The sequence below is a fragment of the Triticum dicoccoides genome, chromosome 5B (genome assembly GCF_002162155.2).
Source record: "Triticum dicoccoides isolate Atlit2015 ecotype Zavitan chromosome 5B, WEW_v2.0, whole genome shotgun sequence".
NCBI classification, from domain to species: Eukaryota; Viridiplantae; Streptophyta; class Magnoliopsida; order Poales; family Poaceae; genus Triticum; species Triticum dicoccoides.
Window position 1 is genome coordinate 669852108 of NC_041389.1, and position 72089 is coordinate 669924196.

Below are 72089 nucleotides of genomic sequence, written 5' to 3' on the forward strand. Positions count from 1 at the left end.
GATCTGGGCCGTGCCGCACCGGTTCCCGCGCTTGCGCTGCCGGCCGCCCGCCACCGCGGCCCCGCGCCGCCCCGCTCCGCCCCGCTCCGCCCCGCTCCGCCCGAGCGCTGCTCCGGCGACCGGAGCCGCCGCGTCCCCCGCCGGCGACGCGCCCGCGCCTTCGCCGCCGACCTCAAAACGCCGCCGCCCGCCTCCACCCGCATCAGGCCGCCGCCAACCGCGCCTCGCCTCGCCGAGCTCCGCCGGAGCCCGCGCGCCTCAGCCTCCCACCTCGCCGGCGCCCCCCCGGTCTCCCCGCGCCGTCGCCTCGCCGGATTCGGCCGGACCCACCTCCGGTGACCTTCCCTGCCCCGGCAACCGCATCCACTCCGGCCAACCTCGAGCTCCGTGCCCGGATCTGGATCTGAGATCCGACAAGGCTGACCCCGAAAATCCACTAAGTCCCGAAGTTATTTTGCATAATCATGCCATGTTCATCGCATCGTATCTCTGCATCCATAGCTCCGTTTTGTGCGTGTAATATGTCAAATTGTTTGCTTCAACGAGTACATCATTTCATTCCATTGCATCATGTTCATTTGAGGTCATCTTGATGACTGAATCGTCATTGCAAGAGTGCTTCATAATGTTTTCTTCTGTCTGTTAACAAAACATGCATTTTTGTCATTTTTGCCATGATTGATGTGTGCATCCTATGAGGTTGATGTCTACATGTGTTTTGATCTATGTCATGTCTTCTTTACAGAGGTGCTTACCATGTATTTTTGTGATCAATGTGGTGACTAGCACAAGCATGCAAACTAGGCATCGTGATGTTGCTGATTTTAGACCCTGTTCTGCTGTTATTTTGATGCCATGTAAACTTGATGCTACAGAGAGATCCATGCATATTTTGAGATACTTCAGTAAGGATGTTTTGAACATATGGTTATGCTCTATCCATCCATGCCACTGGTTGCAATTATGGAGTAGTCTAGCATGTCATTTTCGTGCTCTACGTTTGCTTCAAAAAGTTTCCTGGCAGATTGTTTACATGTTATTCAATTTTGCCAAGGTTGTCGCAGTTCATCCTTGCATGCTATGAACTTGTTCTTGCCTTGGTTTGTTTCATAAACATGTCTTCTTGATGATGATATGCTTATCTTGTCATGCAATGACTTGTGGTGAGTGAATCGAGCTTGTTAAGTAGTGTACTTCATGTTGCTGTTTTGCTAGGCTGAATCTGTTATGTCATGATGCTATATAAACCTGCTGCTACAAGTCATTCTATGCATAATCTGGAGATGTTCACTAAGGGTGTTTTGTTATACATGTTATGCTTTATCCATCCGTGCCCCTGTTTGCATTTATGGCTTGCTGTAGATTGTTGTTTCCTTGCTCCAAAGTTGCTAAATGATGTTGCTGTCAGCCTATTAACATGAAGTTCAGTTTTGCCATGTGATTTCCTAGTGATCCATGCACCCTATAAACTTGCTCTTGACATGCTTTGCTTCATAAACATGTATTCTTACTGTTGGTCACCTTGCCATGCCATGTGTTGTTCTGTGGTGAGTGGTACAAGCTCATCAACATGCCTACTTATTGTTGTTCCTGCCATGTATGAATCTGTAATATAACTTGCTATGTTTACATGGGTGCCATCATATTTTCTGATCCTTTTTGGCTCATGGTCAGTAAGGGACTTTTGATCTATGGGTTTAGCAGATTCATGCCGTGCCTTTGTTTTTCATGATAAGTTCCTGTAACATGTTGTTTGATAGCTCTAAACATTGCAACCTGATGTTATTTTCTGCAAGTCTGAACTGTTATTATTTGCAATCTTGCCATGTGTTTGAGCATGTTCTAGTAGTTTCTGGAGATAGCTCAGTGTTCATGTTTTGTTATGCTTTACCTGTACATCATGTCCATGCCTTTTGTTTTCTTGCTGAGGTCCTGTAGCATGTTGTTTTGATGCTTGCAAGATGCCTAGTTGCTGTTTTGGGCAGATTGTTGTTATGACTTGTATGGTGTGTGTGTGTTGCACCGTTGCTCCGTTTTGAGTGTGCTCTATATGAAACTTGCTTGATTTTGCATGTAGTTTCATATTATCATGTTGCATCCTTGTTTTGAGGTGTTTGCTTGATGTTTGAATGCCTTTTGCATCAATGCCATCTTTAACTTGTTTTGCTCATATCTTCTAGGCCGTAGCTCCGAACTAAATGAACTTTATATGTAACTTGACTAGAATCTCGTGTAGATCATCTTTGTGCATCTTAACTTGCTGTTTAAGAACTTGAACATAAGGTTTATTCAGATCTGGACCAATTTCGAAATATGCATACGAGGACTTACCGGAATTGTTATATGTTGTTTTTCCTGCCTCATTTAAACTTGTCTTGATGTGTTGCTCTTGTTTGTATCATCTCTTGCCATGAGTAGCTTCATGTAGCTTTGTCATACATCATGCTTGTTTGTGCATCATGCCTTGTTCATGTGTGGTGTGTTTACCTTGTTGTGTGCTTCTTCTCGATCCCGTTTCGTTGCGATCGTGAGGACTCGTTCGTCTACGCTTGGTTCGGCTTCATCCGTTCATCTCCTTCATGGACTCGTTCTTCTTCCTAGCGGGATTTCAGGCAAGATGACCGCTACCCTGGATCTCACTACTATCATTGCTATGCTAGTTGCTTCGTTCTATCGCTATGCTGCACTACCTATCACCTGTTTATCAAGCCTCCCATATTGCCATGAACCTCTAACCTTTGACACCTTTCCTATGCAAACCATTGCTTGGCTATGTTACCGCTTTTGCTCAGCCCCTCTTATAGCTTTGCTAGTTGCAGGTGAAGTTGAAGATTGCTCCATGGTGGACAGGATTTTGGTTGGGATATCACAATATCTCTTATATTATTAATGCATCTATATACTTGGTAAAGGGTGGAAGACTCGGCCTTATGCCTGGTGTTTTGTTCCACTCTTGCCGCCCTAGTTTTCGTCATACCGGTGTTATGTTCCCGGATTTTGCATTCCTTACGCGGTTGGGTGATTTATGGGACCCCCTCGTCAGTTCGCTTTGAATAAAACTCCTCCAGCAAGGCCCAACCTTGGTTTTACCAATTGCCTCACCTAGCCCTTTTTCCCTTGGGAGTCGCGCTCTCGAGGGTCATCTTTATTTTACCCCCCTTGGCCAGTGCTCGTCGTGAGTGTTGGTCCAACCTGTCAGCCGCCGGTGGCCACCAGGGGCAACTCTGGGTTGGCTTACCGAAAGTTTGGACAATCCGGTGTGCCCTGAGAACGAGATATGTGCAGCTCCTATCGGGATTTGGCGGCACATCCGGGCGGCTTTGCTGGTCTTGTTTTACCATTATCGAAATGTCTTGTAAACCGGGATTCCGAGTCTGATTGGGTCTTCCTGGGAGAAGGTATATCCTTCGTTGATCGCGAGAGTTTATCATGGGCTAAGTTGGGACACCCCTGCAGGGTATAATCTTTCGAAAGCCGTGCCTGCGGTTATAGGCAGATGGGAATTTGTTAATGTCCGGTTGTAGATAACTTGACACCAGATCCAAATTAAAACGCATCAACCGTGTGTGTAGCCGTGATGGTCTCTTTTCGGCGGAGTCCAGGAAGTGAACACGGTTTCTTGGGTTATGTTTGACGTAAGTAGGAGTTCAGGATCACTTCTTGATCATTGCTAGTTTCACGACCGTTCCGTTTGCTCTCTTCTCGCTCTTATTTGCATATGTTAGCCACCATATATGCTTAGTCGCTGCTGCAGCCTCACCACTTTACCCCTTCCATTCCCTTTAAGCTTTGCTAGTCTTGATACCCATGGTAATGGGATTGCTGAGTCCTTGTGGCTCACAGATTACTACAACAACAGTTGCAGGTACAGGTTTTGCGATGATCATGACGCGAGAGCGATGCTTGCTTGCATTGAGTTCTTCTTCTGCTTCTTCTTCGATCAGGGGATAGGTTCCAGGTCGGCAGCCTGGGCTAGCAGGGTGGATATTGTTTGAGTTTCTGTTTGTGTTTCCTCCATAGTCGGATGATGATCTTATGTATGATGATGTTGTATTCGAGTGCCATTGTATGCCTTATGTATGTATCCCCATCTATTATGTAATGTTGATGTAATGATATCCACCTTGCAAAAGCGTTTCAATATGCGGGTCTATCCTTGGTGGGACCTTTGAGTTCCTTTTGGATAGGGTCGCATATTGGGCGTGACATAGATCCACTCTTGTACTACCCATATCATCAATATCAATCAAGCAGGAGTAGGGTTTTACCTCCATCGAGAGGGCCCGAACCTGGGTAAAAACATCGTGTCCCTTGTCTCCTGTTACCATCCTCCTAGACGCACAGTTCGGGACCCCCTACCCGAGATCCGCCGGTTTTGACACCGACATTGGTGCTTTCATTGAGAGTTCCTCTGTGTCGTCGCTCATAGGCCCGATGGCTCCTTCGATCATCAACAACAATGCGGTCCAGGGTGAGACTTTTCTCCCCGGACAGATCTTTGTATTCGGCGGCTTTGCACTGCGGGCCAATTCGCTCGGCCATCTGGAGCAGATCGAAAGCTACGCCCCTGGCCATCAGGTCAGATTTGGAAGTTTGAACTTCACAGCCGACATCCGCGGAGACTTGATCTTCGATGGATTTGAGCCACAGCCGAGCGCACCGCACTGTCACAATGGGCATGACCTAGCTCTGCCGCCGGGCAGTGCCCTGGAGGCCGCACAAGAGTCCGCTCCGACCCTTAACTTGGAGCCGACTGCGCCGATCGAGGATGGGTGCCTAGACACCGCCTCGGGGGCTGCTACCTCTACGGCGATGGAGCCGAATACCGACCCTGTCCCTTGTGAAGCTCGTGACTCCGAGGTATCGGACTCCTCACCGGACTCCGAACCTCCCGCGCCTCTACCAATCGAATCCGATTGGGCGCCGATCATGGAGTTCACCGCTACGGACATCTTTCAGCACTCGCCTTTTGGCGACATCCTTAACTCACTAAAGTATCTCTCGTTATCAGGAGAGCCCTGGCCGGACTGCGGACAGGACGGTTGGGATGCGGACGACGAAGAAATTCAAAGCCCACCCACCACCCACTTTGTAGCCACTGTCGATGACCTAACCGACATGGTAGACTTCGACTCCGAAGACATCGACGGTATTGACGACGATGCCAGAGACGACCAAGAACCAGCGCCTGCGGGGCACTGGAAAGCCACCTCAACTCACAATGTATACATGGTGGATACACCAATAGGAAGCAATAACGAGGAACAACGGGACGCGGCGAGGCATAATTCCCCCGAAAAACAGCCAAAACAGCGATGCAAGCGTCGCCCGAAGTCCCGCCTCGATAACAACAACACCCATATCGACCCAGCCATAGAGCAGGGGGAACTAGTGGACGACGAACATGCCACCAAGCAACCATCCGAACAAGAGGAATTGGATAAACAGTCCATCCCCGGCGAAAACAACAGTCCGGATGATCTCACGTCAGACACATCGTTAGAACAGAAAAATCTTCACAAAAGGCTCGTCACCACTGCACGAAGTCTGAAGAAGCAGAAGCGGAAGCTCAAAACAGCGGAAGACATACTCAGAATGAGATGGAGCAAGGTACTCAAGACCGCGGACAAGTACGGCGATAGCCGCCAAACAAAGAGCTACCCGAAGCGCACACTATTGCCCGAATTCAACGAAGAGGCCATGGAGCCCCCACAATCAGAAAACAAAGGGGTTGCCCGGTCGGATAGACGAACACATGGCAAACAAAGAGCGGCTAGCGGCGCTGCACACAAACCGGCACATGATCCACATAAGGATCTTCACAAAAAGGATAGCCCGGTCAGGTCCATCTACGGGCCAAGAAGGAAGGCTCCTGGGAGCAAAACAACACGACGAGTGTTTAAAAATAATGGCACACCTAAATACAGGGGCGCCGCACACCCCCTATGTTTCACCAATGAGGTACTGGATCATGAATTTCCAGCGGGATTCAAGCCCGTAAACATAGAGGCATACGACGGAACAACAGACCCCGGAGTCTGGATTGAGGATTACATCCTACACATACATATGGCTAGAGGAGACGATCTCCACGCCATAAAATACCTACCCCTCAAGGTCAAAGAGCCAGCCCGGCACTGGCTCAAAAGCCTTCCAGAAAATACCATTGGAAGTTGGGAAGAGCTCGAGGACGCATTTCGGGCAAATTTTTAGGGGACTTATATCCGCCCTCTAGATGCAGACGATTTAAGTCACATAACTCAACAGCCCGGAGAGTCAGCCCACAAATTCTGGAACAGGTTCCTTACCAAAAAGAACCAAATAGTCGACTGTCCGGACGCCGAAGCCTTAGCAGCCTTCAAACATAATGTCTGAGACGAATGGCTCGCCAGACACCTCGGCCAGGAAAAGCCAAGGACAATTGCCGCATTAACAAGCCTCATGACCCGCTTTTGCACGGGAGAAGATAGCTGGCTGGCAAGATGCAGAACCAGCGACCCGAGTACATCCGAGGTCAGAGATGGAAATGGGAAACCACGACGCAGAAAAGACCAGCGTCGGAATAAGGAAAATAGCCCAAAGAGCACGACAGTTAATGCCGGGTTCAAAAGCTCTCGGCCGAACAACAAAACACTGCCTCTTAAGGACACCCGTGATGAGCTATCCAATCTAAACGAAATCTTGGACAAGATATGTCAAATCCACAATACCCCCGGGAAGCCTGCAAACCATACCCACAGAGATTGTTGGGTCTTCAAGCAGTCCGGCCGACTTAACACCGAACACAAGGGGCTCGACGCACCAAGTGAGGACGACGACGAACCCCACAAGCAGAGCGCCGGGAAACAAAAGACTTTCCCACAAGAAGTCAAAACAGTGAATTCACTTCAAGCGATAACAAGGAAAAATAGGGTGGCACCTACTAAAGTACGCGCCGCACGGTCCACCCCAGCGGAGTCCCGAAACTGGATGTCACAACCAATTACTTTCGACCATCAGGATTACTCCAGAGGTATTCGAAACGCAGGATGGACTGCTTTGATATTGGATCCTATAATCGACGGGCTACAGTTTACACAAGTCCTAATGGATGGTGGCAGCGATATAAACCTGCTATACCAGGACTCAATCCGCAGAATGGGGATAGACCCTACCAAAATTCGCCATAGCAACACTTCCTTTAAAGGAGTAACGCCAGGACCTTATGCCAATTGTACGGGCTCCTTATTACTAGAAGTTGTGTTCGGTTCATCTGACAACTTCCGTCGCGAAAAGCTAATCTTCCATATCGCCCCATTTATAAGTAGCCATCAATACCGAAGCTTTCGCCCACTTTAACGCAATACCGCATTACGCGTCTCTTACACTCAAAATGCCCGGTCCACGCGGTATCATCTCATTAAAAGGTAACTTCAAGTGTTCGTCGACCGCGGAAGAACGTAAGACTGCCTTGACAACTACACACTAATCCGGCTTTGATGATCAAAGCTCCTAAAATAGGTCATTCTGACCCCGGACACGGTTAGACGAGTCCGGTATAAATAAACAAGGGGCTTACTAGCCACATACCCCTTTACAAGGGGCTAAAAGCATGAACAATGAGAGCCAATAAAGCTCAATTTTATTCATTTTTTAAATCATGCTCCATTTTAAATACATTTTTCACACGCTGTTTTTTTCCAAACTAAGTTCTTCTGTCTTTACAGATGAACACCATGCTACACCCGTCCAGGATACAGCACAACGGAGACACATGCGCAAACGTGCAGCAGGGACCCGTTACAAGGATTCTTTTCAGATTAAGACCCCGCGTAAACCTTTTTTACCGTCTCTTGTTGATACACATCCCCCGGTCTCTTGCCATAACCGTGGAGGAGGCTGGTGTTTTGGCATCGGCCGCGTCCGAAGTTTTTGCGCGTACCTGGACACTAGGGGCTTAGGGCATTGTTCTGCCCGTCATCATAAAGACCGAATACCGTAGGGAGTGTTCGGCGTCTTGAGTTAGGCCTTATATGCATCAGCTCCGAATCATGTCTTTGGTCAAATGTTGGGTTTGCCCGGCTCCTGTGTTTTGCTGCCTTACGTTCTGCTCTATCGGCTAACGCGACACCAGGAGAACTACTGCGATTGTGCCCCGGTTCGGCCGGGTGAGCACCTCAGTAGAGAAAGCCGAAAACTGACTGTCATGATATAGCGAGAGACTGGTCAACCACTCGATCGACCACCGGAATGTTTAGAATTCCTCCGCTTTGACGAAGGACCGTTTCTCGGTCAGGCACACACGCGCCCCGAGTTCAGAGAGCACGGTGCCCCTAGGGGCTATATAGTAGCCCCACCATCGAAATCCTATGGCTAAGTGAAAGTGATAAATCATTATAGTCCGGTTGCCTAGTTTGCTATGCTATCACCTCCTTCACAGGACCAAGATGTTGGATTAAGTGTGAAAATGCGCCTTTTTGCAAACACCCCCGCACCATGTGTGTGGGGGCTGAAGCCGAAGACTGCCATCTTTCAGGTTATATATACATATACATTAACGGCCGCACAGGAGATATTTAAATAATTGAACGCACAAGTATAAAAAGCCCTTATATTATAAATATAGTTTTACAAATCATACATGTCATTTGAACATAACGTTTTTCGAGCATTGCGACTCTATTAAGCGAGCGCCCCGCATGACTTCCTCAAAATAGTGCTCGGTGGGTAATCGGCTTCTATCCGAACCCTGGGATGCAACGTCGGTGGCATCCATCTCTGCCCAGCATGTTTTGACACGGGCGAGGGCCATGCGTGCACCCTCTATGCATGCCGACCGCTTCATCGCCTTGATATGCGGAACCGCATCAAGGAACTGCTGCACCAAGCCAAAATAACTCTCCGACTGGGGCCTGTCCGGCCACAGATGAGCCACGACATCCTTCATGGCAAGTCCGGACAACCTGTTCAGCTCAGCCCACTCAGCCAATCGATCAGTTAACGGAAGTGGACGCTCCGGACTATGGAATTGAGACCAAAAAAGCTCTTCCATCTTGTGATCCTTTTGGCTTCGGAAGTGCACGACCGGGTCCGCCGCACTCGCCGCCAAATTCAGATAAGTATCCTCCGCACCCCACAACTGGCCCAACTGAGCATACTTCGGGTCCGTAAACTTCCTACGCAGCCGAAAGGGCTTTCCAGCCGCAATATCCCCGGCCTGACGCAGCTCCTCCTTTATAGCCCTCATCGCGGAGCGGGCATCTTTGGCTTTGGCAGTGGCCTTCTTCAGGTCCTCTTGCTCCGCTCGGTGTTCTCTTTCAAGAAGCTCATAGTGGTCGGTAGCATCCTTCAGCTTCACGGCCATTTCGGCCATCTCCTCCCTGCTTCGGCAGTGAGCAGCCTTTTCGGCTTTTAGCTCTTCGGCCGCCTTCGAGGCAGCCGCATCACTCTTTCTGGCTTGCTCCTTGACTCGGGCAAGCTCCGCCCGAAGCTCCTCCATAGCAGCGGTGCCATCTGCATTAAGCATACATATTGTCAGGCGTGGGCATCAGCTCCCTTACCAGGTGACCACGGAGAAGCCACCTACCTTGTGACTCGTCAAGCCGTTTATTGACCAGCGCGATGTCCGCATCCGCAACGTCAAGTTGCCGCTTCAGTTCGGCAACTACATCAGTCCGGACGGCCACCGAACGCCCCGCCACCTGTATGGGAAGAGCGATACCTTATAACTGAGATTATGATCCTCGGCACGCTGTCGTTCTCGCCAACATACCGAGTCTCAGGGGCTACTGTCTATACATGGCGCATTCTAAGCGCAAAACTGTCAAAAAGTATGGTCATTTTTACGTACCTCAAACCCCGTCAGTAAACTTCTGACGGCCTCATGCAACCCACTCTCAGCGGATGAAATCCTTTCAATCACCATACCCATTAATGTACGGTGATCTTCTGGGATAGACGCCCTCTCGAGCAGATCCTTCAGCTCCTCCGGCCGTACACCAGTTGGTGACGAACTCTCCGGCCTCGCCGGACTCGGGGAGACCCTCCACAACGACACCTCAGGGTCGTCCGCCCCGCCTGACGGTGCGGCAGATGGAGGCGTCTCGCTCTCCATCATCTCCGGATGAAGATCCCCCGAAGATGAGCTCTGCTGAGAAGGGCTGAGATCCGAACTACAAGGTAAGAACTTTGGTTATCCTCAGAAATAAAAACAGCGATGTCCCTTATTATGAAACTACTCTTTTCTACTTACGGCTCGCTGGAGGGCCGATTCCCTTGGGGAAATAGTGCGGCCGGGGTTTCCCCTGGCGCAGGACCCTTCGGTGAAGATTTCTTCCCCCGCTTTGAGGCCTTGACCTCCGGATCTTCGGAAGCGGTCCTCTTCTCCCCCTGGAGGGAGGGATTCTCGATCCCCCCTTTCTCGAGAGCCTCTTTAGCAGAGGCAGTAGTTTCCCTGTTTCCCCCTTCGCCCTCTTATAAAGGCACAGCCTCTAGCATCCTGGCTAACACGGGATCCGGCGTGGTCTCAGGGAGGGGGGCCGGACACCTTATTAGCTTTGCTTCTGCTATCCACTCCTGTTCAGGGGACAACTTTTTAAAAGAGCGAGAATTATGATGAATATACGGATAGCACGTCCGGGCAAGGGAACTACTTACTTGAGTATCCGGGCGATTGCAACTTAGGCCGGCATCCTCGGTCAAGTCCGGACACATTTCTTGTGATCCAAAGAACAATTTATACATCTCCACGGGCGTCGCACCCATGAAGTGGCGGAGAGCTCGCGGTCCCTCCGGATTGAATTCCCACAGCCGGAGAGGGCGACGTTTGCAGGGCAGAAGGCGCCGAATCAACATGACCTGCGTCACTACGACCAGAGTGATCTCCCTCTCTTGGAGGTCTTGAATCCGGCCCTGCATTATTGGTACGTCCTTGGACGGCCCCTAGTCAAGCCCTTTGTTGACCCACGACGCCAGCCGCTGTGGAGGGCCCGGGCGAAAGACAGGTGGCGCCACTTGCCTGGTGCCCCTAGGAGCGGTGATGTAGAACCACTCCTGTTGCCACAAACCAAGCTCCTTTTGAAAAGAGCCCTCGGGCCATGGAGCATCGTCCCTCTTACTTATGACAGCCCCTCTGCACTCTACCTATCGCCCCTCGGTCATCTTCGGCTCCACGTTGAAGGTCTTGAGCCACAATCCGAAATGATGGGGTAGTGCGGAGGAAGGCTTCGCAGACAACAATGAAAGATGAGTTGTGGAGGATGGACTCCGGAGCCAAGTCATGGAACTCCAGCTTATAATAGAACATGAGCCCCCTCACGAAAGGGTCTGTCGGGAAGTGAGACATGAACACCACGCTCTCACCAGGCTCGGGGGTGGGAATGACTTGCCCTTGGGCGGACAGCCTATGTGAAATCTCGCAAGTTAGATACCTGGCGTCTCTCAGCTTTAGCACATCCTCTTCCGTGACGGAAGAAGGCATCCACCAGCCCTGTAGGTCGGAGCCGGACATTGTCGAAGGTCCGAAGTGCTCGAATCTGGAACCTTGGGTGTTGGAACTCGGGGCGAGGGGCGAATTTGATCAAGGATTGAAGAAAAGAAACAGGCCTTGGTCTCATTATAAAGGGGTAGAATACCAAGAGCCGTCCCCATGACCGTTTGGAACTCACCTCCGATGGAGGGGGCATGGCAACGGGCACAGTTGGGTTACCCACGTCCGTATTGATGAGAATCCCGGAATAAGGGGACACGATCTCTGCTTTGATAAGACGTGCCAAGGAAACCGCTTCGCTAAACGCGCTGAGGTGGAACAATAAAAACAATTCGAGTAGAGGCTTGGCCATGGCGCGATGTCATGCTACAAAATACGTCAGCAGATTGAAGTTGTGTAAATATTATTCTCTCTACGGTGGTATGTGGAATTTATTTTGCAGAGCCGGACACTATCCTGGTGTTCACAATCTTCCATGAAGAATTCGGAGGAGGAAACCGCCTTGCAATGCCAAAGACAATATGCGTGCCTGACTCGTCGTCATTGAAGCCTGGTTCAGGGGCTACTGAGGGAGTCCTGGACTAGGGGGTGTCCGGATAGCCAAACTATCATCATCGGCCGGACTCCAAGACTATGAAGATACAAGATTGAAGACTTTGTCCCGTGTCCGGATGGGACTTTCCTTGGCGTGGAAGGCAAGCTTGGCGATACAGATATGTAGATCTCCTACCATTGTAACCGACTCTGTGTAACCCTAGCCCTCTCCGGTGTCTATATAAACCAAAGGGTTTTAGTCAATAGGACGAACAACAATCATACCATAGGCTAGCTTCTAGGGTTTAGCCTCCTTGATCTCGTGGTAGATCCACTCTTGTACTACCCATATCATCAATATCAATCAAGCAGGAGTAGGGTTTTACCTCCATCGAGAGGGCCCGAGCCTGGGTAAAAACATCGTGTCCCTTGTCTCATGTTACCATCCGCCTAGACGCACAGTTCGGGACCCCCTACCCGAGATCCGCCGGTTTTGACACCGACACCTTGTTCTTCTCTGCAGCTGAGATATTCCTTATTGATCTCTTTGGAGCAGTTGACTTGGGTGCAGTAGGTTTGGGAGCAGACTTGGGCTTTGAAGGAGCAGCACCAGTCTTGATTGCATCTGCCATCAGCTTCTGTGTCTTGGCAGGAGGTGCAGCAGGCTCTTCCTCGTGCTCCTCCTCCTCCTCATCTTCCCTCATGGAAGGTCTTCCAAGCACCTTTGCAGTAGTGGTTCTAGCTCTCTTCTTTCCCTCAGTAGCCTCATCATCAGATTGTTCCAAAGTAAACTTCATGGTTTCTTGGGTTGAGGATCTGACTTTGGACATTGGAGCTTTCTTCTGTAGTCCAAGTTTGGTGGTGGCAGCAGCACCAACATACTCTTTCTTCACAACTTTCTTCTTGGAGGTCACTTCCTCCTCAATCACAAAGTCCTCATCTTCACTATCAGAATTTCTTGTCTTTCTTTGCCTAGTAGCTTCATTAGGCAAGTTGCTGGGACTGCTCCTACTCCCCTCATCATAGCTACCAGAGGGACTAGTGCCCTCACCGAGGTTAACTTGCTCTTCAGACTTGTTCTGGATATCACTGGCTTCTGACATAGCTGCAACTGACCCTGTGAATAGATGGGTGTGGGTAGAGTAGATGAGCATCACAAAATACAACTGACTTTTGCAGAAATTGAGACAGAAACTTAACTTTAGTTTTCTGCAGAAAGCATTTTGGAGCTACCAATTTGACAATCTCGGTGACATCGAAGCACTAACAGAGTCTAGACCTGCAGTTTCAGTCAGACCGAGACACAGTTCGGTGACTCCGAGATGCTAGGGTTTCACTAAAAAAGTGATTTCGGTCTCACCGATTAGTACACTTCGGCCAGACCGAGTTGAACCTGGTCAGGGTCAATCGGTGTGACCGAAATCTCCAGATCAGTCGATCTGAGATGGGTTCGGCGGAAACCTAACCCTAAGTTTTTGCATCAAATCTAGTCTAAATGGATTCTTTACCGGATAGAATGATTTCATACGTGGCAAGAATAAAGTAATTTTACTTTGTGCATAGAATCGGAGTAAGGAATAGCACAAAGGGGTCGAATCTGTACCCTAACTCGGTGACGGTTTGCTATGGCAGCAACGGCGGTGGAGAAATCTGTTGATGATGGCGGAGACCACCGGCGGAGGTGCACTGGCGAAGACGGTGGCGATCCGGAGACCAAGGGGCAGTAGTGCTGGGGCACGAGCTCGTGCGATTTGAAGTAATTTTCAACCGCACGGGTATGCGAGATATATATAGCCAGGGGTTGTCAGTGGCATTGAATGGATCTAATCGGTGGCACCGATATGTCAAACTGTAGACAGTTACAGCAACTGGGTGAGACCGAGTGGATCTAATCGGTAGCACTGAGATAGAAAACCTAGATCAGTCTATTGCATTCGATGTGACCAAGTTGGAATGTTTGGTCAGACAGAAATGCATTAGAAGGTTTTGGAGGTTAGCCCTTGACGGATTGGTGGCTCTGAGTGCTCCTCACTTGGAGGGTCTGAAAGTGACTTGTTCAAATTTTGTGATGTAGCATGAAAAGAGTTTGAGATGAGAAAAAGCATAGATAGCTAGAGGGAGTACTTAGGCATTCTTGTCCATCCATTTGGCAAAAGAAGAACCAAACAATCATAACTACAAATGGATGTCCTTGAATGGAGAAAATTATGCAACCAACATGCTCACACAATAAGATGGCAAATAAAACATGTGGCAAAGCATGCACAAACACTCTAGTATCTATCAAGCAATTGGTGATGACTAGGTCATCTATATATGAGTATATTGTCTGAGGAGTCAAATGAGAACATTTGGTCATAGGTCATACTCATCGTTTAAGCACAAGTGAGGTTACCACTTTTACATAAAGCATTGTTGTGTTCACACCATTAGAGTTGCTTTAGCTCAATTCTTAGAGTAAAGCTCCCCCTAGATGTGATACCCCCCTAAGATGGATGAACTAACCTTGGGTTTTGTCAATGATGACTTCATGTTGATGTTGAAGATGTGGATGCTCAATGTTGATGTAGATCATTTGGAGCAATCCATTGGAGTGTTGCACTTTCAATACATACATGGGTTAGTCCCACAAGGAACACATAAGAATATCCATAGACATAGAGTGAAGTACACATGTAATGATGTCCATGAAAGCCTTAGGTTACCTTGTCCCTTGTCTTACCAACAAGAGGGTTTGCGACTCCATGAAATAGTGCAAGATATGAAAGTTGATTGCACAAGTCCTTGCCAAATGAATATGAATGAAGTATGTTGGCGGAGTTGAAGGAAACATGCCCTAGGCAATAATAAAGTTATTATTTATTTCCTTAATTCATGATAAATGTTTATTATTCATGCTAGAATTGTATAAACCGGAAACTTAGTACATGTGTGAATACATAGACAAAACTTATAGTCCCTAGCACGCCTCTACTTGACTAGCTCGTTAATCAAAGGTGGTTATGTTTCCTAACCATAGACATGTGTTGTCATTTGATGAATGGGATCACATCATTAGGATAATGATGTGATGGACATGACCCATCCATTAGCTTAGCATTATGATCATGTCAGTTTCATTGCTACTGCTTTCTTCATGACTTATACAAGTTCCTCATACTATGAGATTATGCAACTCCCAAATACCGGAGGAACACTTTGTGTGCTACCAAACGTCACAACGTAAAAGGGTTATTATAAAGGTGCTCTACAGGTGTCTCTGAAGGTGTTTGTTGGGTTGGCATATATCAAGATTAGGATTTGTCACTCCGTGTTTCGGAGAGGTATCTCTGGGCCGTCTCGTTAATACTCATCACTATAAGCCTTGCAAGCATTGTAACTAATGAGTTAGATGCGGGATGAAGTATTACTGAACAAGTAAAGAGACTTGCCGGTAACGAGATTGAACTAGGTATAATGATACCGACGATCAAATCTCGGGCAAGTAACATACCAATGACAAAGGGAACAATGTATGTTGTTATGCGGTTTGACCGATAAAGATCTTCGTAGAATATGTTGGAACCAATATGAGCATCCAGCTTCCGCTATTGGTTATTGACCGGAGACATGTCTCGGTCATGTCGACATAGTTCTCGAACCCGTAGGGTCCGCACGCTTAACGTTCGATGACGATTGGTATTATGAGTTTATGTGATATGATGTACCAAAGTTTGTTTGGAGTCCCGGATGAGATCACGGACGTGACGAGGAGTCTCAAAATGGTCGAGACATAAAGATTCATATATTGGAAGGTTGCATTTGGACATCAGAATGGTTCCGAGTGGTTCGGGCATTTTTCCGGAGTACCGGGAGGTTACCGGAACCCCCCGGGAGAAGTTATGGGCCTTATGGGCCATAAGAGGGAAGCACACCAGCCCACAAGGGGATGGTGCGCCCCCCTTTGGGAAGGAGGCCGAATTGGACTTGGGAAGGGGGCGCCACCCCCCTTTCCTTCTCCTACTCCCTCTCCTTCGCCTTTCCCCCTCCGGTAGAAGGAAAAAAAGGGTGGGGCCGAATCCTATTAGGACTGGAGTCCTAGTCGGACTCCCCTCTCCCTGGCGCGCCCCTTGTTGGCCGGACTCCTCCTCCCCTCCTTTATATACGGGGGCAGGGGGCACCCCAAAGACACAATAGACAATCTCTTAGCCGTGTGCGGTGCCCCCTCCACAGTTTTACACCTTGGTCATATTGTCGTAGTGCTTAGGCGAAGCCCTGTTCCGGTAACTTCATCATCACCGTCACCACGCCGTCGTGTTGACGGAACTCTCTCTCGACCTCAACTAGATCTAGAGTTCGAGGGACGTCACCGAGCTGAACATGTGCAGATCGTGGAGGTACCGTGCGTTCGGTACTTGACCGGTCCGATCATGAAGATGTACGACTACATCAACCGCGTTTTCATAACGCTTCCGCTTTCGGTCTACGAGGGTACATGGACATACTCTCCCCTCTCATTTCTATGCATCACCTAGATAGATCTTGCATGATCGTAGGAATTTTTATGAAATTACCGCGTTCCCCAACAGTGGCATCTGAGCCAGGTCTACGCATAGATGTTATATGCACGAGTAGAACACCGAGAGTTGTGGGCGATAATAGTCATACTGCTTACCAGCATGTCATACTTTGATTCGGCGGTATTGTTGGATGAAGCGGCTCAGACCGACATTCCACGTACGCTTACGCGAGACTGGTTCTACCGAGGTGCTTTGCACATAGGTGGCTGGTGAGTGTCTGTTTCTCCAACTTTAGTTGAATCGAGTGTGGCTATGCCGGGTCTTGTTGAAGGTTAAAATAACACACTTGACGAAAAATCGTTGTGGTTTTGATGCGTAGGTAAGAACGGTTCTTGCTAGAAGTCCATAGCAGCCACGTAAAACTTGCAACAACAAAGTAGATGATGTCTAAATTGTTTTTGCAGGGCTTGCTGTGATGTGATATGGTCAAGGCATGATGTGATATAGTTGTTGTATGAAATGATCATGTTTTGTAACAAAGTTATCGGCAACTGGCAGGAGCCATATGGTTGTCGCTTTATTGTATGCAATGCAATCGCCATGTAATTGTTTTACTTTATCACTAAGCGGTAGTGATAGTCGTAGTAACAATAGTTGGCGAGACAAAAACAATGCTACGATGGAGATCAAGGTGTCGCGCCGGTGATGATGGAGATCATGACGATGCTTCGGTGATGGAGATCGTGCGCACAAGAATGATGATGGCCATATCATGTCACATATTTTGATTGCATGTGATGTTTATCCTTTATGCATCTTATTTTGCTTAGTTCGGCGGTAGCATTATAAGATGATCCCTTACTAAATTTCAAGGTATAAGTTATCTCCCTGAGTATGCACTGTTGCTATAGTTCTTTGTGTTGAGACACCACGTGATGATCGGGTGTGATAAGCTCTATGTTCACATACAATTGGTGCAAGCCAGTTTTGCACACACAGAATACTCGGGTTAAACTTGACGAGGCTAGCATATGCAGACATGGCCTCGGAACACTGAGACCGAAAGGTCGAGCGTGAATCATATAGTAGATATGATCAACACAGTGATGTTCACCATTGAAAACTACTCCATCTCACGTGATGATCGGACATGGTTTAGTTGATTTTGATCACGTGATCACTTAGATGATTAGAAGGATGTCTATCTAAGTGGGAGTTCTTAAGTAATATGATTAATTGAACTTTAATTTATCATGAACTTAGTCCTGATAGTATTTTGCAAATTATGTTGTAGATCAATAGCTCGCGTTATAGCTTCCCTATATTTTTTATATGTTCCTAAGAGAAAACTAAGTTGAAAGATGATAGTAGCAATGATGCGGACTGAGTCCGTGATCTAAGGTTTATCCTCATTGCTGCATAGAAGAATTATGTCCTTGATGCACCGCTAGGTGAAAAACTATTGCAGGAGCAGATGCAGACGTTATGAACGTTTGGCTAGCTTAATATGATGACTACTTGATAGTTTAGTGCACCGTGCTTTACGGCTTAGAATCAGGACTTCAAAGATGCTTTGAACGTTATGGACCATATGAGATGTTCCAAGAGTTGAAGTTAATATTTGAAGCAAATACCCGAGTTGGGAGATACGAAGTCTCTAAATAGTTCTATAACTAAAAGATGGAGGAGAATAGCTCAAGCAGTGAGCATGTGCTCAGATTATCTGGATACTACAATCACTTGAATCAAGTGGGAGTTAATCTTCCAGATAAGATAGTGATTGACAGAGTTCTCTAGTCACCATCACCAAGTTACTTGAACTTTGTGATGAACTATATTATGCAAGGGATGACGAAAATGATTCCCGAGCTCTTCGTGATGCTGAAATCGACGAAGGTAGAAATCAAGAAAAATCATCAAGTATTGATGATTAAACAAGACCACTAGTTTCAAGAAAACGGGCAAAAGGATAGAAAGGGAACTTCAAATAGAATGGCAAGCAAGTTGTCACTCCAGTGAATAAACCCAAAGCTAGACCAAAGCATGAAACTGAGTGCTTCTACTACAAAGGAAGTGGTCACTGGAAGCGGAAATGCTCTGAATATTTGATGGATAATAAGGATGGCAAAGTGAACAAGGGTATATTTGATATACAGGTTATTGATGTGTACCTTACTAGTGTTTATAGTAGCCATTGGGTATTTGATACTTGTTCGATTGCTATGATTAGTAACTCGAAACAGGAGTTACAGAATAAACAGAGACTAGTTGAGGGTGAAGTGATGATGTGTGTTGGAAGTGGTTCAAAGATTGATATGATCATCATCACACACTCCCTATATTTTCGAGATTAGTGTTGAACCTAAATAAATGTTATTTGGTGTTTGCGTTGAGCATAAATATCATTAGATCATGTTTATTGTGATACAATTATTCATCTAAGACAGAGAATAAATTGTTATTCTATTTACATGAATAAAACCTTCTATGGTCATACACCCAATGTTGATGGTTTATTGAATCTTGATCGTAGTGATACACATATTCGTATCATTGATGCCAAAAGATGCAAAGTTGATAATGATAGTGCAACATATTTGTGGCACTACCATTTGGGTCATATCGGTGTAAAGCGCATGAAGAAACTCCATAAAGATGGACTTTTGGAATCACTTGATTATGAATCATTTGATGCTTGTGAACCGTGCCTTATGGGCAAGATGACTAAAACTCCATTCTCCGGAACAATGAAACGAGATAGTAACTTATTGGAAATAATACATACCAATGTATGAGGTCCAATGAGTGTTGATGCTCGTGGCAGGTATCGTTATTTTCTGACCTTCACAGATGATTTGAGCAAGATATGGGTATATCTTCTTAATGAAACACAAGTCTGAAACATCTGAAAGGTTCAAAGAATTTGAGAGTTAAGTGGAGAATCATCGTAACAAGAAAATAAAGTATCCACGATCTGATCGTAGAGGAGAATATTTGAGTTACGAGTTTGGCCTTCATTTAAAACAATGTGGAATAGTTTCACAGCTCACGCCACATGGAACACCACAACGTAATGGTGTGTTCGAACGTCGTAACCGCACTTTATTGGATGTGGTGCGATCTATGATGTCTCTTACCGGGTTACCACTATCATTTTGGGGTTATGAATTAGAGACAACTACATTCATGTTAAACAGGGCACCATCGAAATCTGTTGAGACGACGCCTTATGGAACTATGGTTTGGCAAGAAACCAAAGTTGTCGTTTCTTATAGTTTGGAGCTGTGATGCTTATGTGAAAAAGCTTCAATCTAATAAGCTCGAACCCAAATCGGAGAACTGGGTCTTCATAGGATACCCAAAGGAAACTGTTGGGTACACCTTCTATCACAGATCCGAAGGCAAGATATTCATTCTAAGAATGGATCCTTTCTAGAGAAGGAGTTTCTCTCGAAAGAAGTGAGTGGGAGGAAAGTAGAGCTTGATGAGGTAATTGTACCTTCTCCCAAATTGGAAAGTAGTTCATCACAGAAATCGGTTCTAGTGATTCCTACAACAATTAGTGAGGAAGCTAATGATGATGATCATGAAACTTCGGATCAAGTTACTACCAGACCTTGTAGGTCTTCCAGAGTAAGATCCGCACCAAAGTGGTACGGTAATCCTATTCTAGAAGTCATGTTACTAGACCATGATGAACCTACAAACTATGAGGAAGCAATGATGAGCCCATATTCCGTGAAATGGCTTGAAGCCATGAAATCTGATATATGATCCATGTATGAGAACAAAGTATGGAGTTTGATTGACTTGCCCGATGATCGGCAAGTCATTGAGAATAAATGGATCTTCAAGAGGAAGACATACACTGATGGTAGTGTTACTATCTACAAATCTCGAATTGTTGCAAAAAGTTTCGGCAAGTTCAAGGTGTTGACTACGATGAGATTTTCTCACTCGTAGCGATGCTTAAGTCTGTCCGAATCATGTTAGCAATTGCCACATTTGATGAATTCTGGCAAATGGATGTCAAAACTGCATTCCTTAATGGATTTCTTAAAGAAGAGTTGTATATGATACAACAAGAAGGTTTTGCCAATCCTAAAGGTGCTAACAAAGTGTGCAAGCTCCAGCGATCCATCTATGGACTGGTGCAAGCGTCTTGTAGTTGGAATATACGCCTTGATGAGTTGATCAAAGCATATAGTTTTATATAGATTTGCAATGAATCCTGTATTTACAAGAAAGTGAGTGGGAGCACTACAACCTTTCTGATAAGTATATGTGAATAACATATTGTTGATCGGAAATGATGCAGAATTTTTCTGGAAAGCATAAAGGAGTGTTTGAAAGGAGTTTTTCAAAGAAAGATCGCGGTGAAGCTGCTTACATATTGGGCATCAAGATCTATAGAGATAGAGCAAGACGCTTGATAAGATTTTTCAATGTGTAAATACCTTGACAAGTTTTTTGAAAGACTTCAAAATGGATCAGTGAAAGAAGGAGTTCTAGTCTGTATTACAAGGTGTAAAGTTGAGTAAGACTCAAAGCCCGACGATGGCAGAAGATAGAAAGAGAATGAGAGTCATTCCCTATGCCACAGTCATAGGTTCTATAAAGTATGTTGTGCTGTGTACCAGACCTATTGTGTACTTTGCCATGAGTTTGGCAAGGGGGTACAATAGTGATCTAAGAGTAGATCACTGGACAGCGGTCAAAATTATCCTTAGTGAGGACTAAGGAAATGTTTCCCGGTGGTGGGGGTGATAAAGAGTTCATCATAAAGAGTTACATCGATGCAAGCTTTTACACCGATCCAGATGACTCTAGGTCTCAATCTGGATACATATTGAAAGTGGGAGCAATTAGCTAGAGTAGCTCCGTGCAAAGCATTGTTGACATAGAATATTTGCAAAATACATATGGCTCTGAATGTGATAGACCTGTTGACTATACTTCTCTCACAAGCAAAACATGATCACACCTTAGTACTCTTTGGGTGTTAATCACATAGCGATGTGAACTAGATTATTGACTCTAGTAAACCCTTTGGGTGTTGGTCACATGACGATGTGAACTATGCATGTTAATCACATACATATGTGAATATTGGTGTTAAATCACATGGTGATGTGAACTAGATTATTGACTCTAGTGCAAGTGGGAGACTGAAGGAAATATGCCCTAGAGGCAATAATAAAGTTGTTATTTATTTCCTTAATTCATGATAAATGTTTATTATTCATGCTAGAATTGTATTAACTAGAAACTTAGTACATGTGTGAATACATAGCAAAACTTATAGTCCCTAGTATGCCTCTACTTGACTAGCTCGTTAATCAAAGATGGTTATGTTTCCTAACCATAGACATGTGTTGTCATTTGATGAATGGGATCACATCATTAGGAGAATGATGTGATGGACATGACCCATCCATTAGCTTAGCATTATGATCGTGTCAGTTTCATTGCTACTTCTTTCTTCATGACTTATACAAGTTCCTCATTGAGGGAGTCCTGGATTAGGGGGTGTCCGGATAGCCGAACTATCACCGTTGGCCGGACTCCTGGACTATGAAGATACAAGATTGAAGACTTCGTCCCGTGTCCAGATGGGACTTTCCTTGGCGTGGAAGGCAAGCTTGGCGATACAGATATGTAGATCTCCTACCATTGTAATGACTCTGTGTAACCCTAACCCTCTCCGGTGTCTATATAAACCAGAGGGTTTTAGTCCGTAGAACGAACAACAATCATACCATAGGCTAGCTTCTAGGGTTTAGCCTCTTTGATCTTGTGGTAGATCTACTCTTGTACTACCCATATCATCAATATTAATCAAGCAGGAGTAGGGTTTTACCTCCATCGAGAGGGCCCGAACCTGGGTAAAAACATCGTGTCCCTTGTCTCCTGTTACCATCCGCCTAGACGCATAGTTCGGGAACCCCTACCCGAGATCCGCCGGTTTTGACACCGACATTGGTGCTTTCATTGAGAGATCCTCTGTGCCGTCGCCATCAGGAAGGATGCCTCATCCCGTCTTTAAAGACGATACCGTTGCTAAAGGAGCTTTGGCCATCGGCCAAACTCTCCGGCTAGGTGGTTTTCTTATGATCTCCTGTTCGGCCGCCGCGCCGACGATGACTTCTCAGGTCATCAAAAGCAATCTTCACATCAACTCGGAACTCGCCGAGCAGTTAGATCCGATGGAGCTCTCCTCCTTAAACGAGCTCTTGGATCGCATCGCTGCCCTGGGAGTCGCTATACACTACGACCAGATTGGGCCTAAAACCGATCTGAGAGAGATTAACTCTCCCCAGGCTACCCACCATGTTGCTGTGGTAGAGGAACAATATGGTGACCCTTCTTCTATCCTAAGGACTAGCTATGTCCAGATTCCCAACCCCTCCATGCCGGATTCCCGCGGAGGGGAGAACACCACTCAAGCCCCGAACTTAAAGTCAGGCAGCGGGCTAGATTCATCGGACAACGTCCAAGAACCCAAGCTTCCAAGTTCGGAAGCTTCTTGGCCCCTTAGTCTTAGATCGGACAAAGTTCGGAATTTAACTCCACCCGCCCACCCAAACATAAGCGATCTATCCCAAATCCGGCAAGAGCCCGCTGAAACAGTACATCATTACTGGGCCAGATTCCTCCTGGTCATGAACAGGATAAAGGACTGCCGTGAAGAGGATGCAATTTCATTCTTTTGCATTAATTGCACGGACGAAGGAATCCTCAACGCCGTAAGTAGTCGCGAAATTACACGCTTTGCTGACTTGGCGTCCATAGTACGAAAGTACTATGCGATGGAGAGCGCCTGGAAAACTGAAATCAAATTTTGGGATAATCCGGCTTTGAACACAACCCTAGTCCAAAGTAAAAGGGTGCATCATTACTAGGCACCTGGGTTAAATACCAAAAAGCAAAAAACCCTCTAAAGGGCATGGAACCGTACTGGAGGGATGGCTCAATGGACCCTACAAAATTCATAGTACAGAGGGCGCCACGCCAACTCATAGCCTTAGAGCATGTTGGATACTACGGGAGGTGGCCAAAAGTAGCGAAGAGCTTCTAGCTCCAGAGCACCAGCCCAGCAATACCAGCACGGTATTAACAGTCTTCGAAACTTTCACATCAAATAATATGCGGAAACAAACACTCCACAGCCTCGCCGAAGTCCACCAGGTAGCAACAATAAATCCATGGAGTGACACGGCTATTACCTTTAACGCCAGTGATGAACCTAAATTCCGAACAGCCCGAGAACCAGCCGCATTGGCCCTCAGTCCAATAGTGGACAACTTTCGCCTTACCAAGGTACTCATGGATGGCGGCAGCGGATTAAACCTCATTTACGAGGAAACCCTTCGAAAAATGGAAATAGACTGGAGCCGCATTGAGCGAAGCAGCGTAACCTTTAGAGGAATAATCCCCAGTCGGGAAGCATGCTGTACAGGAAAAATCACACTGGATGTGGTGTTCGGCACACCGGATAATTACAGGTCCGAGGAGGTCACATTCCAAGTGGCCCCGTTCAGCAGCGGATACCACGCTCTATTAGGGCGAGAGGCATTCACAATTTTTCAAGCTATACCCCATTACGGGTACATGAAGCTCAAAATGCCCGGACCCAATGGAATCATCACTCTTGCTAGTGACCCGGACATAGCACTCTGCGCCGAAAATAAAACAGCCGCACTTGCCCTTGAGGCACTATCCGAAGCCCTAGCGGCCGAGGAACTCACTGTGCTGCGCTCCATGGTGAACATGGACGATGTGATACTCGATACGAGATCCAAGTCCACCTCTTTTAAACCGGCGGACGAAATAGTCAAATTCCAAGTCCATCCAATGGACCCTACAAAAACGGCCTCCATCGGGGCACAATTAAACCCTGATGTAGACGCCGCACTACGAGAATTCCTACGCGAAAATTGGGACATCTTTGCCTGGCACCCTTCAGACATGCCAGGAATCCCACGCCGGCTGGCCGAGCACAGCCTAAATATCCTAAAAGGATTCAAGCCAGTCAAACAAGCTCGTCGGCGCTTCTCCGAACCTAAGAGACAGGCCATGGGAGAGGAGCTAGCCAAACTATTGGAGGCCGGATTCATTAGAGATATAAAACATCCGGACTAGCTAACAAACCTGGTAATGGTACCAAAGAAGGACAAATCCTAGCGCCTGTGTGTCAATTTCAAGGACCTTAACAAGGCTTGCCCAAATGATCCCTTCCCCCTTCCCCGCATCGATCAAATTATCGACGCTACCGCAGGACATGATTCATTGTGCTTCCTCGATGCATACTCCGGCTACCACCAAATTAAGATGGCAGAGCCAGACAAAGCCGCAACGGCATTCATCACTCCATACGACCCATTCTGCTTCAACACAATGCCCTTCGGGCTCAAAAACACCGGTGCAACATATCAGCGCATGATTCAGACATGTCTGGCAAACCAGATCGGAAAATAGTGGAGGCATACGTAGATGATGTGGTCGTCAAATCCAAGCATGTCGAAACTCTAGTAGACGACTTGAGGCTCACATTCGACAATCTCCGAGCATATGCCATTAAGCTCAACCCAGAAAAATGCGTTTTCGGTGTACCAGCCGGAAAGCTCTTGGGCTTCATCGTATCCGATAGAGGAATTGAAGCAAACCTAGCCAAGATCCGAGCTCTGTCACAATTGGATATCCCAAAAGACCTCAAACAAATACAAAAATTGACTGGATGCGTGGCGGCTCTAAGCCGCTTTATCTCCTCCTTAGGAGAAAATGCATTACACCTTTATCGCCTCCTGCGGTGCACCGAACACTTCGAGTGGACGGATGCCGCCACGGCCGAACTCGAAGAAATCAAAGCCATATTGGCAACAAATCCGGTCCTGGCCGCGCCCAACACGGGCGAACCAATGCTATTATACATCGCGGCAACCCATCAAGTTGTAAGCGCGGTGCTCGTTGTCGAACGAGAAACGGATGGACACAAGTTCCCTCTCCAAAAACCAGTTTACTACGTGTCCACTATCCTAACTCCATGCAAGTCACGGTACCCGCATTATCAAAAGATAGCATACACGGTGTTCATGGCATCCCGGAAGCTGCGACACTACTTCCAAGAGTGTTTGGTAACAGTAGCCTCTGAAGTACCTCTCAATGACATTATAAACAACCGTGACGCAACGGGCCGGATTGCCAAATGGGCCATCGAGATCCTCTCGTTCGACATAACTTACAAGACACGGCGAGCTATTAAGTCGCAGGTTTTGGCCGACTTCATCGCCGAATGGACTGAAGCCGAACTCCCTAAAGAGTACGGCGCATATTCCAACTGGATCATGCACTTCGACGGCTCCAAAATGTTGGCTGGCCTGGGGGCTGGCATTGTTCTGACGTCCCCAACTGGAGATACAGTCCAATACGTACTTCAGATAATGTACACGGACTCCAACAACACAGCTGAATACGAGGCCCTTCTACATGGTCTCCGGATGGCAGTCTCCATGGGCATTCAGCGCCTAGAGGTCCGCGGGGATTCAAACCTCGCGATATCCCAAATAAATGGAGACTTTGATGCCAAGGATCCGAAAATGGCACCTTATCGCAACGCCGTCCTAAAAATGTTAGCTCGGTTTGAGGGGCTCGAATTTCACCATATAGCCCGAGAGAACAACCAGGCAGCAGACGCGTTCGCACGCATTGGCGCAAAGCGCGATGCCGTCCCTCCCAACATCTTCCTAGAGAGGCTTTTCAAGCCATCCGTATTATGGGAGAGAGAGTCCAAGAATAACATCCCGGACCCAACCACACTACCCCACACCGAACATTCGGACATAGTTGGTGGCTCTGCCAACAAAATAACACCGTCAGCCCACACAATAATGGCAGTCATTGCCCCATGGACAGAACCATTCCTATCCTACCTAACTAGGCAGGAACTTCCCGAGGACCAAAACGAGGCCCGCTGAGGGAGGCCCGGATTAGGGGGTGTCCGGATAGCCGGACTACCATCATCGGCCAGACTATCATCATCGACCGGACTCCAAGACTATGAAGATACAAGATTGAAGACTTCATCCCGTGTCCGGATGGGACTTTCCTTGGCGTGGAAGGCAAGCTTGGCGATACGGATATGTAGATCTCCTACCATTGTAACCGACTCTATGTAACCCTAGCCCTCTCCGGTGTCTATATAAACCGGATGGCTCTAGTCCGTAGAACAACAACAATCATTACAATCATACCATAGGGTAGCTTCTAGGGTTTAGCCTCCTTGATCTCATGGTAGATCCGCTCTTGTAAACATCTACAATATCAATATCAATCAAGCAGGACGTAGGGTTTTACCTCCATCAAGAGGGCCCGAACCTGGGTAAAACATCGTGTCCCTTGTCTCCTGTTACCATCCGCCTAGACGCACAGTTCGGGACCCCCTACCCGAGATTCGCCGGTTTTGACACCGACATTGGTGCTTTCATTGAGAGTTCCTTTGTGTCGTCACCGATAGGCTTGATGGCCTCTTCAATCGACAACGACGCAGTCCTGGGTGAGACTTTTCTCCCCGGACAGATCTTCATATTCGGCGGCTTCGCACTGCGGGCCAACTCACTTGGCCATCTGGAGCAGATCGAAAGCTACGCCCCTGGCCGTCAGGTCAGGTTTGGAAGCCTAAACTTCACGGCCGATATCTGCGGGGACTTGATCTTTGATGGATCTGAGCCACAACCGAGCGTGCCGCGCTGTCACGATGGGCACGATCTAACTCTGCCGCCGGACAGCACCTTGGAGGCCGCACACACATCTGCTCCGACCCATAGTCCGGAGCCGATCGCTCAGATCGAGGACGGATAGATGGACACCGCCTCAGGAGCTGCAACTTCTACGGCGATGGAGCCGAACAGTTACCTTGTCCCGCATAAAGCTCATGACTCTGAGGTGCCAGACTCTCTGCCGGACTACGAACCTCCTGCGCCCCTGCCAGTCGAATCCGATTGGGCGCCGATCATGGAATTCACCACTGCGGACACCTTTCAGCATTCACCCTTCGGGGATATCTTAAATTCGCTGAAGCATCTCTCACTATCCGGAGAGCCCTGGCCGAACTACGGCCAGGATGGTCGGGACGCGGACAATGAAGAAATTCAGAGCCCACCCACCACCCACTTCGTAGCCACCGTCGACGATCTAACCGACGTGCTAAACTACGACTCCGAAGACATCAACGGTATGGACGACGATGCCAGAGACGATCAAGAACCAGCGCCTACAGGGCACTAGAAGGCCACCTCGTCACATGACATACATATGGTGGACACCCCAAGGGGAAGCGATACCGAGGAACAACGGGACGCGGCAGAGGATAATCCCGCCGATAAACAACCAAAACGGCGACGTAAACGCCGCCCTAAGTCCCGCCTCGATCAAAGTAGCATTCCTAACGACCCAGCGATAGAGCAGGGCAAACTAGCGGACGACGAACATACAACCAAGCAACCATCCGAACAGGACAAACCGGATAATCAACCCCTTCACGGAGCAATCAACAGTCCGGACACACCACCGGAGCATAAGAACCTTCACAAAAGACTCGTCGCCACTGCAAGATGTTTGAAGAAGGAAAAACGGAAGCTCAGAATAGCGAAAGACATACTCAGAATGAAGTGGAGCACAATACTCAAGACCGCAGACAAATATGGCAATGGCCAGCAAACAAAGAGCTACCCGAAGCGCAAGCTGCTGCCAGAATTTGACGAGGAAGCCATAGAGCCCTCACAGTCAAAAAATAAAGAGGCCGCCTGGCCGGATAGACGGCCGGATGACAGGCCAAAAGCGACAAGCGGCGCCGCACACAAGCCGACTTATGATCCTGGGAAAACGGACGGCCCAACTAGGTCCATCTACGGGCCAAAAAGGAGGGCCCCAGGAAGTAACACAACACGACAAGTGTTCGAAGACAGCGGCACACCCAAATACAGGGACGCCGCACACCCGCTATGTTTTACCGATGAGGTGCTGGATCATGAATTTCCAGCAGGGTTCAAACCCATAAACATAGAGGCATACGACGGCACAACAGACCCAGGAGTCTGGATAGAAGATTACATACTACACATACACATGGCTAGAGGAGATGATCTCCACGCCATAAAATACCTACCCCTCAAGCTCAAAGGGCCAGCTCGGCATTGGCTCAAAAGCCTCCCAGAAAGCACTGTTGGAAGTTGGGAAGAGCTTGAGGACGCGTTTAGAGCAAATTTTCAAGGGACCTATGTCCGCCCTCCAGATGCAGACGATTTGAGTCATATAACCCAACAGCCCGGAGAGTCAGCGCGCAAATTCTGGAACAGGTTCCTTACCAAAAAGAACCAAATAGTCGACTGTCCGGACGCGGAAGCCTTAGCAGCTTTTAAACACAACGTCCGAGATGAATGGCTCGCCAGACACCTCGGCCAAGAGAAGCCAAGAACAATGGCCGCGCTAACAAGCCTCATGACGCGCTTTTGCGCAGGAGAAGACAGCTGGCTAGCAAGATGCAGCACCAGCGACCCGAGTACATCCGAGATCAGAGATGGAAACGGAAAATCACGACGCAGGAAAGATCAGCGCTGGAATAAAGAAAAAAGCCCAAAGGGCACGGCAGTCAACGCCGGATTCAAAAGCTCGCGGCCAAACAATAAAACACTGCCTCTTAAGGACAATAGCGACGAGCTGTCAAATTTTAAAAAAAAAATTAGATCGGATATGTCAAATCCAAAGTACCTCCGGAAGGCCTGCAAACCATACCAACCGAAATTGTTGGGTTTTTAAACAGTCCGGCAGACTCAACGCCGGACAGAAGGGGCTCGATGCGCCAAGCGAGGACGATGATGAACCCCACCACCAGAGCACCAGAAGTCAAAAGATTTTCCCACAAGAAGTCAAAACAGTAAACTCACTTCATGTGATAGTACGGAAAACCAACACGACACTCGCTAAGACAAGTGTCGCACGGTCCACCCCAGCAGAACACCGAGATTGGATGTCAAAACCAATCACTTTCGACCATCTGGATTAGTCCAGAAATATCCGGAACGCAGGATAGACTGCCCTGATATTGGATCCCATAATAGACGGACTGCAATTCACGCAGGTTTTGATGGACGGCGGCAGTGACTCAAACCTGCTATATCCGGACACAATCCGCAAGTTGGGATAGACCCTACTACAATTCGGCATAGCCGCACTTCCTTCAAAGGAGTGGTGCCAGGCCCTTACGCCAGGCGCACAGTTTCATTAATTACTAGAAGTTGTGTTCGGGTCACCTGACAACTTCCGACGAGAAAAGCTAACCTTTCATGTCGCCCCATTTAAAAGTAGCTATCAAGCATCACTGGGACGGGAAGCTTTCGTCCGCTTCAATGCAATACCACATTACGCGTCTCTTACGCTTAAAATGCCCGGTCCACGTGGCATCATTTCATTAAAAGGTCGCCTGAGACCCCGGACACGGCTGGACGAGTCCGGAATAAATAAGCTAGGGGCTACCTAGCCACACACCCCTTCACAAGGGTTTGTACATATTAGCCATGATGAGCTAGCATAGGCTCAGCTTTATTAATCTATATTTCAATTTTTATGCACTTTCTCGCACGATTTCTTTTCAAACTAAGTTCCTCTCTTTTTACAGATGAACAGCGTGCACACCCGTCCAGGATATGGCACAATGGAGACACAGGCGCAGACGTGCGGTAGGGACCCGTTGCAAGGACTCTTTTCAGACTAAGACCCTACGTAAACCTTTCTTACTGTCTCTTGTTGCTATAATCCCCTGGTTTCTCATTATAACCAGAGTGGAGACTGGCGTTTTGGCATCGGCCGCGCCAGAAGAACCTGCCCGTACCTGGACACAAGGGGCTTAGGGCATTGTTTTACCCGCTATGGTAAAGACCGAACACCTTCGGGAGTGTTCGGCGTCTCGAGTTAGGCCTTATATGCATCAGCTCCGAATCATGTCTTTGGTCAAATGTTGGGTTTGCCCGGCTCCTGTGTTTTGCTGCCTTACGTTCTGTATCATCGGCTAACGCGGCACCAGGAGAACTACTGCGATTGTGCCCTAGTTCGGCTGGGCGAGCACCTCAGTAGAGAAAGCCGAAAACTGACTGTCATGATATAGCGAGAGACTGGTCAACCACTCGATCGACCATGGGAATGTTTAGAATTCCTCCGCTTTGACGAAGGGCTGTTTCCCGGTCAGGCACATACGCGCCCCAAATTCGGAGAGCGCGGTGCCCCCAGGGGCTATGTCGTAGCCCCACCCTCGAACTCCATGGCTAAGTGAAAGTGATAAAGCATTATAGTCCGGTTGCCTCGTTTGCTATGCTACCACCTCCTTTATAGGACCGAGACGTCAGATTAAGTGTGAAAACGCGCTATTTTTTGCGAACACCCCCGCACCTTGTGCGTGGGGGCTGAAGCCGACGACTACCATCTTTCAGGTTATACACACGTATACATGAACGGCCGCATAGGAGATACTCTATTACTTGAACGCACAAGTATAAAAGGCGCTTACATCATAAATATTGTTTTACATCATAACAACGTTCATTAGAACGTAACATTTTTTGAGCACTGCGACTCTATTACACGAGCACCATGCAGCACTTGGCCAAAATAGTGCTCGGCGGGTAACCGGTCATCATCCGAACCCGGGGTCGCAACAGCGGTGGCATCCATCTCTGTCCAATGTGTCTTCACACGAGCGAGTGCCATCCGCGCACCCTCTATGCAGGACGACCGCTTCATCGCCTTGATATGCAGCACCGCCCCAAGAAATTGCTGCAATAAGCCAAAGTAACTCTTCGGCTCGGGCCTATCCGGCCGGACATGGGTCACTATATCCTTCATAGCAAGCCCGGACAACCTATTTAGCTCAGCCCACTCGGCCAAACGGTCGGTCAGCGGAAGTGAACGCTCCGGACTATGGAATTGAGACCAAAACAACTCTTCCGTCTTGTGATCCTTCTGGCTTCGAAAATGCACAACGACATCCGCCGCACTCGCTGCTAAGTCCATATAAGGGTCCTCTGGACCCCACAGTTGGCCCAGCTGAGCATACTTTGGATCCGTAAACCTTCGGCGCAGCAGAAAAGGCTTGCCAGCTACAATTTCTCCGGCCTGGCGCAACTCTTCCTTTATAGCCCGCATTGCAGAGCGGGCATCCTTGGCTTCGGCGGTGGCCTTCTCCAGGTCTTCTTGCCCCGCTAGGCGCTCCTTCCCAAGAGCCTCATTGCGGTCGGTAGCATCTTTTAACTTCACAGCCATCTCTTCCCTGCTCCGGCAGTGTGCGGCCCTTTCAGCCGCTAACTCCTCGGCCGCCCTCGAGGCGGCCGCATTACTCCTTCTGGCCTGCTCCTTGGCTTGAGCAAGTTCGGCCCGAAGGCTCTCCATAGCAGCGGCACTATCTGCATTTCACGCACATGTTGTAAGGAGCTGGCTTCGGCCCCCTTACCAAGTGAGCGCACAGAAACACTTACCTTGCGACTCATCAAGTCGCCTATTGACCAGCGTGATGTCCGCATCCGCAAAAACGAGTTGCCACTTTAGTTCAGCAACTCCATCAGTCCGGCTGGCCCCCGGACGACCCGCCACCTGCATCGGCACGGCAGAAATTTAAACTTGCGATTTTGATCCTCGGCACGCTGTCGATTTCGACAACCTACCGAGTCTCAGGGGCTACTATCTATACAGGGTGCATTCTATATGCTAAACTGTTAAAAGGTGTGTCATTTTTACGCACCTCAAACCCAGCCAGCAAACTCCTGACGGCATTATGCAACCCACCTTCAGCGGACGAAACCCTTTCAATCACCATGCTCATCAATGCGTGGTGATCTTCTGAGATAGATGCCTTCTCAAGCAGATCCTTCAGCCGTACACCAGTTGGCGCCGAACTATCCGGCTTTGCCGAACCCGGGGGCTCCCTCCATGACGACACTTCAGGCTCGTCCGCCCTATCCGACGGTGCCCCGGACGGAGGCGTCTCGCTCTCCATCATCTCCGGACGAAGGTCCCCCGAAGACGAGCTCATTTGCGAAGGACGGAGATCCGAACTACAAGGTAAAAACTTTAGTTATCCTCAAAAGCGCAAATAGGGATGCCCCTTATTATAAAACTCCTTCCCTTCTACTTACGGCTCGTTGGAGGGCTGACTCTTTAAGGGAGGTTGTGCGCCCGGGGCCTCCCCGGATGCAGGACCCTCTAGCAAAGATTTCTTCCCCCGTTTAGGGGCTTTTTCCCCTGGGTCCTCGGAGGCAGTCCTCTTCTCCCCTTGGAGGGAGGGATTCTTGATCCCCCCTCTTTCAAGAGCCTCCTTAGGCGAGGCAGTAGCTTTCCTGCTTTCCCCTTCACCTTCCTCTAAAGGCGCAACCTCAAGCATTCGAACCAGCACGGAATCCGGCGCGGTCTCGGGGAGGGGGGCCGGACACCATATCAATTTTGCTTCCGCTATCCACTCCTGTTTAGAAGGAAGTTGGTCATAAGGCGAATTATCGAAAGCAAACACATAGTATGTCCGGACTTGGAACTACTTACTTGAGTATCCGGGCGATTGCAGCTTAGGACAGCATCCTCGGTCAATTCCGGATGTGCCTCTTGTGATCTAAAGAATAATTTGTACATCTCCAGGGGTGTCATACCCATGAAGTGTTGAAGAATCCGTGGGCCCTCCGGATTGAACTCCCACAGCCGGAGAGGGCGGCGTTTGCAGGGCGGGAGACGCCTAATCAGCATAACCTGCATTACCACCACCATATCGACCTCCCTCGTTTGGAGATCTCGAATCCGGCCCTGCAGTAGGGGCACGTCCTTTGACGGCCCCCAGTTGAGCCCTTGGTTGACCCATGACATCAACCATCATGGAGGTCCCGGGCGGAATAAGGGCGGCGGCTTTTGTCTACGGTCCCTCGGAACGATGATATAGAACCACTCTTGCTGCCACGGGCCGAGCTCCTCTTGGAAGGAGCCAGCGGGCCACGGGGCATCGGCCCTCCTACTTATGGCCGCCCCACCCACTCCGCTTGACACCCCCCGATCATCTTCGGCGCCACATTGAAGGTCTTCAGCCATAGGCCGAAGTGAGGGGTGACGCGGAGGAAGGCTTCGCAGACAACAATAAATGCAGAAATATGGAGGATGGACTTCGGAGCCAAATCGTGGAATTCCAACCCATAGTAAAACATGAGGCCTCTCACAAAAGGATCCATCGGGAAGCCTAAACCCCGACAGAGGTGGGATACAAAAACGACATACTCACCGGGCTCGGGGGTGGGGATGGCCTGCCCTTCGGCAGGCAACCTGTGCGAAATCTCATAAGCCAGGTACTTGGCCTCCCGCAGCTTTAGCACGTCCTCCTCCGTGACGGAGGAGGGCATCCACCGGCCCTGGAGGTCGGAACCGGACATCGTTGAAGGTCCGAAGCGCTCGAATCTGGAGCTCTAGGTGCTGGAACTTGGAGCGGGGAGAGGATTCGATGGAGGATTGAAGAAAAGAAACGAGCCTTGGTCCCGTTATAAAGAGGGAGAATACCAAGAGTCGTCTCCGTGACCGTTTGGGACTCGCCTTCGATAGAGGGGGCGGGGCGACGGGCGCGGTTGGGTTACCCACGTCCGTATTGATGAGAATCCCAGATTAAGGGGGAACACGATCTCTGCTTCGACAAGAAGTGCCAAGGAAACCGCTTCGCTATATGCGCTGAGGTGGTAGAGTAAAAAACGATTCAAGTAATGGCTTGGTAGTGGCGTGACGTCATGTCGCAAAAAACTTCTGCAGATTGAACTTGTGTATATATTATTTTCTCTACGGTGGAATGTGGAATTTATTTTGCAGAGCCGGACACTATCCTGGTGTTCACAATCTTCTATTATTCGGAGGAGGAACCCGCCTTGCAATGCCAAGCAATATATGCGCCGGACTTATCGTCATTGAAGCCTGGTTCAGGGGCTACTGAGGGAGTCTCGGATTAGGGGGTGTTCGGATAGCCGGACTACCATCATCGGCCGAACTATCATCGGTCGGACTATCATCATCGACCGGACTCCAAGACTATGAAGATACAAGATTGAAGACTTCGTCCCGTGTCCGGATGGGACTTTCCTTGGCGTGGAAGGCAAGCTTGGCGATATGGATATGTAGATCTCCTACCATTGTAACCGACTCTATGTAACCCTAGCCCTCTCCGGTGTCTATATAAACCGGATGGCTCTAGTCCGTAGAACAACAACAATCATTACAATCATACCATAGGGTAGCTTCTAGGGTTTAGCCTCCTTGATCTCATGGTAGATCCGCTCTTGTAAACATCTACAATATCAATATCAATCAAGCAGGACGTAGGGTTTTACCTCCATCAAGAGGGCCCGAACCTGGGTAAAACATCGTGTCCCTTGTCTCCTATTACCATCCGCCTAGACGCACAGTTCGGGACCCCCTACCCGAGATCCGCCGGTTTTGACACCGACACCCGCTGCATAGTGCGGTGATCTAAAGCCTATAAGGTCCATGAGTGACAGCTTTATAAGAAAAGCACAACCGGAGTCCTTCAAAGGTGTATCTCCGAAGAGGAAGGGAGGAATCTTCTGGCTGAAATTCATGCCGGACTCGGCGGGCACCACGCCGCAGCCCGGGCCCTTGTAGGCAAGGCCTTCGGTACAGGATTTTATTGGCCGACGGCCTGGGCAGATGCTCAGGACTTGGTCCAACGATGCGTCGGATACCAGCTCTTTGCTAATCAAAGCCACAGGCCACCTACCGCCCTCAAAACTATACCCATCACCTGTCCGTTCGTGGTCTGGGGGCTTGATATGGTTGGACCCCTTAAAGGAGGAACCCACAAGCAAAAATACCTATTGGTCATGGTGGATAAATTCACCAAATGGATAGAGGCAAAGCCTGTTAAGATGGTCGAATCTGGACCGGTGATAGACTTCATATCAGGGGTAGTACACCGTTATGGCGCCCCCCATAGCATCATCACTGATAATGGCACGAACTTCACGGCCAACGAGGTCAAACTCTGGTGCAAAAACATGGGCATCAAGCTCGACTATGCATCAGTCTATCACCCTCAAACTAACGGCCAAGTCAAGTGAGCAAATGGTCTAATCATGAGCGGCATTAAACCCAGACTAGTGCGGTCCCTCAAGGAATCTAATATGCACTGGGTAGAGGAGCTCGACTCCGTACTCTGGGGGCTGCGGACCACGCCGAATCGCACTACCGGATTCACACCATTTTTTATGGTGTACAGCACAGAGGCAGTTTTGCCCTGCGACATAATTCATGACTCACCTCCCGTGCGCATGTACGAAGAAAGAGAAGCCGAGCTCGATCGGCAGGACAGTTTGGACGCCTTGGAGGAGGAGTGCGACGTGGCAAAAGCCCGTTCCGCATTCTATCAACAGCGGGCTCGAAGATACCAAAGCAGAGAAGTACGGCCCAAAGCTTACAATGTTGGCAAATTAGTTCTACGCCTGTTGGACAAGAAAAAGGACAAACTAAAGCCCAAATGGGAGGGTCCCTTCATCATCGACCAAGTCCTGACAAGTGGAGCATACCGTCTGCGGAACGCATCGGATAACCAACTCGAGCCGAACCCATAGAATGCAGCCCGTCTCCAAAGATTCTACGCCTAGCGCCGGACTCTAGGTTCGTCTCCTTCCTCCGTCTATATTTTATACTTTAACTGTCTTTTATTTCTCTCCTCCTCCCTCCTTTTTTCTGAAGCCGTTGGAGGCTCGTTTGCGCACTGTTCGCACACACTTGACGCGTTATCCGCGCTCAGTATACCTGGGGGCTTCTTTAACAGAAGCTTATTTATACGGGCTTTATGCCCAGCACATGTGTCACACTTCTGCATGTACCTTTTATTCACCATTATATGCATCGATATGACTTAAGTTTTGGCCAAGCTGGGTTGCCTGGCTCCTGTGCTTACCCCTACGTTCCCGATTGTTCGGCTAGGTGGTAAAGGGAGCACCTCTGCGATTGTTACCGCCGTGTCAGGCGGATGTGTACCTCAGCCTGGGTGAACCCGAAAGCTAGCGTTCTTAAGGGAATATTCGGTCGGTGAACTAAAAGACGATTTCTTACTTATTCATTTATCTGCCCCCAGATGTTTTTCTGCTTTTTTCGCAGTCCGGACATGCACTTTAGCGCATGCCTCCCAGGGAAAGGAACCCCTAACAGAACTATTCTCCCTGGAAGATGTTTCTTACTAACCATGTAATATAACATAACTAGTTGGGCACTTGTCTGATAGATCACTAATGACCCCTACGCCTGGTCTCCACGCATGCCCCGGTTCTTACAGAACCGCGAGGGTATTCAGACACACTCCGGACTATCAGGTCCCGAGGTTGAAGCGAAAGGGTCCGCTACGACAAACGATCTACAATCCGGCTAGAAGGCATTTTACATGTCATTTTAAATTACATAGTCAAATTAACTGATTGTATTCCTCTTCAATACCATCTAATAGGCTGTCTAGTTTACAGTCCCGCTGGGAATACTTTGCGGCCAACTCTACTTGGCCGTACACTAAGCTCACAGGGATCTCCTTCCCATCGGGCCCCACAGGTCCGACATCGGCCATGTGGTCTGGGTCAGCCTTTGTGTACCGCGTCTTCACCATGGCCCAGGCCTCGCCGGCGCCTTGACGGCAGGCCGATATCTTCCATAGCCGGAAGCGCCGCCGTGCTCCCTGAAGCCTCTCTGCAATCTCTCCAAGGCCTTCGGGTAGGGAGATGGATGGCCACAAGGCCTGGGCCACGCCTCTCATCACCTGCCGAACTCGTTCGTGCAGTTGCAGCAGCTCGGGAAGTAGGTCGCCCGTTGAACCGGGCATTTCCTCTGCAGGACGACCTGTGAGCATACCTACAGACATATTTCTGTTAGTCGACTTCCTCGCCGAACTCTTCTTTTCAAAAATCTCGCTCAAGCACTTACTATAAATGCCGCGACGAAGCCGCTGATTCTCCTTAATGGAGTCAGACAGTTGGGCTCGAACATCCTTTAATTCCTCACCCAGCTGGGTGTTGGCATCCTGGAGATAATTTTTCTCTTGCCTCACCCTTGTAAGCACATTCTCGCCGGCCTTAGGAGATGTTGCTTTTCCGGATCTAGTCCGGCGCCATCTGTAATATTATTGTTAGACTTATACACACGCTGCACTTCACAAACTACTTATCTTTCGAAGTATATATTACCGGAGGGGGTCTCTGTGGCTCCCCCCTGTGGCGGCCTCAAGCTGGGCCTTGCACTCTTCAAGCTCTTGAGACAGTCGGGTATTCTTTTCCGTAAGATCCTGCAAACAAATGATCCTTCAATCAGTTATCCTAACTATTTTAAGTCTCGGGGGCTACTGGCATATATAACTGTCAAATATCCTCACCCGTATGTCCTTTACATACTGCTCCATGGCTCTGGCTAGACCATCTTGAGCGGCACGGAGGTGCGCGTCTCCCGAATTGAAGGCGTTCAATGCCTCTTGGGAGAAACATGCGTCACGAAGAACTGTCCGGCGGTGCCTGTGATTCATGGCACTCTCCACCTCGGATTTGGTGGCGGATAATCTGTCGGCATCCTCTGTCGGAGGAGCATCCGATGCACGCCTCGTGTTTACCTCCGCTTCTGGACCCGGCGTTGGAGCCTGGCTGGCGGAGGCTTGATTGGCCATCTCTTCGGACACAGTCCGGCGAGCGCTCTTTTTCCTGAAAGGAGCACCAGCGTTAATATACCTTCCCAGAATCAATCCCGGGAATATGGTGACACGCCTTACCGTTGCGGCTGCGTTTCAATCCGGACCGCACTTCTTTTTAGCCTGCGTGACCGTGCTGCCCCTTGTTGGCTAGCCACCACGGGCTCAGCCTCCCGCCTCGAAGGCACCCCCTACAAAACACCATTGATATATGGTGATAAAAAATAAGCACGGATGGGTCATTATCAAAGTACTGGTGCTTCGGTCTTAGTTACCTGTGAGGCTAGAAGTATTCCGGGGTAATCGGCCGTAATGGCGACCAAGGCATTATCGATGCTTAGTTGGTGAAATACCCCATCAATCAGCTCCACCAATGTGTCCGGATCCTCTTGGGAGGCCGGATCGAGGAACCGTTCCGGATCCTCGGGTTGCGGAGGCGGGCTGTTTATATCTTTTATGGCCCGACGCAGTTCCTGTGTCGAATTCACAAAATGAGATATATAACCATGGGAGTACGGATCGGATGTGCGAAAAAGGAGATGTTCGCTTACCCAGCTTCGAGGATTGTTCATAGAAAATCCGTTCAATGGAAAGACGCGGAGAAAATCCTCCTCTTCCCCCTTGTACAGCGCAGAAAAGATCTTCGCCAGTTCGGCGACCGATCCCGGCCCCTTACGGCTGTGACGGGTGGCATCGTCCTCCCCGTTGAAATCCCACATGGGGTGGCCCCTATACTGGAGCGGCTGCACCCCCCGCATAATGCATGTGGCCATGACACTGATCATGGTCAGTTCGGAATGAGCTAGCAACCTTATTCGGCTCATTAGGTAAAGGACGTCCCTATCGCTGTCCCTCTGGGAGCTCCGTGGACGCCAACTTAGGCGTTTCTTCAAGGGAGCATTACTGAACTCCGGGAGGCCGGTTCGAATGGGATCCGGTAGCGGGGCGTCTTCTATATAAAACCATTCCGAAGGCCAGTCTTCGGACACCTTCTTCGGGGTTCCGGATAGATATCCGGTCCCGACGATGCGCCATAGCTCGGCTCCGCCCACTTGATATATTGACCCCTCATGAGAATGGGGTACGAGGTAGAATAATCTCTTCCACAATGCAAAATGAGCCTCGACGCCCAAAAATAGTTCGCAAAGGGCCACGAAGCCCACGATGTGCAGAATGGAGGCAGGCGTAAGGTGGTGCAGCTGGAGGCCATAGAACTCTAGGAGCCCCGGAGAAACGGATGTATTGGAAATCCGAGTCCTCTTATCAGATAGGAGACAAAGCATACCAGCTCTCCTTTGGAAGGATCGGGGACGCTCTCCGCTTGCTTTCTGCCCTTATAGGTGGCGAGTCCGGCTCGAACCAGAACCATGAAGGCCGGGGGAAGAAATCCCTTGGTTTGGAACGTCACTAGCTTGCTATGCGGGACTGAGCATCTCTCCCAATCCCCAGGCTGGGGGCTGGGAGCGCGAGAGGAGGAGCCGCGTCGACTGTCCATGATAGAATGGATTTTTTGTCAGAGGCGCTCCGATGAAAGCTTGCGAAGGGGGGGATGGTGTGATTCGGATCTAGATCCTCATCTCTTTTTATAGGCAGCTAATTTGCGCATCTAGGGGGGAAAGTGTAAAAATACCCTGGCTTTTCGCATTCGTTTGACACGTGGAAGATGGTATTTATTGGGCATGGAAGCCAAGGAGCGCAACATTTATCAGAAGCCAGACACTATTCGACAAGTATAAGGAATTTGGAGAAGAACCCGCCTCGCAATGCCGAAGACAATCTACACACTGGACTCGTCGTCATTGAAGCCTGGTTCGGGGGCTACTAAGGCAGTCCTGGATTAGGGGGTATCCGGATAGCCGAACTATCACCGTTGGCCGGACTCCTGGACTATGAAGATACAAGATTGAAGACTTCGTCCCGTGTCCGGATGGGACTTTCCTTGGCTAGGAAGGCAAGCTTGGCGATACGGATATGTAGATCTCCTACCATTGTAACCGACTCTGTGTAACCCTAGCCCTCTCCGGTGTCTATATAAACCGGAGGGTTTTAGTCCGTAGAACGAACAACAATCATACCATAGGCTAGCTTCTAGGGTTTAGCCTCTTTGATCTCGTGGTAGATCTACTCTTGTACTACCCATATCATCAATATTAATCAAGCAGGAGTAGGGTTTTACCTCCATCGAGAGGGCCCGAACCTGGGTAAAAACATCGTGTCCCTTGTCTCCTGTTACCATCCGCCTAGACGCACAGTTCGGGAACCCCTACCCGAGATCCGCCGGTTTTGACACCGATACTCATACTATGAGATTATGCAACTCCCGAATACCGAAGGAACACTTCGTGTGCTACCAAACGTCACAGCGTAAAAGGGTAATTATAAAGGTTCTCTACAGGTGTCTCCGAAGGTGTTTGTTGGGTTGGCTTATATTGAGATTAGGATTTGTCACTCCGTGTTTCAGAGAGGTATCTCTGGACCCTCTCATTAATACTCATCACTATAAGCCTTGCAAGCATTGTAACTAATGAGTTAGTTGCAGGATGAAGGATTACGGAATGAGTAAAGAGACTTGCCGGTAACGAGATTGAACTAGGTATAATGATACCGACGATCAAATCTCGGGCAAGTAACATACCGATGACAAAGGGAACAACGTATGTTGTTATATGGTTTAACCGATAAAGATCTTTGTCGGTGTCAAAACCGGCGGATCTCGGGTAGGGGTTCCCGAACTGTGCGTCTAGGCGGATGGTAACAGGAGACAAGGGACACGATGTTTTTACCCAGGTTCGGGCCCTCTCGATGGAGGTAAAACCCTACTCCTGCTTGATTAATATTGATGATATGGGTAGTAAAAGAGTAGATCTACCACGAGATCAAAGAGGCTAAACCCTAGAAGCTAGCCTATGGTATGATTGTTGTTCGTCCTACAGACTAAAACCCACCGGTTTATATAGACACCGGAGAGGGTTAGGGTTACACAGAGTCGGTTACAATGGTAGGAGATCTACATATCCGTATCTCCAAGCTTGCCTTCCACGCCAAGGAAAGTCCCATCCGGACACGGGACAAAGTCTTCAATCTTGTATCTTCATAGTCCAGGAGTCCGGCCAACGGTGATAGTTCGGCTATCCGGACACCCCCTAATCCAGGACTCCCTCAATCTTCATAGAATATGTAGGAACCAATATGAGCATCTAGGTTTTCCTATTGGTTATTGACCGGAGACGTGTCTTAGTCATGTCTACATAGTTCTTGAACCCGTAGGGTCCACACGCTTAACGTTCGATGACGATTGGTATTCTGAGTTATGTGATATGATATACCAAAGTTTGTTCGGAGTCCCGGATGAGATCATGGACGTGACGAGGAGTCTCAAAATGTTCGAGACATAAATATTCATATATTGGAAGGTTGCATTCGGACATCGGAATGGTTCCGAGTGGTTCGGGCATTTTTCCGGAGTACCGAGAGGTTACCGGAACCCCCCGGTAGAAGTTATGGGTCTTATGGGCCATAAGAGGGAATAACACCACCCCACAAGGGGCTGGTGCACCCCCCTTTGGGGAGGAGACCGAATTGTACTTGGGAAGGGGGCGCCACCCCCCTTTCCTTCTCCTACTCCCTCTCCTTCCCCTTTTCCCCCTCCGGTAGAAGGAAAAAAGGGTGGGCCGAATCCTACTAGGACTGGAGTCCTAGTAGGACTCTCCTCTCCTTGGAGCACCCCTTGTTGGCTGGCCTCCTCCTCCCCTCCTTTATATACGGGGGCAGGGGGCCACCCCAAAGACACAACAGACAATCTCTTAGCCGTGTACGGTGCCCCCCTCCACAGTTTTACACCTCGGTCATATCTTCGTAGTGCTTAGGCGAAGCCCTGCACCGGTAACTTCAACATCACCATCACCACACCATCTTGCTGACGGAACTCTCCCTCGACCTCAGTTGGATCTAGAGTTCGAGGGACGTCACCGAGCTGAACGTGTGCAGATCGCGGAGGTGTCGTGCATTTGGTACTTGATCGGTCGGATCCTGAAGACGTACGACTACATCAACCGTGTTGTCATAACACTTCCGCTTTCGGTCTATTATGGTACGTGGACTGAGGGAGTCCTGGACTAGGGGTTGTCCGGATAGCCGAACTATCATCATTGGCCGGACTCCAAGACTAGGAAGATACAAGATTGAAGACTTCGTCCCGTGTCCGGATGGGACTTTCCTTGGCGTGGAAGGCAAGCTTGGTGATACGGATATGTAGATCTCCTACCATTGTAACCGACTCTGTGTAACCCTAGCCCTCTCCGGTGTCTATATAAACCAGAGGGTTTTAGTCCATAGGACGAACAACAATCATACCATAGGCTAGCTTCTAGGGTTTAGCCTCCTTGATCTCGTGGTAGATCCACTCTTGTACTACCCATATCATCAATATCAATCAAGCAGGAGTAGGGTTTTACCTCCATCGAGAGGGCCCGAACCTGGGTAAAAACATCGTGTCCCTTGTCTCCTGTTACCATCCGCCTAGATGCACAGTTCGGGACCCCCTACCCGAGATCTGCCGGTTTTGACACCGACATTGGTGCTTTCATTGAGAGTTCCTCTGTGTCGTCTCTCATAGGCCCGATGGCTCCTTCGATCATCAATAACAACACGGTCCAGGGTAAGACTTTTCTCCCCGGACAAATCTTTGTATTCAACGGCTTTGCACTGCGGGCCAATTTGCTCGGCCATCGGGAGCAGATCGAAAGCTACGCCCCTGGCCATTAGGTCAGATTTGGAAGTTTGAACTTCACAGCTGACATCCGCGGAGACTTGATCTTCGACGGATTCGAGCCACAGCCGAGCGCGCCGCACTGTCACGATGGGCATGACCTAACTCTGCCGCTGGACAGTGCCCTGGAGGCCGCACAAGAGTCCGCTCCGACCCTTAACTCAGAGCCGACTGCGCCGATCGAGGATGGGTGCTTAGACACCGCCTCGGGGGCTGCTACCTCTACGGCGATAGAGCCGAATACCGACCCTGTCCCTTGTGAAGCTCGTGACTCCGAGGTGCCGGACTCCTCACCGGACTCCGAACCTCCCGCGCCTCTACCAATCGAATCCGATTGGGCGCCGATAATGGAGTTCACCGCTATGGACATCTTTCAGCACTCGCCTTTTGGCGACATCCTTAACTCACTAAAGTATCTCTCATTATCGGGAGAGCCCTGGCCGGACCACGGTCAGGACGGTTGGGACGTGGACAACAAAGAAATTCAAAGCCCACCCACCACCCACTTTGTAGCCACTATCGACGACCTAACCGACATGCTAGACTTCGACTCCGAAGACATCGACGGTATGGACGACGATGCCTACGGGGCACTAGAAAGCCACCTCGTCATACGACATATACATGGTGGACAGCCTAAAGGATGGGAACGGCGATGGAACAACGGAGGAAGACCCCTCCAAGAAACAGCCTAAGCGCTAGCGTCAGCGGCGCCGCTCTAAATCCCGCCACAGTAAGAATGGAGATTCCGACACCGGAGACAACAACACCCCGGATAGTGCCGAAGACAACCCCCTCTAGCAAGATTCAGCACAGGAGGATGGAGAAGCCAGCCCTCATGAGAGAGCGGCAGACAAGGAGGTAGAAGACGATAATTACATGCCTCCCTCCGGAGACGAGGCAAGCCTCGATGACGATGAATTCGTCGTGCCTGAGGATCCCGTCGAACAAGAGCGTTTTAAACGCAGGCTTATGGCCACGGCAAGTAGCCTCAAGAAAAAGCAGCAAGAGCTTAGAGCTGACCAAGATCAGGTAGCCGAAAGATGGACCGAAGTTCTTGCGGCCGAAGAGTACGGACTCGAACGCCCCTCCAAAAGCTACCCCAAACGCAAGCTGCTGCCCCGATTAGAGGAGGAAGCATACAAACCCACATCACCAATGCATAATACGGCCGACCGGCCACCTCGTGGCCGCGACAGAGAGGCCTCCAGGCCCTCCACTAAAGTCGTACCCCGGGATCGCTCGAAAAGTACAAAGCCCCGAGGGAATGCGCCGGACTTGCGAGACATATTGGAGGATAAGGCAAGACAATCAAGATCGATCTATGGATCGCGTGGGCGCCCCAGAATACGCGACTATGACCGTCGCGTCGGATACAGCAACTCCGACTGGGCCGAACACAGTAGACAAAGCTCGCTTGAGCTACATCGTGATATAGCCCAATATAGAGGCGCCGCACACCCACTATGCTTCACAGATGAAGTAATGGATCATCAAATCCCCGAAGGGTTCAAACCCGTGAACATTGAATCCTACGATGGCACAACAGACCCCGCGGTTTGGATCAAAGACTATCTCCTTCATATCCACATGGCCCGCGGTGATGATCTTCACGCCATCAAATACCTCCCGCTCAAGCTTAAAGGACCAGCTCGGCATTGGCTTAACAGCTTGCCAGCAGAATCAATTGGGCATTGGGAGGACCTGGAAGCCGCATTCCTTGATAACTTCCAGGGCACATATGTGCGACCACTAGACGCTGATGACCTAAGCCACATAATTCAGTAGCCAGACGAATCGGCCAGACAATTCTGGACACGGTTCTTAACCAAGAAAAATCAAATCGTCGACTGTCCGGATGCAGAGGCCCTTGCAGCCTTCAAGCATAACATCCGCGACGAGTGGCTTGCCCGGCACCTAGGACAGGAAAAGCCGAAATCCATGGCAGCCCTCACATCACTCATGACCTGCTTCTGCGCGGGAGAGGACAGCTAGCTAGCCCGCAGTAACAACCTCAACAAAAATTCTGGCAGTCCGGATACCAAGGACCGTAATGGCAGGTCGCGTCACAACAAGCACAAATGCCGCATTAACGGTGATAATACCGAGGATACGGCAGTCAACGCTGGATTCCGAGGCTCCAAACCCGGTCAGCGGAAAAAGCCATTCAAAAGAACTACTCCGGGTCCGTACAACTTGGACTGAATACTCGACCGCTCGTGCCAGATACACGGCACCCCCGAAAAGCCAGCTAATCACACCAACAGGGATTGTTGGGTATTCAAGCAGGCAGGCAAGTTAATTGCCGAAAACAATGACAAGGGGCTGCATAGCAATGACGAGGAAGAGGCCCGACCGCCGAACAATAGAGGACAGAAGGGTTTCCCCCCACAAGTGTGGACGGTGAACATGATATACGCAACCCACTGTTAGGACCCCGACTCAATGCCACATCGATCTAGCATGTAACACCTCATATCACTTTGCGGCCTCACGCACGGTATTCCCATGGGTGTCGGCTTACCTTTGCCCGGGACCATTTGCGCCTTTTGGCACACGTATATGACAGTGTCGCTAGCATCCATATGATAAGGAGCCCGGGCTGACATGGCTAGTCGTAAACCCAAAGTGGCACAAACTTACAGGGACAGGCATCCATGACCCAACATCGAACGTGTCGGTCATCAGCGAGTGAATCCAGGCTGTAGCAACTGGACTAGCAGGACTCCGGTAAACCGGGCTGTAGCGGGCTAACAGAACTCCGGTACTCATCGCGTGACATTTCCTCAAAGGGACAGACACAGGAACGAAGAAGGACACATGCCGGCCAGCCTAAGTGTTCCGAAGTAGTAGCAAGCTACCATGGCTCAGTGGAAGCACTAGGAGACACTTCCCGGTAAGAGAGGCTACTAAGGATAAACAACTAGATAGTCAGATCCCACACATACCAAGCATTTCAATAGCATACACACAATATGCTCGATATGTGCAAATACAACATGGCATCACAACATGACTCTACAACTCAAGTATTTTATTCAATAGGCTCCGAGGAGCGAGATATTACAAACATGGGTCTCACGACCCAACATTCAGAGCATACAAGTCAAACACATGATGTCGGGGAAACTGATCCATGAACACCTATGGGGATCAGCGGACCGAGCCCCTTTCGGTTCGGTGAGGGCGGAGGTTGAACAAAGAGCGGATCGAGGCAGTACACACGGGCGGTTTTACCCAGCTTCGGGCCGCACGGATGTGTAAAACCCTACTGCTGCTTGTTTGTGTGTATTGAATCTTTGCTCAGGAGCGATTGACGCTATCAGACTAAGCGTGGGAGTGTTTCTGGTGTTTCGAATGAGCCGAACCGGCCGAACCTCCTCTACGTTGCACTTGGGCCTCCTTTTATACTCTCAAGGGGTCACCCACAGCTGGCAACGTAGACTAGAAGGGTAAAAATGGAAAACGATGCGGTAGGTGCAGCTACCGCTACTGTGGATACAGTGCACCCTACCTAACTCTGACGCCAGGGGACAAGGGCATTAAATGCCTGTCCGAGTCTCCTAAACAATGCAAAAGGTGACCGTTAGGAGCGCCACCGTTTGCCACGATGGGCTTCTCTTCATCTCTGCTTGCCACCACGTACCCCTAGCTGCACAGCCTCCTGCCACGTGTGCTTGGGAGAGTCCTAGAGCGACACGTTAGCAGGTGTGCTGGAGCGCGGGCACGAAGTGGGGGTTTCCCGCGGCAAGCTCCTTGCCGCGGCTGTCGTCCTGTCGCGTCCGGAAGCTTGTCGCTCGCCGGATCTTGCCGGGACGCAGGGTGCGTCGCGGCAAGCTTTCTTGGTATGCCTTGAGTGGCCTTCCCGGCAAGCTCCTCTTGCCGGGTCTTGTCTCTTCCCGGCAAGATCCTCTTGCCGGGGCCTTGGTTGGCCTTCCCGGCAAGCTCCTCTTGTCGGGGCCTTGGCTCTTCCCAGCAAGATCCTCTTGCCGGGGCCTTGGTTGGCCTTCCCGGCAAGCTCCTCTTGCCGGGGCCTTGGTTTGTGTACTTTGCTCTTGAATGGTCTTCAAGGGAACCACGGAGGGTCTTGGCGGTCACCCGGCAAGCCTTGCCACGGGGTGCTGCAACTGCCCGTGCACGAGTTCGGGATACTAGGGTACCCCTACTCTAGTACACCGACAGGAGCCCCCGGGCCTGGGCCATACACGGTGCCGAGCGCTGATGGGCCAGGCCCAAAACAGTGCACGGGCACGCGCGGCCTGGGTCCACACCAAATCTCGCTCCGTATCCACCGCACCCCCCGCAACGGCACGCGTCAATCACGGCGTCGTGGGGGAGATCGTGGGTGGTTCTTTATTCGGAGAGAGCGCAACGTCCGCCCCTCTCTCCTTTGGTGTCTTCTGGCACCCATAGCTCGCCTAGGCGCTCCTTTTGCCCTTTTCGCCTCCTTGACCTGTCTCCTGAAGAGAGGGACAGGAAAGGGATTACGGGCATCTTATCTTTTCAATTTGTAAGCCTTCGGGCCTTAGCTGTATCTAAAACTTGTAATCCTCTCTTTCATGTTTTTCATCTTCTATGGACTGTACCTGAGTGGGATGTTTTTTAATGAAAAGGGGATGCTTGCCTGGTTATTTGTCTCGCGGGCTAAACCCACGCCAAGGAGCAAATCCTTGGTATCCCTCGGACAGACATTTCATCTCCCGGCAACAGGCCCTGCCGCCTTCCCACGTCGCTCAACCTTTCTCACGCTTTTGACGGAGGCAGGAACGAGGTGGGTGCGGTCTCCTCGTTTCATCCCTTTGCTGTCGCGACTACGACCAAACTTGGCCCCGAAAACAAGCCCTAGGGCCTAGAGTTGAGGGAGCATGGCAGTTTTCGGGAAGAAACGTGGTTTCGCATTCCCCAGTCCATAAGAGGATGCATGATGACGGATAAAAGACTTATCTGATATTGCAGCCCCCGGCAACTCTGGTTTGCCGTGGACGATTCTTGGCGCTCGCAGCCCCCAGCGATACTGGCTTGCCGGGAAGGCTTTTATCTTCAGTAGAGAACTTTGACGTTCTCGATGCCGGCTTCCGACAAGTTTGTTGCCAGGAAGGCTTTTATCTTCTGCAGAGAACTTTGATGTTCTCGATGCCGGCTTCCGGCAAGCTTGTTGCCAGGAAGGCTTTTATCTTCGGCAGAGAACTTTGACGTTCTCGATGCCGGCTTCCGGCAAGCTCTTTGCCAGGAAGGCTTTTATCTTCGGCAGAGAACTTTGACGTTCTCGATGCCGGCTTCCGGCAAGCTTGTTGCCAGGAAGGCTTTTATCTTCGGCAGAGAACTTTGACGTTCACGATGCCGGCTTCCGGCAAGCTTGTTGCTAGGAACGCTTTTATCTTCGGCAGAGAACTTTGACGTTCTCGATGCCGGCTTCCGGCAAGCTTGTTGCCAGGAAGGCTTTTATCTTCGGCAGAGAACTTTGACGTTCTCGATGCCGGCTTCCGGCAAGCTTGTTGCCAGGAAGGCTTTTATCTTCGGCAGAGAACTTTGACGTTCTCGATGCCGGCTTCCGGCAAGCTTGTTGCCAGGAAGGATTTTATCTTCGGCAGAGAACTTTGACATTCTCGATGCCGGCTTCCGGCAAGCTTTTTGCCAGGAAGGCTTTTATCTTCGGCAGAGAACTTTGACGTTCTCGATGCCGGCTTCCGGCAAGCTTGTTGCCAGGAAGGCTTATGGCGAAGAACTTCATCGTTCTTGACACCGGCTCCCGGCAAGATCGTTGCCGGAAAGGCTTATGGCGAAGAACTTCGTCGTTCTTGACACCGGCTCCCGGCAAGATCGTTGCCGGAAAGGCTTATGGCGAAGAACTTCGTCGTTCTTGGCACCGGCTCCCGGCAAGATCGTTGCCGGAAAGGCTTATGGCGAAGAACTTCATCGTTCTTGACACCAGCTCCCGGCAAGATCGTTGCCGGAAAGGCTTATGGCGAAGAACTTCGTCGTTCTTGACACCGGCTCCCGGCAAGATCGTTGCCGGAAAGGCTTATGGCGAAGAACTTCGTCATTCTTGACACCAAAAAGATTGGTCCTAAGGGCGTTGCCAGCCCCTGGGCCATAACTGCGTTCAAACATGACAAGTGATTAGCATCTGAAGTGCACTTAACTCGCTTGCGAATTTTGACTTCTGCTACATATTCCCTATGCCTACTGGAATGCTTTCCGGTGCGTATGATCCATCCAGCAGCGCTTGAGGGAACGGGCCCTTAGCGGCTATTCGGGAACATCGCCTCCCGGAAAGGTTTACCTTCTTGGTTCTAGCGCAACTGCACAAGTTGCCGAGCGGACTCGAGGCAACATGGAGCGCAACTAGCCCCGAGAAGGCTCCTTGGCATACAGGTCTATGCAGAAATCTCAAATAAATAGTGCATGCTATATTCCTGTTCAACCTCTCTTTGTACGTCCACCCTACGCTTTCTAGGGAAACTTGCCGGTGCAGGCACCCTTGCCGCGAGCGCCGAGTGCGGAACTTCAGCAGCCTGCTGGCGGGGTCGCTACCGACAAGCAACCTTGTCGCAACTAGTTGCATCTCACTTAAGTTGTTGAGCGGGCTCAAAACAAAGTAAGGGCGCTAGCGGCTCACTTAAGTTGCTGAGCGCCAAAGATGTCGGGGAAACTGATCCACGAACACCTATGGGGATCGGCGGACCGAGCCCCTTTCAGTTCGGTGAGGGCGGAGGTTGAACAAAGAGCGGATCGAGGCAGTACACGCGGGCGGTTTTACCCAGCTTCGGGCCGCACGGATGCGTAAAACCCTACTGCTGCTTGTTTGTGTGTATTGAATCTTTGCTCAGGAGCGATTAACGCTATCAGACTGAGCGTGGGAGTGTTTCTGGTGTTTCGAATGAGCCGAACCGGCCGAACCTCCTCTACGTTGCGCTTGGGCCTCCTTTTATACTCTCAAGGGGTCACCCACAGCTGGCAACGTAGACTAGAAGGGTAAAAATGGAAAACGATGTGGTAGGTGCAGCTACCGCTACTGTGGATATAGTGCACCCTACCTATCTCTGACGGCAGGGGACAAGGGCATTAAATGCCTGTCTGAGTCTCCTAAACAATGCAAAAGGTGACCGTTAGGAGCGCCACCGTTTGCCACGATGGGCTTCTCTTCATCTCTGCTTGCCACCACGTACCCCTAGCTGCACAGCCTCCTGCCACGTGTGCTTGGGAGAGTCCTAGAGCGACACGTTAGCAGGTGTGCTGGAGCGCGGGCACGAAGTGGGGGTTTCCCGCGGCAAGCTCCTTGCCGCGGCTGTCGTCTTGTCGTGTCCGGAAGCTTGTCGCTCGCCGGATCTTGCCGGGACGCAGGGTGTGTCGCGGCAAGCTTTCTTGGTATGCCTTGAGTGGCCTTCCCGGCAAGCTCCTCTTGCCGGGGTCTTGTCTCTTCCCGGCAAGATCCTCTTGCCGGGGCCTTGGTTGGCCTTCCCAGCAAACTCCTCTTGTTGGGGCCTTGGCTCTTCCCGGCAAGATCCTCTTGCCGGGGCCTTGGTTGGCCTTCCCGGAAAGCTCCTCTTGCCGGGGCCTTGGTTTGTGTACTTTGCTCTTGAATGGTCTTCAAGGGAACCACGGAGGGTCTTGGCGGTCACCCGGCAAGCCTTGTCGCGGGGTGCTGCAACTGCCCGTGCACGAGTTCGGGATACTAGGGTACCCCTACTCTAGTACACCGACACATGCGAAAGCTTAACATGTCTGAGTACATACATCTACAAATGAAAAAGGCTGAGAAGCCTGACTATCTACCAGATCCTGCCGAGGGCACAAGATCGTAGCTGAGGTAACAAGCTAAACATCGAAGTCCACGTGGAACTACTAGTGAGACTGAAGTCTCTCTGCAAAAACATAAAATAGGCAAACGTGAGTACAAATGTACCCAGCAAGACTTACATCAGAACTATCTACATATGTATCATTATCAACAAAGGGGGTGGTGGAGTTTAACTGCAGCAAGCTAGCTTTGACTCGGTGGATAATCTGAACTACGACTGCAAGTAACTCTTTTGAGGTGGTGCACACGAGTCCACATATTCACCATATCAATACACCACTATGGATCCGCTCCCGTCTCCCTACAAGAACGCCATCCATAGCACTCACGCTTATCTTGCGTATTTTAGAGTATCCACTTTCACTTGTCTATGAACTGTACAGGCAACCCAGAAGTCCTTTTCCGCGGACACGGCTATTCGAATAGATGATGTTAACCCTGCAGGGGTGTACTTCTTCATGCATGTTTCCACCACTTAGCGTCTACACACGACATGTGCTCGGCAGACTTCAAGGGAAAGCCGACGTGGGTGTAGACCACGACCTACCTAAACACTCAAGTCTCTAGTCCAGGTTTATCGCCTATTCGGTTTCCATCCGCGAGGAGATCCGGCCGGAGTTTCGCTCACAGCCCCAAACGATGTGTGCAGGGTTCCCGAGACACCAAACGGGCGCCCGGTACACCGTGCCACGTGCCTACCGCATCATAGCCCACCCCTCGGGTCAGCGCTGCCCACGGCCTCCAGCATACTACAAACACCAGAAACTACTTGCAACTCCTGGACAGAGGACAAGGGTGATTAAGAAGTCGAGCGGGGTCATATTTCAGGGCCCAATGCATGGTAGTAGCTGAATCATGGATCACAAACACAGAACTCAGTTCCTAAGGACGGCTTCAATGAGACAACCCACCATGTACTCCTACATGGCCTCTCACCGCTACCTTTACCAAATCGTATTCACACACTTAGCTCACACACAGTAGGACATGTTCATACACCTCTGATTCATCCCCGATGAATCAGACCTGACTCAACTCTAAGAAGTAGCAGCATGACAAACAAGCATGAATGAGTAGGCACAACAGGGCTCAAACAACTCCTACTCATGCTAGTGGGTTTCATCTATTTACTGTGGCAATGACAGGTCATGCAGAGGATAAAGGGGTTCAGCTATCGCAGCAAGTAACAGTTGAATCGTTGTTGTCCTAGTGCAGTAAAAGAGAGCAGGAGCGAGAGAGTAGGATTGTATCAGAATGAACAAGGGGGTTTTGCTTGCCTGGCACTTCTGGAGATAATATAGCTCTTCATCGGTGTCATCGAACTCATCGTCGGAACACGTCTATCGAGAGGGGGAAAATACCGGCAACAGAGAAGAAATACAATCAATGCAATGCACAATATGATGCATGATCATGACATGGCAATATGCTATGATTTGGGCTAATGCAGCTAAGAACAGGAAGGTTTGAGCTTATTTGAACCAAAGATTCAAATTCAAACTCAAACTATGAATTCATAAAGTGCATTATCATGTTTTGATATGAACAGAAAGGTTAAGTAGCTTAAACATGCATGAAACCAGTGCAGATGGATAGATTGGATTTTTCTGATCATTTTTCATATATAAATTATTTCATTCTGAGTTATGGTTAAATTTCTATGAATTTTAGAAGTCTAGAGCATTTTCTGGAATTTCCTGTATAAAAATAAATCTAGAAAATACTTATTGCGTCACCATTGCGTCAGGGTGACGTCAGCAGGTCAAAGGCACCAGCCCAGGTCAAACCTGACAGCTAGGACCCACATGTCAGTGTAACAACTAACTAACAGAGTTAGTTAGCGTTAGGTTAGCACTAACCTAGGTTAATTAGATCCTGGGCCCACTTGTCAGTGAGTCAACTAATTACCTAAGTTAATTAGTGCTAATTAAACTCACACCTAAAATAAATAGGGGCATGGCCCACGCGTCAGTGACCCTGGGGGGGTCAAACCCCAGGTCAAACGAGTCAACCTCGCCGGACTTGGTCCACGGCTCGTCGCCGGCAACGCCAGAGACAGCGGAGGTCCTCGGGTTTGCGTCTCCGGCAACCAAATGGGCGGCCAAGAGCACACGCGGGGAGCTGGGGCTCGCCCGCATCCAGGGAGTCATGCGGCAGCAGCAAGTACGGCCGGAGCTCGCCGGAAACGAGCTCGAGGCGGCGCCGACATTCGGGTGTTTCTGGCTACGAGGCTGCAGTGGTCGTGGTATCGCGTTCGTGGCACCTATAGCAGCTACGCGAGGCAGCGAGCATGTTGGACACGACGCCCGGACCAAATGGTCGCCGGAGTCGTGTAGGCGGCGAGTGCAGGCGGCGGCACAGTCGGGCGAGAGGGCCTGGCGGCTACGGCGTGCCAGAGAGAGAACGGAGAGGGGGAGGATGATCAGAAGCTCACGTAGACCACGACGGGCGAGTCGGTGAGCTCAGGGAGGGGCCGGAGCGAGCGGGGCGGCGGAGGCGATCTCGGCGACCCGAGGAAGAAGAGGGCGTCGGGGGCGGCGCGGCAGGGTGTCCAGCGAGGCTTGGCTCATAGAGGATGAAGCTGGAGATGATACGGAGCTCGGGGAGGCAGAGATGGAGCGAGGGAGTGGTTGTGGGCGCGGGGTTACGGCGGCGCGTCCATGGAGGTTTCGGCCATGGCGGAGAACGGGTGAGCGAGAGGAGTTGGGGGCGAATGGAGGGGTACAGGGGGTCGGGGCGACGACGTGGAGGTCGTCCAGACGTCCAGGGGCGCGGGCGGCAAGCAGGAGGTGGCGGGAAGACGTGGCCGCGGTCGCTCGCGTGCGGGCACGCAGCTGCTTCGGGGCGAGGGGAGGAAGACGACGGAGGGGCTGCGGTGGTGGGCTGGGCCAGTTGGCCAGGCCGCCAGCTGGGCCGGCCAGGTGGGCTGGGCCGACACAGTGTTAGGCCAGGTAAGTGGCCCAGGTAAAATCTCTCTCTCTCTTTTATTTATTATTTCTGTTTTCTATTATTCTGTAGTCTTTAGGGCTTTATATAAAATACTTAAACAAATCCAAAAATCATGAAACTAATCATGGCTACTGTTTAGAATATATACAATAGTAAACATTTTAGTTTATGATTATTTGAGCATTTAAAATATTTTATAGTATTTAAATGCCCAAATGCAAATAGAGTATGATTTAATTCAGAGCCCAATATGTCCTACAAAAATATAAACCATTTTTGGTAGATGCTTACACCTCAAACCAGAAATGTTGAACATTTTTAGAGGGCATTTTGAGTTCAATGAAAAAGATTTTATTTTGACCCTAGTTGAATTCATTTGGTGCTAGGGTTTAAGCATCCCCATTTCAAGTTTTCAAAAGAATTTAAACATGATGCATGGAAGCTAAAGTAAAGACAAACAAGGCCTGAACTGGGGATGTGACAACTCACCCCCAGTAAGCAAGAATCTCGTCCCGAGATGCAAGCGTAGGGTAAGGCGAAGGGGGAATGCAACCTAACACAATCTTAAAGATCCAGGTTGCCCTTCATAAGAACGTTGATTCAATCACCATCATTATCTCGAAGTCTTCCTCCAGGAACTCCTACCAACATGACCACGAGAGGGAAATGAAACTCTAGAAGGATTGATCTTCTCGAATATCGAACAACTCAGGATCAACTCACGGAGTGAGACATTGAAACACCTCTCGAGCTGAGACACGAAGCATACATCTAGAGGGATGGAATGGAACAGATGGCGAAGGTTCACTAGGTAGGCAACAATCCCGCTTTAAGAGGGTGGTGATGGGTTGTCAATGTAGCGAAGAGTTGAGTTGTCATGATACTATAACGAGACATCTTGAGGCACGTGACTCACAGAAATATTCCCTTAAGTGGCAAAAAGAATTACCTTTGATTCAGAGATCATTGAAACTCTTTATACCAGCCTAAGGCAATTCTTGAGCGATCGTTTAGAGGGGTTGGGTAGAATGGTATACTAGGACCAGAATGGATGATGTGGATTACCTTGTTGAAGACAATGTCATAGATGATTTTGTTTATCATCGGAAATGGATGAGACCCATGGTAGGACCACTTTTGAAAATGATCCTGATCAGTAATTACTAAGAAGGGTAATCCAGAGTAGGGTGGCGCGATGGCGGTGCAAGCTGGGAACAAAATGCAAATGATGGGAATGATTCTAGTAACTGGGGAGAGGCTCAACAGTAGAGAGTTATTCCACTATTCGAATGGTTATAGCATAACCGAGGAAATCTGGGGCAATCCCAGTTAGTGTCGCTGATAACACCTAGAGCTTATACGTGCTCTCAAGAACTTGAGCATTTCCATATCCATCAAGGTTTACCAATATCCGTGTCAAGGATCCTGGCAACACAACTTACTACCATGATGAATGGTGATGGAGGATGCAAATGCAAAGGAAGATAACACCTTCTCAGATTTCACCTTAGCGAGACCAAGGGGACAAAATCTGGATGATTGACCAAGAGACATTTAGCACTCCGCTTCTAATGTTCTCCTTGATGTGCTACCGTAATCCATTCATAGATATGGTTTGATATCTAGAACATCAAGTAAAAGGTCAGACTTCGGGATCTCAAAAATCCATAAGGGTCAACTAGGGAGTAAATCCCACGAAATCCTTATGGGGAGGTAGCCAACTTTCTCAATCAAGAGCCTACAATAATGGGTCTTCCGGCTAGATGTGTTGGCCACGACATCCACTCTACCGGGTTACAAAGAGACCAATATTATAGTTCTTGGGAAAACGTTCCAACCATCATATCTGCCTGAGATTCAGATTTGGCTGGTGTCAGGATATCCAGACTCATCGAGTCTAGGAAGAAAAATGAAAGTTTGCAACACAAATCAACGAGACGACGTTGCGAGATTCTCGGGGAATGAACTATGATAGCAAGCTCCAAAAACACGAGCCGGTTCTGCTACAACATGTGAACATGTTGTCCAAGACAAGCATGACCACAAAGTAGTCTTATAATAAAACACTACCGAGTTTAGGAGGGGAATCATCATCGAGGATATCAAAGTCCTTGCATAAGGTATACTCTTAAGAAGGAATTTCTTCTCCTTGAACAAATCAATCAGTGGCTTGGTGTGCTAGGAATACATATAGAATGAAGGTTGCAAATCTCCGAACCACAGAATACTTCGCACGTATGCATGACCGATTTGGGATGATTCCAAAAGAAGCAACATTGACTTTCTCGAAGTCATGGCGACAACTTGCATCAAATGCACATGAGTTAGAGGAAATCACTTCTTTCTTCCGAGCATATGCTTCATGAACTAACATGAAGAAATGCTTTCAAAAGTTTCCAACACTAGCTTAATGTTCAACAAAAATCATGGAGGAGATAACAATGTTGCTGATGGGCTCAACAATAATTCATCCAAGTTTCCATAAAGGTGAAATTCCATAATTATGTGAACAAGTGATAGCATTGGCCAGACCCAAAAGATATAATGGTGTATGCTCGAGGGATCAACCACAAGTAAGACAACATTACGAATATCATTGGTTCTGATTGGATTTGAGGATAGCCCACACTCAAACCAAAGTTTTGGCAAGACAATAGGTCCAACAACTGGTCACGAGGATAAATTGATAAAGATATCATCTTTCTTCAACACACATACAAGATATCCCTTAAGATGAACTAAATCGGACAAGCTTCCATCTTCCAACTCTCCAAGTTGTTGTTTAGCTTGACCAAACAGCTCAGGGGTACCCAACACAGACTCTTGGAGAAGGGGTGGTTTACAAGAAACCAACTTGATCATGAGCTCAACATAACAGTCAGGTGACGACCTGGTGATACTTCCGAGAGGATATTCGGAAAATCACGAACCACCGATATGTTACTAAACTCGAGAACAATCTTGCTTTTCAGGGCAAGACGATATGATCAAATGAGCAAGGACTAAACAAAATCCTAACTCATCAATCGAGGAGTGCACCAGGAAAGTGGACTAGGTAGCACGATCAACCTTAGGGTGATGATTCAATAATGAACTTGCTAAGGATGAGGTTATTGTCCAGTTAACTACCAAGCAACGGAGTTGCTAGGAGTATTGATTTCACACATCATGATTCACTTGTCGGCGTTCCGGTTACAATAACACGAAACCGAGGAATGAATAATTATGATAAGAAGTATCACTGTATCAAGAGTTCATAGAATGGTGTGCAATTCCCATGATATTCTTAATATAAAGATAATAATACTCCAAGGTAGAGCAGAACAAAAGCTGGATTAGCAATTTGATCTGCGGAGCACAACTTCTTTGACCCAACCCTGGATATGGATCAGGTTCTGGAGTTTGTTTCTCCTAGTCATTCTAGAATAGAATGGCTTGACGGACCACAAGAGTAATAGGCATCGATAAACGAATGCACGCATACTCTTGACTATCAATTGATAGACGAAGGTCAGAAGACAACTAAAGAGGGACAACTCAAAGGAACATATGTTTTTCTGAGTTGTGGATGCATGGACTAGCATGTCGAACGAGTTCAACATATTTCTTCCGGATAACCCATGCAGAAAGGTTGAGCTGGCAGAGTCACAATTATGAATGGAGAACTCATCGAGGCTCTCCTATTGTGATCTTTTGACCCAACAAACTTCTGCCATAAGTGGTTCATAGTATTTGGAAGAAGGAAAAACCACAAACCTCGAGGACTATCGCAAGGGTTTCTAATAACCTAAAGGAACTAGCAATCACTATCAACATGAAGTAAGTAGTGTGAGTCTCGGGTTCAGAACCCAAGGAGTAGAATACCTACTACTAAGTAACATCACGGGATGCTTTCGAGAATAAAGGCCAGAATCATCACGCTAGGACACAAATCATGGCTAGATTACTAGATGATCCCCTAATACACCTAGGGTCATAATAATAGCTCCAACATATACGTCGAGGAAATAGAGTACCTCAACTCACCGTTTAGTGTGGTTAACCTGGCCAGAAAGGTCATCGAAAATAGAGGGAAAGGATTTTGCAATTGCATCAGATTATTTAGAAACCTGGGATGACTCGGACAGCATAACGGTTGTAAATGCTCAAAAGATTTAAGACATCCTTCAAAATGGTGGCATAACCACTCGATCATCACAATATCAAGGTTCTGAGACCAGCTATGAACATACGGAAGTAGTAAAAGCTGAACGGAGGCTTAAGTCCAACAATTCTATAAGTCTACGGATTAGTAACATGTGATCCTGATAGAAAGAAGAGAAAGCCTAGTTCCTTAACCCCGCAGGAAAGATAAGATGACTCAGATCAGAAGGGCATGAGGTATAAGGAGTAAAAAGAGCCTTACGTTCCATCCCACAATCAATTCCCTTACATAACTAAAGAATTTCTAGACTCAACTTCGACCAGTTTGGCTTGGTAATCCTACAGGCAGTCAGGCTCTGATACCAAAGCTGTCAGGACCCCGACTCAATGCCACATCGATCTAGCATGTAACACCTCATATCACTTTGCGGCCTCACGCACGGTATTCCCACGGGTGTCGCCTTACCTTTGCCCGGGACCGTTTGCGCCTTTTGGAACACGAACCCAAAGTGGCACAAACTTACAGGGACAGGCATCCATGACCCAACATCGAACGTGTCGGTCATCAGCGAGTGAATCCAGGCTGTAGCAACTGGGCTAGCAGGACTCTGGTAAACCGGGCTGTAGCGGGCTAACAGGACTCCGGTACTCATCGCGTGACATTTCCCCGAAGGGACAGACACAGGAACGAAGAAGGACACATGCCGGCCAGCCTAAGTGTTCCGGAGCAGTAGCAAGCTACCATGGCTCAGTGGAAGCACTAGGAGACATTTCCCGGTAAGAGAGGCTACTAAGGATAAACAACTAGATAGTCAGATCCCACACATACCAAGCATTTCAATAGCATACACACAATATGCTCGATATGTGCAAATACAACATGGCATCACAACGTGACTCTACAACTCAAGTATTTTATTCAATAGGCTCCGAGGAGCGAGATATTACAAACATGGGCCACACGACCCAACATTCAGAGCATACAAGTCAAACACATGCGGAAGCTTAACATGTCTGAGTACAGACATCTACAAATGAAAAAGGCTGAGAAGCCTGACTATCTACCAGATCCTGCCGAGGGCACAAGATAGTAGCTGAGGTAACAAGCTAAACGTCGAAGTCCACGTGGAACTACTAGTGAGACTGAAGTCTCTCTGCAAAAACATAAAATATGCAAACGTGAGTACAAATGTACCCAGCAAGACATACATCAGAACTATCTACATATGCATCATTATCAACAAAGGGGGTGGTGGAGTTTAACTGAAGCAAGCCATCTTTGACTCGGTGGCTATCCTAAACTACGACTGCAAGTAACTCTTTTGAGGTGGCGCACACGAGTCCACATATTCACCATATCAATACACCACTATGGATCCGCTCCCGTCTCCCTACGAGAACGCCATCCATAGCACTCACGCTTATCTTGCGTATTTTAGAGTATCCACCTTCACTTGTCTATGAACTGTACAGGCAACCCAGAAGTCCTTTTCCGCGGACACGGCTATTCGAATAGATGATGTTAACCCTGCAGGGGTGTACTTCTTCATGCATGTTTCCACCACTTAGCGTCTGCACACGACATTTGCTCGGCAGACTTCAAGCGAAAGCCGACGTGGGTGTAGACCACGACCTACCTAAACACTCAAGTCTCTAGTCCAGGTTTATCGCCTATTCGGTTTCCATCCGCGAGGAGATCCGGCCGGAGTTTCCCTCACAGCCCCAAACGATGTGTGCAGGGTTCCCGAGACACCAAACGGGCGCCCGGTACACCGTGCCACGTGCCTACCGCATCACAGCCCACCCCTCGGGTCAGTGCTGCCCACGGCCCCAGCATACTACAAACACCAGAAACTACTTGCAACTCCTGGACAGAGGACAAGGGTGATTAAGAAGTCGAGCGGGGTCATATTTCAGGGCCCAATGCATGGTAGTAGCTGAATCATGGATCACAAACACAGAACTCAGTTCCTAAGGACGGCTTCAATGAGACAACCCACCATGTACTCCTACATGGCCTCTCACCGCTACCTTTACCAAATCGTATTCACACACTTAGCTCACACACATTAGGACATGTTCATACACCTCTGATTCATCCCCGATGAATCAGACCTGACTCAACTCTAAGCAGTAGCAGGCATGACAAACAAGCATGAATGAGTAGGCACAACAGGGCTCGAACAACTCCTACTCATGCTAGTGGGTTTCATCTATTTACTATGGCAAATGACAGGTCATGCAGAGGATAAAGGGGTTCAGCTACCGCAGCAAGTAACAGTTGAATCGTTGTTGTCCTAATGCAGTAAAAGAGAGCAGGAGCGAGAGAGTAGGATTGTATCGGAATGAACAAGGGGGTTTTGCTTGCCTGGCACTTCTGAAGATAATATAGCTCTTCACCGGTGTCATCGAACTCATCGTCGGAACACGTCTATCGAGAGGGGGAAAATACTGGCAACAGAGAAGAAATACAATCAATGCAATGCACAATATGATGCATGATCATGACATGGCAATATGCTGTGATTTGGGATAGTGCAGTTAAGAACAGGAAGGTTTGAGCTTATTTGAACCAAAGATTCAAATTCAAACTCAAACTATGAATTCATAAAGTGCATTATCATGTTTTGATATGAACAGCAAGGTTAAGTAGCTTAAACATGCATGAAACCAGTGCAGATGGATAGATTGGATTTTTCTGATCATTTTTCATATATAAATTATTTCATTCTGAATTACGGTTAAATTTCTATGAATTTTAGAGGTTTAGAGCATTTTCTGGAATTTCCTGTATAAAAATAAATCCAGAAAATACTTATTGCGTCAGCATTGCATCATGGTGACGTCAGCAGGTCAAAGGCGCCAGCCCAGGTCAAACCTGACGGCTGGGACCCACATGTCAGTGTAACAACTAACTAACAGAGTTAGTTAGCATTAGGTTAGCACTAACCTAGGTTAATTAGATCCTGGGCCCACTTGTCAGTGAGTCAACTAATTAACTAAGTTAATTAGTGCTAATTAAACTCACACCTAAACTAAATAGGGGCATGGCCCATGCGTCAGTGACCCTGGGGGGGTCAAACCCCAGGTCAAACGAGTCAACCTCGCCGGACTTGGTCCACGGCTCGTCGCCGGCGACGCCAGAGACGGCGGAGCTGCTCGGGTTTGCGTCTCCGGCGACCAAACGGGCGGCCGAGAGCCCGCATCCAGGGAGGCATGCGGCAGCAGCGGGGACGTCCGGAGCTCGCCAGAAACAAGCTCGAGGCGGCGCCGGCGTTCGGGTGTTTCTGGCTACGGGGCTGCAGTGGCCGTGGTATCACGTTCGTGGCACCTACAGCAGCTACGCGAGGCAGCGAGCATGTTGGACACGACGCCCGGACCAAATAGTCGCCAGAGTCATGTCGGCGGCGAGTGCAGGCGGCGGCGCAGTCGGGCGACAGGGCGTGGCGGCTAGGGCGTGCCAGAGAGAGAACGGAGAGGGGGAGGATGATCAGAAGGCGTCGGGGGCGGCGCGGCAGGGCGTCCGGCGAGGCTTGGCTCGTAGAGGATGAAGCTGGAGATGATACGGAGCTCGGGGAGGCATAGATGGAGCAAGGGAGTGGCTGCGGGCGCGGGGTTACGGCGGCGCGTCCATGGAGGTTTCGGCCATGGCGGAGAACAGGCGAGCGAGTGGAGTTGGGGGCGAATGGAGGGGTCCAGGGGGTCGGGGCGACGACGTGGAGGTCGTCCAGACGTCCAGGGGCGCGGGCGGCAAGCAGGAGGTGGCGGGAAGACGTGGCCGCGGTCGCTCGCGTGCGGGCACGCAGCTGCTTCGGGGCGAGGGGAGGAAGACGACGGAGGGGCTGCGGTGGTGGGCTGGGCCAGTTGGCCAGGCCGCCAGCTGGGCCGGCCAGGTGGGCTGGGCCGACACAGTGCCAGGCCAGGTAAGTGACCCAGGTAAAATCTCTCTCTCTCTTTTATTTATTGTTTCTGTTTTCTATTATTCTGTAGTCTTTAGGGCTTTATATAAAATACTTAAACAGATCCAAAAATCATGAAACTAATCATGGCTATTGCTTAGAATATATACAACAGTAAACATTTTAGTTTATGATTATTTGAGCATTTAAAATATTTTATAGTATTTAAATGCCCAAATGCAAATAGAGTATGATTTAATTCAGAGCCCAATATGTCCTGCAAAAATATAAACCATTTTTGGTAGATGCTTACACCTCAAACCAGAAATGTTGAACATTTTTAGAGGGCATTTTGAGTTCAATGAAAAAGATTTTATTTTGACCCTAGTTGAATTCATTTGGTGCTAGGGTTTAAGCATCCCCATTTCAAGTTTTCAAAAGAATTTAAACATGATGCATGGAAGCTAAATCAAAGACAAACAAGGCCTGAACTGGGGATGTGACACCCACATACCCAAAAGGGAGCGGAAGCATGCACTCAGGGACGTATATGCGATGGAGCCAGTCGCCCCAAAGTTCAATCCATGGTCCTCCTGCCCGATCATTTTTTATCGAAGGGACCACCCCACCAGCATCCGCCATGACGGATTTGCCGCGTTGGTTTTAGACCCAATCATCGACGGGTTTCACCTCACTAGAGTCCTGATGGACGGGGGCAGCAGCCTGAACCTGCTTTACCAGGATAAAGTGCGCAAGATGGGCATAGACCCCTCAAGGATTAAACCCACAAAGACGACCTTCAAAGATGTCATACCAGGTGTAGAGGCCTATTGTACTGGCTCAGTGACACTTGAAGTGGTCTTCGGATCCCTGGATAACTTCTGAAGCGAGGAGTTAATCTTCGACATAGTCCCGTTCCGCAGCGGCTATCACGCACTGCTCGGACGAACCGCGTTTGAAAAATTTAATGTGGTGCCACACTACGCATACCTCAAGCTCAAGATGCTAGGCCCTCGAGGAGTCATCACGGTCAACAGAAACACTAAACGCTCTCTCTGAATAGAGGAGCATACAGCAGCTCTCGCGGCAGAAGTGCAGAACAGCCTCTTAAGGCAATTCTCGAGTCCGGCCGTTAAGCGACCGGACATCGCCAAGCGCGCCCGGAGTAACCTACAACAAGACCACCTGGCACGTTCCGAGCACGCGTAGCAATGCGGCCCCAACCCCAGCCCTTGCAAAATTGCCAAACCAGTACTACGCGTACATCACTACGCTCTAAAGATACCATGGGCATATGGGGAGGGGCACGACCACGGCAGGACCAGAGTGCGGCTCAACCACACCAAGGGCTCCCAAGTGTGTCATCCTTTTGTCCTTTTTTCTTTTTTTTCTTCTTATCCTCAGGACTCCGTTTACCAGAGGCGCTGTCTGACAGTAGACCTGCCGAACTCATGATGCAGCAGCCAGGGAAGAAGAAAGGCCACGCCGAGTATCCAGGTGGTCTCCATTATGAGCATTATAGCTGTTTTATGCACCATTCGGCAGCCTACCCCTGGAGGGGGACATGGTAAATAGTTCCATCCCTTGCTTATCGCACTATTTGTATCATTCTGCATTCATGGCAGTACCTTTTAAATAAACAATGCATCACTTTTTGCCTACCACTGCATTCCTTTCTTACACATGTGTTCATCTATGACATGCTGCATCCGTACACTTTGGTACGGCTAAATACACCAGGGGCTTAAGTTCCCCACATTATGGTGTGATAAGTCCGAACACTTTCACAAGTGCGGCACCCCGAACTTATAGCATTATATGCATCGGCTCCGAATCATGTCTTGGGTCAATAGTTGGGTTTGCCCGGCTCCCATGTTTTGGTACCTTACGTTCCGTTATATCGACTAAGGTAGCGCTGGGAGAACTACTGTGATTGTGCCCCAGTTGAGCTGGCCGAGCACCTCAGTGGAGAAAGCTAAAACTGACCGTCATGATGGGGCGAGAGCCGGTCGCTGTTCGAGAGGTTTTTTCGAGTCCCTAAAGACTTATGCCGCTTAGAGCGAGGAACCGGCTCTGTCCGGCCCAGGCATGGATAGCGCACCGAATTCGGCCTTCCGAACACTAGGGGCTTCGCCGAAATTTAAAATTATAGAATTCTATGGCTAAGTGAGAGTGTTCAAGCATTATAAGTCCGGGTGCCTCGTTCGTCATGTTGGGCGCCTCCCTAGATGGACCCAAAAATGGGAACAAGAGCGCTCAAGTTTATCCCGAACACCCCCGCACTCGTGGCATGGGGGCTAAAGCCGACGACTTGTCATCTCTCAGATTTGATAAACGGCCGCACAGAAGGTAATATTTTAAATTAACAAGCGTTGCTTAGCACATATGAACAAAGTTTTCAGCGCACAGGATATCAAAATGCGAGTCTACTCAAATATTACATCGTTGGAGCACTCACCCGCAATAATGCGGGCACCCTTCAGGACACCCTTATAATATATTTTGGGCGTGCGATACTCCTTGCCCGGCGGTGGCGCGTCCGTCACAAGCTTCTCAGCGTCCATCTTGACCCAGTGCACCTTAGCACGGGCAAGGGCCCGACGGGCACCTTCAATGCAGGCGGAGCGCTTGATGACTTCAACCCACGGACAAGCATCCACCATCTGCTGCACCAGGCCGAAGTAGCTCCCAGGCATGGCCTCTTTGGGCCACAGCCGAACTATGAGGCCCTTCATGGCCTGTTCAACCATCTTGTGGAGCTCGACCAGCTGCTTTAGCTGGTCGCTAAGGGGCACCGGATGTCCGGCCTTGGCATACTGAGACCAGAACACCTTCTTTGTCGAGCTCCCCTCCTCGGCTCTGTAGAAAGCAGCAGCGTTGGACACGCTACGGGACAGATCTGCGAACGCTCCTGGAGAGCTCCGAATTCGGATAAGTAACAGGTAATTCACATTTACATGCTTGCTTTGCATGAAGAATGCCTTACCCGCCGCTATTTTCTTCAATGCCTCAATCTTCTGGAGGGCCTAGTGGGCTTAGGCCTTAGCGGCTTTGGCACTCTCAAGGGCCGACGCAAGCTCGGACTCCCGAGTCTTCGAGTCACGCTCCAAAGTCTCGTGTTTTTCCACGAGAGCCTGGAGCTCTTGCCGTACCTCCGCCACCTGCGCCTCCTGCTTCTCTCGCTCGGCGCGTTCCGCGGCCGCATTGCGTTCAGCCGCGGATACAGCCTCCTTCAGGGTTGCCACCTCGTTCGTAGCCCCTGGAATACCCACGTTATCCTTGCCATTCCTCTTGCAACCAAATCCTTTTCTATAAGGTACAACTTTAAATAAGGTGTTACTCACCTTCCTTGTCCTCGAGCTGCTTCTTGGCACGGCCGAGCTCACTCTCGGACAGCTCGAGGTTCCTCTTCAAGGCATGGACCTCCGCAGTCAGTGCGGCAAAGGTCAGCAGCGCAGTCTGCATTCCCATATTGACATATTTTTGTTAAGACTCCTGCGTATATCTTTTTATATCCTCGGTCCGGCTTTTCCTTCCGAACACCGAACCTAGCATCAGGGGGTACTGTCTATGTGGTACTATTTTACATATCTTAAAACTCTTACCTCAAAGCCTGTTAGAAGGCTGCTGCAGGCTTCGGTCAGCCCGCTCTTGGCGAGCTGAACCTTCTAAATCACCGCACTCATGACAGTGTGGTGTTCCTCTTTGATGGAAGAGCCATTGAGCGCCTCCAGCAAGTTATCCAGCGCCTCTGGTTGGACGGAGGCCACCGGCATCACAGTCTTGCCCTTCTTACGAAGGGGCCGCCCGCCGGACTCAGGAACCACTGCAGGTTCTGGTGCGGAGTCCGGTCCAAAATCCGGGAGGTTGCCTTGCGGCACCTGTGACAGGGTTGTATGCGGCATTAGAAAGACACCATGCGACGAAAAGAAAAGTTATGAGCTATTCGGAAGTCCGGATACTTACGATCTCGCCAGGGGCTTGGCCCTTGAAGGCCAATCCTCGTCGCCGTCGCCGGCGTTGGCGGAATAGTCCGGAGGAAGGGTCCTTCCCTTCTTGGACCCTCTGGCCTCCCCAGTTGGGGAGGCCTTCCTTTTCTTCTCTTCCCCCGTTGGGGAATAAGCTTCTTTCTTCTCCTCCTCGTCTTCGCGGGAGGAGTCCGCCTCGGAGTCATCAGATGATGAGTCTGATAACACCAGACAACGGTAACTCTTTCGAGTTCCCGTGGCCTTCTTCTTGGCCTTCTTATCCGGCACCACGTGAGGTGCCGGAACCAGCAGCCCCGTTAAGCGGGCGTCTGCTGGGTCTTCTGGCAAAGGAGCCGGACAGTTAGTCTGCCCGGCCTTCTTCAGCCAGTCCTGTCAAAGGAGAGGGAGTTTAGATCCCACATAGAGTCAAACTATGGAAAACAAGTGTCCCATAAAGGATAATATAGCTTACCTCGCCAGCCTGACGCTGCGAGCTGAATCCGCGATCTTCGGTGGCGGATGCGGGAGCCTCGGCGCCCTTGAATAGCACCCTCCAGGCCTCTTCGTATGTAGTGTCGAAGAGCCTGTTCAAGGTCTGGTGCTGCGCCGTATCGAACTCCCACAAATTCAAAGCCCGCTGTTGGCACGGGAGAATCCGGCGGATGAGCATGACCTACGTTGACAAGCTTGAGCTTCTTGTTCACTAGCTTTTGGACGCAGGCTTGGAGTTCGGTCAGCTCCTCCGAATCGCCCCATGTCAGGCCCTTCTCTTTCCAGGAGGTGAGCCGTGTGGGGATGCCAGATCTGAATTCGGGGGTCGCTGCCCGTTCAGGGTCACGCGGCTCGGTGATATAGAACCACCCCGATTGCCACCCTTTGATAGTTTCCACGAAGGCGCCTTCGAGCCATGTGACGTTGGGCATCTTCCCCACCATGGCGCCTCCGCACTCCGCTTGGCTGCCCTTCACAACCTTCGGCTAGACATTGAAGGTCTTGAGCCACAAGCCGAAGTGGGGCTGGATGCAGAGGAAGGCCTCGCACACGACGATAAACACCGAGATGTTGAGGATGAAATTCGGGGCCAGATCATGGAAATCCAGGCCATAATAGAACATTAGCCCCTGTACGAAGGGGTGGAGTGGGAAGCCCAGTCCGCGGAGGAAATGGGGAAGGAATACCACCCTCTCATGGGGCCCGGGGGTGGGGATGAGCTGCCCCTCGTCGGGGAGCCGGTGCGCGATATCGCTGGACAAATATCCGGCGCTGCGCAGCTTCTTGATGTGCCCCTCTGTAACGGAGGAGGCCATCCACTTGCCTCCTGCTCCGGACATGGTTGGAGAAGGTTGAGGTGAGATGTGCGGACTTGGGCGCTGGAGCTCGAGTGCGCTGAGATGGATAAGCAAAGGAGGAAGAAGGCGTAGGTAAAAAGGTGGATCCTTATCCCCTTATATATGGGCGGACGAAACCATGCGTCCCCACCGGCCTGGTAAAACTCGCTTATCTCCCAAGCGCCGCAATCAATGGCGCGGTCGGGTTACCCACGTCCGTATTGATGGGAATCCCGGAATAAGGGGAACACGATCTCTTCTTCGACAAGACGTGCCAAGGAAACCGCTTCGCTAAACGCGTTGAGGTGGAACAATAAAAAAAATTCGAGTAAAGGCTTGGCCGTGGCGTGATGTCATGCTACGAAATACGTCAGCAGATTGAAGTTGTGTAAATATTATTCTCTCTACGGTGGTATGTGGAATTTATTTTGCAGAGCCGGACACTATCCTGGTGTTCACAATCTTCTATGATGTATTCGGAGGAGGAACCCGCCTCGCAATGCCGAAGACAATATGCGCGCCGGACTCGTCGTCATTGAAGCCTGGTTCAGGGGCTACTAAGGGAGTCCTGGACTAGGGGGTGTCCGGATAGCCGAACTATCATCATTGGTCGGACTCCAAGACTATGAAGATACAAGATTGAAGACTTTGTCCCGTGTCCGGATGGGACTTTCCTTGGCGTGGAAGGCAAGCTCGGCGATACGGATATGTAGATCTCCTACCATTGTAACCGACTCTGTGTAACCCTAGCCCTCTCCGGTGTCTATATAAACCGGAGGGTTTTAGTCCATAGGACGAACAACAATCATACCATAGGCTAGCTTCTAGGGTTTAGCCTCCTTGATCTCGTGGTAGATCCACTCTTGTACTACCCATATCATCAATATCAATCAAGCAAGAGTAGGGTTTTACCTCCATCGAGAGGGCCCGAACCTGGGTAAAAACATCGTGTCCCTTGTCTCCTGTTACCATCTGCCTAGACGCACAGTTCGGGACCCCCTACCCGAGATCCGCCGGTTTTGACACCGACATGGACACACTCTCCCCTCTCATTGCTATGCATCACCTAGATAGATCTTGCGTGATCGTAGGATTTTTTTTGAAATTACCATGTTCCCCAATAGGAGTCACCCTCAAGAACACTCTAGTTCTTCTTCTTTGGGATCCACATCAACTTGATGGGAATCCTTGGAGTTGTAGTTGTACTTGATGAAGTGGAACTTGACATAGTCTTGGGAACCCATTTGACCATGTCCTTAGGAGCTTCTTCAAATGAGTCAATCTCTTCTTGAAGCTTCTCCTTGCCTTTTAGCTTGTGGTCTTGTGGTGGAAGACCATCTTGAGCTTGTGTTCCCTTGAAGGAAGTGGGGTCATACTTCTCTTGTTGAGGAACGAACTTTGTCTTGGGATATTGATCTTCTTCCCACTCAACTCCATTGGCATTGAACTTCCGTTCAAAACCAACACCTTGATTCTTCCGATGCCTTCCTTGCTTGCGTACAATTTCCTCAAATTGCTTACTTCTGGCAAGGCTCTTTTAACACCTTTCTCTATAATTCCCTTCAATAAGCTATTTTCTTGCTCAAGTGTGACTTGTCTAAGAGAATCATTAGTGGAATCAAGAGAACTACTAGAAGCAACAATGTTGGATTTAACATTGTTATTGTTACTACTAGAGGAAGAATCTTTCTTGTTCTTGTTGCTAGATTTTACTTTTGGCATATAGGTAGCCAAGAGGAGACGTTTGGAAAGATAAGAAGAACTCTTCTTTAGAAGATCATCATTGATAGCTTTAGGAACTCATGCTCTTGCTCTAAATTTAGCTTCTCGAAGCATAGCTTCTCATGAGTTCTTTTGAGCTCTCTATGATCCTCTAGAGTTGTTTCATGATTTAACTTAAGAGTGTTTAGTTCTTTAGTTAGACTCTCAATCTACCTCTTACCATTGTCATTCGTTTCATCTTGATTAGCATGATTACTAGTAATTTCATCATAGTTTTCATTACTAGTATTTTCAACAAGTAAATCATCATCACCTAGCAAATCGTCTTCATCACTATTGAAATCGACATACTCAAGGTGTGATACCTTAGGGCCTTTATCCATGAAGCATCTTCCAATTCCTTCATTTTGTGAGTCAAATATGTCATAGGAGTTGGATGACACAAGTGAAAGACAGGCAACACATTCATCTTGAGTATATTCAGAGTCGGAGTGATAGTTACTCTCAGAGTAGTTGTCGGAGTTGGAACCGGATACACATTCACCAACATGAGCTTGATATCTTTGTCTTGTGTAGCTCTTTGATGACTTGTCCTTCCTTTCCAAATCCTTGCTTCCACGAGAGGGTCTTCGTTCATAATGATCATTTCTTGGAGGTGATTCATCTCTTTTACTCATCCTTTTCGATGAATGTTCTCTTTTCTTGTAGGGAGTCGTACACTCATTAGATTAGTGTCCGGGTCTTCCATAATTGTAGCAATTACGATCACGACTAGAAGATCTTTTGTCATTGTAGGATCTTGACTTGGAGCTTCTCTCTTTGCTTCTATTCTTGTAGAATTGTTGTATTTCTTCACCATTAAGCTCAATTCCTCATTGGAGACTTGCTTCTCACTTGATGTTGTAGGAGCATCACATGAAGCTTTGTAAGCACCACTTGACTTGTTGTGGAGTTCTTCCTTATCCTTGAATGACATCTCATGAGCAACAATTCTACCAATGACTTCCTGATACGTCTCCAACGTATCTATAATTTTTCATTGTTCCATGCTATTATATTACCCCATTTGGATGTTTATGGGCATTATTTTACACATTTATATCATTTTTGGGACTAACCTACTAACCGGAGGCCCAGCCCATATTGCCATTTTTTTGCCTATTTCAGTATTTCGAAGAAAAGGAATATCAAACGGAGTCCAAACTGAATGAAACCTTCAGGAGCGTGATTTTTGGAACGAACGTGATCCGGAGAGCTTTGAGTGCAAGTCAAGAAGCTCCCGAGGACCCCACGAGATAGGGCCCCCCCCTGTAGGGGGCGCCCCCTGTCTCGTGGGCCCCTCGGGAGGCCATCGACGTACTTCTTCCTCCTATATATACCTACGTACCCCGAAAACATCCAGGGGCACCATGAAACACAATTTCCACCGCCGTAACCTTCTGTATCCGCGAGATCACATCTTGGAGCCTTCGCTGGCACTCTGCTGGAGGGGGAATCGACCACGGAGGGCTTCTACATCAACATCCTTGCCCCGCCGATGAGTTGTGAGTAGTTTACCACAGACCTACGGGTCCATAGTTATTAGCTAGATGGCTTCTTCTCTCTTTTTGGATCTCAATACAATGTTCTCCCCCTCTCTTGTGGAGATCTATTCGATGTAGTCTCTTTTTGCGGTGTGTTTGTCGAGATCCGATGAATTGTGGGTTTATGATCAAGTTTCTCTATGAATAATATTTGAATCTTCTTTGAATTTTTTTATGTATGATTGAGTTATCTTTGCAAGTCTCTTCGAATTATCAGTTTGGTTTGGCCTACTAGATTGGTCTTTCTTGCCATGGGAGAAGTGCTTAGCTTTGGGGTTCAATCTTGCGGTGTTCTTACCCAGTCACAGATAGGGTTGCAAGATACGTATTGTATGGTTGCCATCGAGGATAACAAGATGGGGTTTATATCATATTGCATGAGTTTATCCTTCTACATCATGTCATCTTGCTTAATGCGTTACTCTGTTCTTATGAACTTAATACTCTAGATGCAGGCAGGAGTCGGTCGATGTGTGGAGTAATAGCAGTAGATGCAGGCAGGAGTCGGTCTACTTGTTATGGACATGATGCCTATATATATGATCATTCCTAGATAATCTCATAACTATGCGCTTCTCTATCAATTGCTCGACAGTAATTTGTTCACCCACCGTAATACTTATGCTATCTTGAGAGAAGTCTCTAGTGAAACCTATGGCCCCCAGGTCTATCTCTTATCATATTTGCTTTCAATCTACTTTATTTGCATATTCACTTTTTGCATCTATATTATAAAATACCAAAAAAAAATATTTATCTTATCTTACTATCTTTATTAGATCTCACTTTCGCAAGTGGCCGTGAAGGGATTGACAACCCCTTTATTATGTTGGTTGCCAGTTCTCAGTTTGTTTGTGTAGGTGCGTGGGACTTTTGAGGAGCCTCCTACTGGATTGATACCTTGGTTCTCAAAACTGAGGGAAATACTTACGCAACACTTGCTGCATCACCCTCTCCTCTTCGGGGAAAACCAATGCTAGCTCAAGATGTAGCAAGAAGTATTTCTGGCGCCGTTGTCGGGGAGGTCTTCGCTCAAGTCAAGACATACCAAGTACCCATCACAAACTCATCTCCCTCGCATTTACATTATTTGCCATTTGCCTCTCGTTTTCCTCTCCCCCACTTCACCCTTGCCGTTTTATTCGCCCTCTCTTTCCCAATCTTCTTCTTATGTCTTTTGCTTGCCCTTTTGCTTGCTTGTTTGGTTGGATTAGATGCTTATTTATTGCTAAACAGAGAACCTAAGATCTATGGATCCTCATCCGCTTGCTAATCTTTTTAAGAGATCCAATTATGATGAACCAATTGCTAGTGATTTTTGTGCACTAGATTATCTTTATGAAACTTTGCTCAAGAACTATGAATCTGAAAATTATGATGAAGAAATTTATGAAGAGACTCATTATATGTAACGCCCCGAGTCCGATGCGCCAGATGTCTGCCAGTTATTCGCCGTTGTTGCCATGTCATTTGCTTGCGTGTTGCATTTTGCCATGTCATCATTCGCATTGTGTCATCATGTGCATTGCATTGCATCGCATACGTGTTCGTCTCATGCATCCGAGCATTTTCCCCGTTGTTCGTTTTGCAATCCGGCACTCCTATGCCCTCCGGCGTTCCCCTTTTGTCTCCTGTTGTGAGTGGGTGTTAAACCTTCTCGGAATGGCCCGAGGTTTGCCAAGCGGCCTT